The sequence below is a fragment of the Aegilops tauschii genome, chromosome 2 (assembly GCF_002575655.3).
Source record: "Aegilops tauschii subsp. strangulata cultivar AL8/78 chromosome 2, Aet v6.0, whole genome shotgun sequence".
Lineage (NCBI taxonomy): Eukaryota > Viridiplantae > Streptophyta > Magnoliopsida > Poales > Poaceae > Aegilops > Aegilops tauschii.
In genome coordinates, this window is record NC_053036.3 from 521,381,777 (window position 1) to 521,453,865 (window position 72,089).

Consider the following 72,089-nt stretch of genomic DNA (forward strand, 5'->3'; position numbering starts at 1 on the left):
GGCCAGACCATCCCTCCACTCACCCACATCCCCAGTCTTCTGCGGCAACGGTAGCGCAGCCGAACCAGTGAACCCTCGTACTCCTCTCCACGTGTGCATCCACTGTCGCGTCTTCCCCGGCTCCGCGTCGTCCCCTTCCTAGGCCTCGCCGCCGTCCACCGCCGTGGTGCTCTCGGCGCGGCGTGGTCAACATGGTCAAGGAACGACTTCCATCGGACATGGACTGTACGTGGAGAGGCTGACAGCTGGGTCCACGACAGCCGCAAGGAAGTGCCTCCTTATTACGCGCAAAATAATTATTCCTCCACCTGACAGCGGGGACCCACCGGACAGGCCACCGTATTTTGCAAAAAACTGATTCGCCCCCAGACTGCTGGGACCCACGAGCTACATCTTCGCACGCAAGGATGAGCGTCCGAAAAAAACGATTCACCCCCTGACTGCTGGGACCCACCAGCTACATATTCGCACGCAAGGAAGTGCGTCCGGAAAAAAAATGATTCGCCCCCCGACTGCTGGGACCCACCAGCTACACCTTCGCACGCAAGGAAGTGCGTCCGGGCAAAAAAATTGATTCGCCCCCCTGACTGCTGGGACCCAGCAGCTACACCTTCGCACGCAAGGAAGTGCGTCTGGGAAAAAAAAAACGATTCGCCCCCTGACTGCTGGGACCCACCAGCTACATCTTCGCAGGCAAGGAAGTGCCTGACAGTCGGGACCCACCTGGTCGAAGCGTACGTAGCGTTGTCATCCTGGCCGTGAACGTGTACGTACATACTGGTGATGTAGAGGCGTGCACGTGTCGTAGTAGAGGCGCACACGTGTCGTAGTAGAGGCGCGCACGTAGCATGTACACGTACGTACAACGGCCAGGGTGCAAGAAAGAAAATACGTCCACATATGTATACATACGGGCGGGGTCTCGAACGCCTACTCGCGCATACGTACGGCCAGGGCTCGTGTACATGGCTGGGTCGGAAAGGAGAAACAACATCGTCGTCGTGTTCATGGGGAGGCAACGGAATGCATCGTGTTCATGGGGAGGCAACGGAATGCGTCGTGTTCATCGGGAGGCAACAGAACGCGTGGGAGCCAACCGGCTGGGTCGGAACGGAATGCGTCGTCGTGTTCATCGGGAGGGCTTGGACGGAACAGGCGATGGAAACGAGGCCTGGCGTACCGCACAACGGAGGAAACGGACCTCCTACATTCGGAACGGGGCCTGTTGATCGGGAGGGGTGTGGCGTACCGCAAAATGGAGGAAACGGACCTCCTACAGTCGAAACGGGGGTCCTGTTGATCGGGAGGGGTGTGGCGTACCGCAAAACGGACAAAACAGACTTGTGTTGGAGCGCTACGGTCGAAACGGGGGTCCTGTTGATCGGGAGGGGTGTGGCGTACCGCAAAATGGACGAAACGGACTTGTGTTGGAGCGCTACAGTCGAAACGGGGGTCGTGTTTATCGGGAGGGGTGTGGCGTACCGCAAAACGGGACTCCACGGGATACTGTTCATCTCCACCGTCGACCTCCTCCAGCCTCCACGGGCTACCGTCGACCTCCTCCAGCCTCCACGGGCTCCTGTTCATCCAGCCTCCACTGCGCGCTACTCCACCGGCTACTATTCAACCACCCCTCCACAGTCTACTGTTCATCTAGCCCTCCACACCACGGGGTCCTGTTCAACCACCCCTCCACGGGCACCCCTCCACCATCTACTGTTCATCCAGCCCTCCACACCACGGGGTCCTGTTCATCCAGAGGCAACGCCACCACTCACTGTTCATCCAAACCCCCCGCAACGCTCACTGTTCATCCACGATTGGCTTCAGTTAGCAGCAGTAGCGAAGGAATCGCTCAATCGGGTTCAGTTAACAGCCATCGATCGATCGCTCGGGTTCAGTAACGCGTAGCCTGCAGTGCAATCGCTCGGGTTCAGTTAAAGCCCAACGCCTCGCTCGGGTTCAGTTAGAGCCAACGCCTCGCACACACACGCGCGTACGTGTACAAGAGAAACGCGCATCGCTCGGCCCCCGACCTCCCACCGTAACCGGCAACTCCCCGAAATTTTCCTCCCCCTCGCTTCTACCATGGTTTTTTCTGTCATGGACGGCCAAAAGAATGTCATGCAGCTGCGTCTCCGGCCCGCCCAGGACGAAAAGCCCATTTTCTGTCATGATTTTTGTCATAGAAGTAGGAGCCCACCACATCTATGATGATACCAGGTTTTGTCACAATAATCGTCATAGAAGTGTCATATGTATGACAGAAAATATTTTCGTTCGGCCCAAAATGTCACGGATGTGTCTTTTTTTGTAGTGTATGGACAAAATAAAATTTATCATGTTTTGCATGCTTGATTTGTAAAGATGGTTCGTTTATGTCAATTGTGAGCGGGAGGAGGCCACACAAGAGCCGGCCACACCAAATCCGGCAGGAAATAGGGTCCAAAGTAGTCAAATGATTGAGAAAGAGCATTTATTGTCAATCCAACCCTGCCATCCAAACACCTCTTTGGTTAGAGTTAGTTCAGGGTTAGTTCAGGGTTAGAATCTAACTCTAATCTCTAACTGAGTTAGAGTTCTCCTCGTCTCAGTTCATCGCCATCATACTTTCCCCATTCCTGTGTTTTCAGTATCTTGCGAATCAAAGAGGCCCTTAGACTGGTTTAGGTCCGGTCGTTTTTTATAAATGTGTTATGTCCAAAATTTAATGAACGTGCTCCGGTTTCTACGAAAATAATCTGGTTTCATGTAGTAATTCATGTATTTATTTATTCTTCTGCGGGGGGTTTGCATGTAATTCGTGAGGTCTGAAATGTAAAGTACCCTAGCATGGTTCCATATGCTCCGAGTCGTGCATGCACTACGACCCAGATGCTCTATGTCCCACATGTCGGTGAAGGGGAGCACGTGGAAATAGCCTAGGAATACATATAGGAGGATAAATGCATGAAAAAATATGTACTATGAAGCGTAGCTGCGGTTCAAAAAGGAGACCTAAAGTGATGACAGGTATAGGTCGCACGCACCCAACTAGTGGTACTAGACGTACGACTACTTTTTCCCTAAAAAAGGTGGTATGGGTGCTCAGTACTCCTATTCTATCAACACGAGTCCCATCTGACAACAGCGTCCGTGCTACATCTATCTCTTCTCCCTTGTTTCTCTCTTCTAATTCTAAACTCAGCCGACGCGCGGTTGGCGGGGTGGGGATTTGCCGATGGTCGGTTTGGTCAACTGCGGCCCCACCTCACAGTGAAAATGTTATGACTGGAATAAAAATGCCATATACTACTAATAAAACATTAAGGCCACGAGGCGATGCAGTGCTGGTTACAGGAGCCAAGAAGAAAGATGCATCCATCAACGACGTCCACCTCCTCGCTCAGGGCGCCGGCCCACCGAACGACGACTAAGTAGCAGCGGCTTTTGTGACCAGGTCGACGTGCTTCTGAACAATGGTGTCCAAAGATTCTAGCCACTAGAAGAAGGCCAACGTCTTTCTGTTCTTGCTGGCCTTGTAGTGGCCAATGTAGACGATTTCCTCATAGACGTGGATGTGCAGGTCGACGGTTTCTTGCATGGCGAGGCGCTGCGCGACGAGCGCGGCCTCGAGGGGCACATTCTTCATCGCGACCTCCGGCACCGGCAGGGCCAACAGGGCTTGAAAGAGTTTGTCACCATGGAGGCTGATGAGGGTGGCAGGCAATGAGGAGCCTGGGCGCGCGGGCTGGAGCAGTACAACAAGGTCGTCCGTGCGCTTCTTGATGGTTGTGAACTTGCGGATGGACTGGACCATCATGTCATCCCTGCGAGAGGGGAAGCCAGCATCGGCGAGGGCTACCACATCGGCGGTCGCCAGCACCGTCTGGAACCGCTGCGTGGTGAGGGGCCACAGGACGGCGTCTTGGATGATCTGGCACAGCCGACTGCCGCTCGCGTCCATCGCCTCCATAGGTGCTTGTGGCTTCAGGTCACTTGGTCTTGGATTGGAGTGAGCAGTGTTGCGCAGAGACTAGGAGTAGATGGATTGGAGTGGTGGGGCGCCTTTATATGAGAGTCCAAACTCTGTTGCATTCACATCATGCTGGCTCTATTATGCTTCTCCAATTAATTCCCTCTGCATGCTAATTGAGGATGCATCATTGACCGTTCAATGTCTCGGGAACCGCTACCCTCTCCCTCCTTGGCATTCAAGCCGTATCAATGTAAATGCGGGTCAAGAAGAGACTAGTTACTACATTGTGCACTGCGACCATGTGGGGGTGCGACGCGAATGGCACAGGCATGCTGTACTTGTTCCACTTTCTCGTTTTGAACTCGTGACTTGTAGTAACACTCAGTTTTGAATATACTTTATAAGTTTGGTTGTCGCGCCAATATATACAGCACTCCCTCCATGTAGGTTAGGTCACTAAAGTCAAAATTAGACACAAAACACAATGGTGACGGACCAGTCTACCTCCGTCTTGGTTTATTGCTCCTCGTCATAATCTGTGCCAAATTTTGACCGTAAATTTGACTAACAAAAGGTTCATGCATGTCACCAAAATTATATCATTGAAAACTATATTCAAATACAAATCAAATGATATAATTTTTGTTGACATGCACTAACATTTTGTGAGTTAAATCTTTGGTCAAAAATTTAGCACAAATTACAAAAGGGACTAATATACCTGGACCTAGGTAGTACACCAGTCGAACACTGTGATACTACATATAATTAACGCCAAATAAGAGGATCACACATGTCATTTACGACTGGAATAAAAACGCCATACACTAATAAAACATTAAGGCCACAAGGTGATGCAGTGCTAGTTACAGGAGGCAACAAGAAAGATGCATCCATCGACTACGTCCACCTCCTCGACTCAGTGCGCCGGCCCACCGAACGACGGCCAAGTAGCAGGGGCTTTCGTGGCCAGGTCGACGTGCTTCTGAACAATGGCGTCCAAAGATTCCAGCTGCTGGAAGAAGGCCAATGTCTTTCTATCCTTGCTGGCCTTGTAGTGGCCTATGTAGACAATTTCCTCGTAGACGTGGATGTGCAGATCGACGGTTTCTTGCATGGCGAGGCGCTGCACGGTGAGCGCGGCCTTGAGGTGCACATTCTTCGTTGCGACCTCCGGCAGCTGCAGGGCCACGAGTGCTTCAAAGAGTTTGTCACCTTGGAGGCCGATGAGGGTGGCAGGTAACAAGGAGCCTGGGCACGTGGGCTGGAGCAGTACGGCAAGGTCGTCCGCGCGCTTCTTGACGGCGGTGAACCTGAGGATGGAGTCGACCATCATCTGGCACATGCGAGAGGCGAAGTCGGCGTCGACGAGGGCTATGATGCCGGCGGTTGCCAGCACCGTCTGGAAACGCTGCGTGGTGCGGGGCCACAGGTCGGTGTCTTGGACGACCTGGCACAGCTGACTGCCGCATGCGTCCACGCCATGGGTGCTTGTGGCTTCTTGTCACTTGGTCTTGGTCTTGGATTGGAGTGGGCAGTGTTGCGCAGAGACTACACTACAAAAAAAAGACACATTCGTGACATTTTGGGCCGAACGAATTTTTTTCTGTCATGCTTATGACACTTCTATGACGATAACTGTGACAAAACCCGGTATCATCATAGATGTGGTGGGCTCCTACTTCTATGACAATAAATCATGACAAAAAATGGGCTTTTCGTCCTAGGCGGGCCGGAGACGCAGCTGCATGACATTCTTTGGGCCGTCCATGACGGAAAAAACCGTGGTAGAAGCGAGGGCGAGGAAAATATCGAGGAGTTCCTGATTACGGTGGGTGGTCGGGGGCCGAGCGACGCGCGTTTCTCTCGTACACGTACGTGCGTGGGTGCGAGGCGTTGGGCTCTAACTGAACCCGAGTGAGGCGTTCGCCTATTGAACCCGAGTGATTGCACTGCAGGCTAGGCGTTACTGAACCGAGAGCACCAGGGCGGTGCACGACGGTGAGGCCTTGGAAGGGACGACACGGAGCCAGGGAAGACTTGGCAGTTGTTTCCCACACGGAGGGGAGTACGAGGGTTTACTAGTTCGTCTGCCGTCGCCGGAGAATAACAGCAAGTGTGGGTGAGTAGAGGGATGGCTAGGCCAGCGATGGGAGTACGATGGAGCGGTGAGGCCTGCGCGGCAGCATAGCCGGCCGCGGGAGGAGGGAGCAGGCAGTCCCGTTGGCGCTTGTTTGAGCGGCTGGAGCAGGAAGAGCCGAGATTGAAGAAGCACGACGGCCGTTGGATGGACATCCAACAGTCACTGCTCTCGTGTGTTGACTAAGTTGACACGGTGTTGCGTGTGCGTCAACCTTTTTTAGGAAAGCATACGCGTCAACCTGTAGTAGGCGCACAAGTCAGCCTCAAATCTTTGGAAAACAACATACAACCCATCTGCCATTATTTCTAATAATTACAGCCCATTTGCTAATTCTTAAGTTTTTTTTGGAGCCCATCTTATTTTTGTTAGCATTAAAACCCATATTGTGGCCACGGTTAAAAATTATACAAAATTTTGCATATTTCGGTGCGGTCAACTATTTTTAATCCCGAAATATCGAGTCACATTCAAACTATTTTGAAAAATAATTTATATAAATATAAAATCCAAATAATTGTCCATGCATAAAAATCAATGGAATTTAAAATCTTGTAAAGAAAAAAATTGAAACTAATTCCCGGTTTGATGTGTTTTAAAAATGTACAGCCCATTTATGGGAAAACCGAATGAAACTCTCCTCGTCTTGAAAGATTTGCAGCCCAGCAGGGCTGATAAAGAAAGTAGGCCTCGTTTGGGTATTTCTTAAAAAAAGAACTGGGCTAGCCATTTTCAGCAAGAAAAAAACACAACTGAGCTCATGATGTGGTAAACATAAATAAAACCCTGGCTAGACGGGCCACAGCCCCCGCACAGCCCCGTTGTTACCCTAATCCATCGCTAAAACTAGTATAAATAACAACTGCTTGTTCCTATAAAAAGTAAATAACAACTGCGCGACCAGCTGGGTCCCTGGTGTCAGCCGCTCGTTGTGTAATTCTCTCGTTTATTGACTATGTTGACAATGGCATGAGCCCCAGATGTCCAACCATTAGGAGGAACCATTTTTTTGGGCTTATAATAACAAGGCACTTGGTTGCGTACTGCCATGACGCTGGTGGGTCCCTACTGTCTTCCTCTCCACGTACAGTCATCTCCTTGTTCCTCTCGGTTGTTGACGACGTGGACAACACAAGAGGGCGGCGCATCGCGCACGGCGAGCGAACCAAGGCCGAGGACGACGGCGAGGCCTCGGACGGAATGAATGGGAGCCATGGAAGATGCGCCGGTCTAGTCGCAGGCGGAGGGGAGTACGAGGGTTGACTGGTTCGGGTGCGGCTGCGTGTTGGGGCTGACGTCACCGGAGAATAACATGACGTGTGGGGGAATAGAGCTAGGGACTGGCCAACGTTGGAGGGTACGGTAGGGTGGCGGAGGCGCAACCAACGATGGGAGGCAGGAGCAGGCGGAGCCGACGGGGTGGTTTGGTTTGGGCGGCTGGAGTAAGAAGACAAGAGATAGAAGATACATGACAGATGTTGGATGTCAATCCAATGACTGGTATGCAGAATCGTTTGTTGATTAGCTAGTAAGTCGACACCACCTTGGATAGGCTATTTCCTCATGGGTCCCAAATGTTAGAATCCAAATCGGTCACGGTCATGCAGCCTTTCCTATGAAAATTTATAGCCCATTTTGTGTGCTAGTTCGAAATAACTTTGTGGGTGCTAGTGGGGGCTAATCACTTGGCTTCTGTAGTGCACAGTGAGCTCAAGCAGCCGGCGAGAGTGATGTTATTTCCCTTGGTTGGTATTTGTTACAATATGTCACTCTAAATTAAACGAACGGCAAGCCACATTTGCCTTGTTTCAAAGAAAATATGACAATCACAGCCGAGTTGAAAAGGGCAAGAACATCTAACTCCAGCTTACAAACTGTACAAAATCATGAGGGTTAATTGTTCATCAGGTTTAGACAAAACCCAGGTTGAAAAGGGCAACAACATCTAACTCCAGCACTATTTTCGGCAGTCACAGTCAAATGGATCGGTCAGGTCCATAGAATGAACATCCTGGGTCGTAAAATTTACCTGATTATGACCACAATATGTTGTAAATAGAAGCCCGACACGTTCAGAAGCTCTTTTACCCACCTGAAACTCCTTTTTTTTGCTCTTCGACATACCCATCCGTCAAAACCATGCTGCTGATAAACTTAAGCCTGATGGATAATAGTAACCTCGCATTCAGCAGGAAGAATGTGACAAATCTAGTGTTTGCATGGTTGGCTACATATCATTCTAGCATTATTGTCTTCAATCGAGTGCCATGAGAAGTGAGAAAATCCCGGTGCTTACGAATCCACTGATTGGTTATAACTTTCTTACCCTGTCCTATTGCATAAATAGACATGAAGATTGAAAATAGTTAAGGTCTAAAAAAGAGTGTGGAAAGAGCAACAACTGAATGGTTAATTCTAGTACACTATATGCGGGCTTCCAATGTGCGCGAAATTATCACCATTATATACAACTTCTCCAGACATGGAAAGCATTGCAGCAAGCCAATAATCTTGTTCAGATCAAAACTATTCATTTGGATATATAAGATCTTGACAGAATCCAGCACCATTGATAGGCTATCCATGGAGAAACTCTTCATTGAGCATAGAACATAATATTAGTACAAAATGTGTACTCCGAGATGATATATAACTTATGCGCAGAAATTTAAAATGCAGCTTATGGTTACAAGTGTAGATGATAATCTAAAGTACCTGAAGAATTGTGGAGCCAAACACCATCTTGAAATGAGCACAAAGATCATGTAATACACCCAAGGTCTCCAGTTTAGGCGCAGAGAGGACGGTTATTTGCGACGGTGAATAACTAGAATCAAGGATCAACCTTTGAAGTGAAGGGGCATCTTGGATGATGAGCTGCCTTCCGTCAAAAGAAATTCCAATTCTTACAAGGTTAGGCGACTTTATTTGGAGACAACCGATTCTAACTGTGAAAACAAGCACCAAGCACTCCAAGGCAGGGCAACTGGAGTGGATGATGCTGTGCAATGAGGCCTCCGATATACGAACCCGCACAAGTGAAAGTTTCTTGAGAAATGGGAGTAGAAGGTTTAGTACCAGATTGTCTGGTAGGTAGCACAACGCAAAGGTGGCAGTGTGGAGAGAGGAGGAAAACCGCGAGATGGACATCGGTGCTGAGGGCACAGGTAGATGGCGTTTGGTATCTGGTAGGTGATTTCCAGGGGAATAGTAGAACTCAAGCAGCTGTAGTTCTGTGAAATCAGGGGATTTCAGCCAGGCGTCCACCGTGCAGGGCATGGTATGCTTGCTCATGTAGCATGACGGGATGCAGAGGCTTTGAACAGAGCCCTGGTGGGAGGAGATGATGGCTCTGGGGATTTCAAAATCATTGAAGAGAGATAGCTGACGACAGTCGAGATTAAGGGGCACGACGTGCCATAGAGGGCGCCACCGAATTGAGAGGACCTAGGTGCGGCATCAATCCTTGGTGGGGAGAAGCGAGATGATCTCCCCAAGGACGGCGTCCGGGAGATCGCTGATGCGGTCCACCCGAGATTCAACGGATTCCTGGGATTCGGTGGGGGCGGGGTCGCCGCTTCTCCCTGTGCTGCCGGGTGCGGGATCTACAACAGGCGTCGCTGCTGGCGGGAGCCTCATCTTCTTGGTGCTGGGGTCAGTCAACTCCATTTTCCTTGAGGGCGTCGCGTCGCGCTCATGGATTTGAGCATAGTAACGAATGACGAGCCTAGTTGTAGTGCGAGTGAAGAAGAAGGGGAGCTGGGGTTTTTCTGTAGTAGTGAGGAAGAAGGGGAGCTGGGGTTTTCTGTAGGAGTGAGGTGAGGAATTTGGTGGTACGAGTGGAGCGAGCTGACGTGAGGTGGGTGGGAGTGAGGAGGAAGAAGAGCACCCAGGGTTTTTTGGGGGGCGGTGTGCTGGGTGTGGGTAGAGCCTCTCATTAAGTAAATATCTGGGCTTTTGAATTTATTTTATTATTTACTAGGGTGGATGGGCTGTTTTGTCTTGGGCCCAGAGAAACAATTACTACTAGTACAGTGGAGACACTCTACAGCTACCAGAAAAACAATTACTACTAGTACAGTGGATACACTACCGCTTCTGGCTCCTCCTAGGTCATCGAAATGTCTCCCTCTACTGAATGCCGTTTTACTTTTGTTCACCGACATGCGAGCCATGCCACGCGCGGGCCCAAATTCCATCCACCAAATTAGAAGGCAGTATGCAGGCGGAGAGTCACCCCGGTCATAGCACGACAATAACGAGCCGTCGTATCACAAAACCCCACCTCCCCGCAGTCTAAGTTTGACGGACGAAGCAACCATCATTTCACTCTTCGCTGAATCCCCTTCTCCCTCACCATCTTCAAGAAATCCCACACTCACATCTTCCACCGTTCTTCTCTCCCAACAAAGGGAAGGTAAACGTATCCGTGATATTGGTATATTTTCATTCAGAGAAAAAAAAGAACTTTTGCAAAGCAGTAACCGATCCTCACTCTCTTTTTTGTTTCATTGTTATTGTGATTGTGTTTTCCTTTCAGTGGTCTCCTAGTATTCGTCAGTTTCATGATGGACCAAGGAGAACCAGACAAAGATCTACCGATATTGGAGCAAATGCGGGAGGATGATCCCCACGAGACAGAGAGCTCCAAGAAGATGGAGCCAGCCACCGAGCCGACCCCAGATATGCTCACGGCCACTACTGAGATGGTCAACGCCCCGTTTGAGGTTACAGCCCCCGTGGCACTGCAGGAGCAGTTTCCCCCTTCGAGGATGTGTGCCCCCCCACTGAGCTACCCAAGGTGATTTTCTTCTTTGCCGTTCTCGATTGTGGTTTTTCATCTAAGTATGTGGTGATGAATAATGAAAAATTCTATTAGCTTCGATGCCATGCTATACATAGTATTTTAAATAACTTGTTTCTCTTATACTGGAAAGTAATTCAGAATTTGTTTCTGTTTCAATTAGAGCCCTGATGCAGACAAGGATTGGGTGGTTGTACATGTCACTCGCTATGAGGCGGATGACCTGAATATACGCACTGGGAAAACAGAGCTCTTAGGCTATTGGATCCTGCAAGCCATTTGCGCTTATACCGATGTTGAGTTGTATTCCAGCCTCACTGTTGTCAGGCGTGTTGTCCAGGGTTTACTGAAGCACAAGAAGTTCAAGGCTGCTCCTTCATTTGTGAGACATACTGATCTTGTCAAGCTTACGCAGGAAGATGACATGGCATGCCTCCACAAACAAGTTTATGAGTGGCAAGGCCACAAGGTTATCTTCATGAAGCTTCAAAGGATTGAGCTGCTGCCGGACGTCCTCGATGATGTTTATGGCAAGGTCCGTCGTGTGTCCAGCCCAAATTCGATCGAGGCATGAAATAGTTGCCCCAGCTAGTGTTTAATAGTAGTTTGGATTGTGTCTAATTATCCGAACCTTGCCTATTATCGAGCCCTCTGGGGCTAGTACTTGATACGTCTCCAACGTATCTACTTTTCCAAACACTTTTGCCCTTGTTTTGGACTCTAACTTGCATGATTTGAATGAAACTAACCCGGACTAACGCTGTTTTCGGCAGAACTGCCATGATGTTGTTTTATGTGTTGAAAACAAAAGTTCTTAGAATGTCCTAAAAATCCACGGAGGCACGTTTTGGAAAATATAAAAATACTGGCAAAAGAATCAAGACCAGGGGGCCCACACCCTGTCCACGAGGGTGGGGGGCGTGCCCACCCCCACTGGGCACGCCCCCTATCTCGTGGGCCCCCTGAGGCTCCGCCGACCTCAACTCCAACTCCATATATTCCGTCTCGCGGAGAAAGAATTCAGAGAGAAAGTTTCATCGCGTTTTACGATACGGAGCCGCTGCCAAGCCCTAATCTCTCTCGGGAGGGCTGATCTGGAGTCCGTTCGGGGCTCTGGAGAGGGGGATTCGTCGCCGTCGTCATCATCAACCATCCTCCATCACCAATTTCATGATGCTCCCCGCCGTGCGTGAGTAATTCCATCGTAGGCTTGCTGGACGGTGATGGGTTGGATGAGATTTACCATGTAATCAAGTTAGTTTTGTTAGGGTTTGATCCCTAGTATCCACTATGTTCTGAGATTGATGTTGCTATGACTTTGCTATGCTTAATGCTTGTCACTAGGGCCCGAGTGCCATGATTTCAGATCTGAACCTATTATGTTTTCATGAATATATGTGTGTTCTTGATCATATCTTGCAAGTCTATAGTCACCTATTATGTGTTATGATCCGACAACCCCGAAGTGACAATAATCGGGATACTTCTCGGTGATGACCATAGTTTGAGGAGTTCATGTATTCACTATGTGTTAATGCTTTGTTCCGGTTCTCTATTAAAAGGAGGCCTTAATATCCCTTAGTTTCCGTTAGGACCCCGCTGCCACGGGAGGGTAGGACAAAAGATGTCATGCAAGTTCTTTTCCATAAGCACGTATGACTATTTACGGAATACATGCCTACATTACATTCTTGAACTTGAGCTAGTTCTGTGTCACCCTATGTTATAGCTATTACATGAGGAATCGCATCCGACATAATTATCCATCACTGATCCATTGCCTACGAGCTTTTCACATCTTGTGTTTCGCTTATTTACTTTTCCGTTGCTATTGTTACAATCATTACAAAACCCAAAAATATTACTTTTGCCACTATTACCTTTATTATCATACTACTTTGCTACTAAATACTTTGCTGCAGATACTAAGTTATCTAGGTGTGGTTGAATTGACAACTCAACTTCTTATACTCAAGAATATTCTTTGGCTCCCCTTGTGTCGAATCAATAAATTTGGGTTGAATACTTTACCCTCGAAAGCTGTTGCGTCCCCTACACTTGTGGGTTATCAAGAGTAATTTCTGGCGCCGTTGCTGGGGAGCATAGCTCTATTCTCTGAGTCACTTGGGATTTATATCTGTAGATCACTATGTAGAACTTGAAAGACACGAAAACTTCGATTTATCCCTCAACTACGAGGGGAGGTAAGGAACTGCCATCTAGCTCTGCACTAGATTCTCCTTCTATTTTGAGTAAGCTTGCGACACCTAAACCTGCTACTGCTATGAATTCTGATATGTCACATGTTATTGATGATGCCACTTCTGCTATGCATGATACTTATGATGAAACTACTTCTGTGCGTGATACCACTTTGCCATTAGGTGAATTTCTTGATGAACAACTTGCTAGGGCTAGAGAGAACGAAATTATTGAAGATGCTATTATTGATGATAGTGATGATGAAGGTTCTCCTAATGATTATGAATTGCCTGTTGTTCCTGAGGGTTATGTTATGTTATGGAAGAGGAAGCTGCTAGAGCTATATTTGCTTGTAGAGATAGATATGATCTTAAGAAATTATTAGCTAAATGGAAGCAGCAGTCTCTTAATGCTAGAATGAAACCTGACCCTGCTTTTGCTACTTCACTTATCTGTGTTACTGTTAAGGATTATGAATTCTCTGTTGATCCTGAAATTATTACTTTAGTTGAATCTGATCCTTTTTATGGCCTTGAATCTGAAACTGTTGTGGCACATCTTACCAAGTTGAATGATATAGCCACCCTGTTTACTCATGATGATAAATCTCGCTATTATTATATCCTTAAGATATTTCCGTTCTCGTTAAAGGGTGATGCTAAGACTTGGTATAATTCTCTTGCTCCTGGTTGTGTGCGTAGTCCCCATGATATGATTTATTACTTCTGTGCTAAATATTTCCCTGCTCATAAGAAACAAGCTGCCTTGCGGGAAATATATAATTTTGTGCAAAACAAAGAAGAGAGTCTCCCACAAGCTTGGGGGAGGCTTCTCCGATTACTTAATGCTTTGCCTGATCATCCTCTTAAGAAAAATGAAATACTTGATATCTTTTATAATGGACTAACCGATGCTTCCAAGGACTACTTGGATAGTTGTGCTGGTTGTGTTTTCAGGGAAAGAACAGTTGACGAAGCTGAATTACTATTGAATAATATGTTGACTAATGAAAATAATTGGACTCTCCCTGAGCCAATTCTTGAGGCAATTCCTGAACCAATTGAGTCAACTCCTGAGCCTGTTCCTAAACCCACTCCGAAGAAGAGAGGTGTTTTATTTCCCAGTCCTGAAGATATGCAAGAGGCAAAGAAATCAATGAAAGAAAAAGGTATTAAAGCTGAAGATGTTAAGAATTTACCTCCTATTGAAGAAATACATGGTCTTAATATACCGCCTGTTGAAGAACCACATTGTCTTGATAACCCGATACAGGTAGTAAAGGTAAATTCTCTCTATAGATACGATAACGTTGAAATCCCCTCTACTAAATTTCATAGCCCATGCTTAGATGAATTTGATGACTTTATGGCTAGATAAGAAAGTTTTAATGCTTATGTTGGTAGAGAGTTAAAGAATAATGCTTTCGAGATAGGACGCGTGAGCGATAATATGGCTAGAGTTAAAGGTGAACTCAAACTCATTAGCAAATATGCTTCTATGGTTGCTACTCAAGCTGAGCAAGTACTTAAAGCTCAAAATGATTTGCCTGATGAATTAAATAATAAAAAAGACTTTGCTGTTAGAGTGGCTACTAGAACTGGTAGAATGACTCAGGAACCTTTGTACCTTGAAGGCCACCCTAAGAGAATCGAGCAAGATTCTCAGAGAAACAACTTAGAGGCACCTAGTTCTTCTAAAAAGAAGAAAAAGAAAAACGATAGAACTTTGCATGCTTCTAGTGAACCTACTGTAGACACATCTGAGAATCCCAATGATATTTCTATTTCTGATGCTGAAACACAATCAGGTGATGAACATGAACCTAGTGATAATGTTAATAATAATGTTCATGTTGATGCTCAACCTAGCAAAAATAATGATGTAGAGATTGAACCTGCTGTTGATCTTGATAACCCACAATCAAAGAATCAACATTATGATAAGAGAGATTTTGTTGCTAGGAAGAACGGTAGAGAAAGAGAACCTTGGGTTCAGAAACCCATGCCCTTTCCTCCTAAACCATCCAAGACAAAGGATGATGAGGATTTTGAGCGCTTTGCTGAAATGATTAGACCTATCTTCTTACGTATGCGCTTAACTGATATGCTCAAAGTAAATCCTTATGCTAAATATATGAAGGATATCATTACAAACAAAAGAAAGATACCGGAAGCTGAAATTTCCACCATGCTTGCTAATTACACTTTTAAAGGTGGAATACCAAAGAAACTTGGTGATCGGGGGTACCAACTATACCATGCTCCATGAAAAGAAATTATGTTACAACTGCTTTATGTGATCTTGGAGCCGGTGTTAGTGTTATGCCTCTCTCTTTATATCATAGACTTGAATTGAATAAGTTGACACCTACTGAAATATCTTTGCAAATGGCCAATAAATCAACTGCTATACCTGTCGGTATTTGTGAGGATGTGCCTGTTGTGGTTGCAAATGTCACTATCTTAACAGACTTTGTTATTCTTGATATTCCCGAGGACGATAGTATGTTGATTATCCTTGGTAGACCCTTTTTGAATACTGCAAGGGCTTTTATTGATTGCAACAAAGGCAACGTCACTTTTCATGTTAATGGTAATGAGCATACGGTACACTTTCCGAGGAAACAATCTCAAGTTCATAGCATCAATTCTATTGGAACAGTTCCAACTATCATTATTGGAGGTTTTGAATTTCCTCTCCCTACTATCAAGAAATAATATGATATTCTTATTGTTGGGGATTTTCATATCCCTGTTGAGGTAACTTAGTGTTATTCGAAATTTCTCTGGTTCCGTGTTATTCGGAATGAGTTGTTAACAAGACTTGATCAACCTTGTTAGTGGATTCATTTTGATGACCACGAGATGGATGAAACTAGAAGGCACAACCTTCTGTACCCTCTTTTTACTTTCTGTTATTTAGATTTAATAAAGCAAAAATAGTATTATCCGTGCAATAAAAAAATATCCCAAAAATAAAAGTGCTCCAAATGCTCTGCAAATTTAGGATGATTTTTTATGGAATATTTGAGGATTTTAGGCACTGAAATCACTGCAGGAGGGGCAAGCACCAGGCCATGAGAGTGGAGGGCACGCCCACCTACCCTGGGCGCGCCCCCCTGTCTCGTGGGCCCCTGGTGGCCCCCCTCCACTTATGCCAGCACCCACACACTCCATCTTCTTCCCAAAAAAATCCCCATCCAGCTCAAGCACGAGTTCTAGCTCATTTTGCTGCGATTTTCGATCTCCTTGCTCAAAGCTCCATTCACAAAACTGCTTTGGGAGATTGTTGCTTGGTATGTGACTCCTCCATTGGTCCAATTAGTTTTTGTTCTAGTGCTTTATTCATTACAAATTTTTGCTGCATAGGTGACCATGTTCTTGAGCTTGCATGTTAAATTTATGAGGTCCCAAGCAATTCTAATGCATGATATAGGCTCTAGGCACTTGTAGGAGTAGTTGCTATCAATCTTGTTTAGTTTTATTCACTTTTATTTTGAAGTTACTAAAATTTCAGAAATTTTTCAGAAAAAGAAATATGTCTAGGAGAATGTACCAAGGCGGTTCCTTGGTGAAGAAAGGGCCCAGGATTGCTATACGCGAGCAAGATGTTGAATTACCGGGGGACGCAGATGTTCGAGCTTGTGAGTGGCCATCCGATGATTTTATGGTCGAAGCAGGCTTTAAGGAGGAATTTGACACGTATGTGCGTAATGCTGAGCTGGAGGACTTCTTACAAGATAAGTGTCCTCAGTACTACCAATTGACTGATTCCTTTGTGCGGAGGTTTAAATATAACTGTACACGTAATTCTCCTAGTGTCATGGACTTAGAGGATTTTACAACTGCTTGCAAACTTCCGCAGTGGGGTAATATTAATGATCCTCACAAATATGAATTTAGATATTTCCTTTCTAGTATTACTGTGGGAGAATCCAGGGATATTGCACAAGCCACCATAGGGAGCATTCATTTTCCTGCTATACATTATTTTGCTCTCTTCATCGGTAGATGCATTAACGATAAAGACGAAGCATGTCATATGTGTGTCCCTGATCTTTGTGTCCTCAAGAGTGCTGTGTTAGGTTATAAAGGTTATAACTTGGGGGCAATAGTTGCACGTAGGTTGCAGAATAATGGTAGAGCTGGAGATTTATTTGGGGGAATTTATGCAACCCGTGTGGCTAATTATCTTGGTATAGCCCCACGAGAGGGGGATATGATGTTACCCCCTGCTTATTTAGATTATGACGCGATGGTCAACCATCACTTTCTTAGGAGGAATGAACAATTCCTCCAATATCGACTAATCTATGACAGACGCAACATCGTCCATGTTACTCTTCCTGCTCCTCTCCTTTTTGATTATCAGGCAAAAGGAAGATATGTTGTTACCAGGGCAGAAGCAGCTGAACACGAGGGGAGAGCGGAGGCAGCTCGCCAACATGCCGCAGCTCAGGAGGTGGTTGCTGCTGCATCTCAGTATGACCCCAGCTACAACTACGGATATCAGCCAGGCGGTCCTTGGTACTAGACCAACTTAGGCCAAAAGCCCAAGCTTGGGGGAGCACATATTTCTCACCGACTGTACATTCATGTTCACACACTAGTCGTCGGTGCTCATACTCTTTAATTGTATTATCCATGCTAGTTTCATTTCCTTTTTCTCGCTTTCTTCTTGTGCGTTTGATAAACCTTAAGAAAAACCAAAAAATTAGTTAGTTTAATTTCCATGCTTGTAGTAGTAATTAAAATGAAAACCCAAAAAGATTTCTCATTCTTCTTTTACTTGTTGGGAGCTTTCCCGTGTAAATAGTTTTATTTTCTTTTCTTTCCTTTGGGGGGTCGAGAAGACCATATTGAAAATGTTAGTGGCTCTCATATGCATGATTGTTTATTTAACTTAGAGCCCATATTACTTTGTCTTCTCTCTTGAGTTGAATGCTTGCAGATTCCAGCTTAGTCCAATGCACGTGCACTATTATTATTATACACATCATTCGGTCGTGCAAGTGAAAGGCAATAATGACGATATATGATGGACTGATTGAGATGAGAGAAGCTGGTATGAACTCGACCTCTCTTGTTTTTGTAAATATGATGAGTTCATCGTTCCCGATTCAGCATATTATGAAGTAAACATATTTGCAATGACATTTAGAGATTATAATTGCTTGTGCCATGCTTGATTAGCTATGAGTTATAATGGTTTACCTTCCGTGCCAACATGCTATTAGAATGATTATGATGTGGTATGATGGCATGGTACCCTCCTTTGAATGAATTCAGTGACTCGACTTGGCACATGTTCACGCATGTAGTTGAAACAAATCAACATAGCCTTCATGATATTTATGTTCATGGTAGATTATATCCTACTCATGCTTGTACTCGGTGTGAATTAATTTTAATGCATGTTTATGACTGTTGTTGCTCTCTCAGTTGGTCGCTTCCCAGTCTTCTGCTAGCCTTCACCTGTACTAAGCGGGAATACTGCTTGTGCATCCAAACTGCTTAAACCCCAAAGTTATTCCATATGACTCCACCATACCTTCCTATATGCGGTATTTACCTGCCGTTCCAAGTAAATTTGTATGTGCCAAACTCTAAACTTTCAAATGAAATTCGGTTTTGTATGCTCGAGCAGCTCATGTTTCAACTAGGGCTGCCTATATCTTCCATGCTAGGTGGGTTATTCTCAAGAAGAGTGGACTCCGCTCCTCATTCACCAGAAAGGGCCGGTAACCGGGATGCCCAGTCCCATGATCCAAAAAGATCGAAGCAAATCAAAATAATTAAACAAAACTCCCCCAGGGCTGTTGTTAGTTGGAGGCACTCGTTGTTTCGAGCAAGCCATGGATTGATGCTTGTTGGTGGTTGGGGGAGTATAAACCTTTATCATTCTATTTGGGAACTTCCTATAATGCATGTAGTATGGAAGATACAGCCATCTCATAGTTGTTGCGTTGACAGCGAAAGTATGCCGCTCAAAATGTTATTCCTCTCTATTTTAAAATCGAGCTCTGGCACCTCTACAAATCCCTGCTTCCCTCTGCGAAGGGCTTATCTATTTACTTTTATGTTGAGTCGTCACCCTTCTTATTAAAAAGCACCCGCTGGAGAACACACTATCATTTGCATTCATTATTATTGGTTTATATTGGGTATGACTTGACTGGATCTCTTTTACCATGAATTACAATGTTTAGTCTGTCCTTGATCTTTAAAGGTGCTCTGCATTTATGTTTTGGGGTCTCAGAAAGGGCTAGTGAGATACCATTTTGTTATATCATGTTAAGATTGTTTTGAGAAAGTGTTGTCATCCGAGTTTTATTATTATGGCTCGCTAGCTGATTATGCTATTGATATGAGTAATTGTGAGACCTAAGTGTTATTGTGAGTATGGTTAGTTCATAATATTTGCTGAAACCTGAATGCTGGCTTTGCATGTTTACATCAAGAAGAGCAAACAGAGTTTGTAAAAGTTTTTCTTTATCACTTTTAGTTTATCAACTGAATTGCTTGAGGACAAGCAAAGGTTTAAGCTTGGGGGAGTTGATACGTCTCCAACGTATCTACTTTTCCAAACACTTTTGCCCTTGTTTTGGACTCTAACTTGCATGATTTGAATGAAACTAACCCAGACTGACGTTGTTTTCAGCAGAACTGCCATGATGTTGTTTTATGTGTAGAAAACAAAAGTCTCGGAATGTCCTGAAAATCCACGGAGGCACATTTTGGAAAATATAAAAAATACTGGCGAAAGAATCAAGACCAGGGGCCCACACCCTTTCCACGAGGGTGGGGCGCACCCACCCCCTGGGCGCGCCCCCTGTCTCGTGGGCCCCCTGAGGCTCCGCCGACCTCAACTCCAACTCCATATATTCTGTCTCGCGGAGAAAAAAATTAGAGAGAAAGTTTCATCGCGTTTTACGATACAGAGCCGCCACCAAGCCCTAATCTCTCTCGGGAGGGCTGATCTGGAGTCCGTTCGGGGCTCCGGAGAGGGTGATTCGTCGCCGTCGTCATCATCAACCATCCTCCATCACCAATTTCATGATGCTCACCACTGTGCGTGAGTAATTCCATCATAGGCTTGCTGGACGGTGATGGGTTGGATGAGATTTACCATGTAATCAAGTTAGTTTTGTTAGGGTTTGATCCCTAGTATCCACTATGTTCTGAGATTGATGTTGCTATGACTTTGCTATGCTTAATGCTTGTCACTAGGGCCCGAGTGCCATGATTTCATATCTGAACCTGTTATGTTTTCATCAATATATGTGTGTTCTTGATCATATGTTGCAAGTCTATAGTCACCTATTATGTGTTATGATCCGACAACCCCGAAGTGACAATATTCGGGATACTTCTCGGTGATGGCCATAGTTTGAGGAGTTCATGTATTCACTATGTGTTAATGCTTTGTTCCGGTTCTCTATTAAAAGGAGGCCTTAATATCCCTTAGTTTTCGTTAGGACCCCGCTGCCACGAGAGGGTAGGACAAAAGATGTCATGCAAGTTCTTTTCCATAAGCACGTAGGACTATTTACGGAATACATCCCTACATTACATTGCTGAATTGGAGCTAGTTCTGTGTCACCCTATGTTATAGCTATTACATGAGGAATCGCATCCAACATAATTCCATCACTGATCCATTGCCTACGAGCTTTTCACATCTTGTGTTTCGCTTATTTACTTTTCCGTTGCTGTTGTTACAATCATTACAAAACCCAAAAATATTACTTTTGCCACTGTTACCTTTATTATCATACTACTTTGCTACTAAATACTTTGCTGCAGATACTAAGTTATCCAGGTGTGGTTGAATTGACAACTCAACTGCTAATACTCAAGAATATTCTTTGGCTCCCCTTGTGTCGAATCAATAAATTTGGGTTGAATACTTTACCCTCGAAAGCTGTTGCGATCTCCTACACTTGTGGGTTATCAGTACTCTGTTTGAATCCGTCTATGGGAACTGCTACTACTTTTTGTGTGCCTGTGAATCATGTGAGAACCATCGTAATTGTTGCCGAAACAGATGCGTCCTCACTAGTTTTTTCATGAATATGGCATGGTAAGACATAAGTTGTCACGGTTTATCATACGAGCAGTGTGTGTTTGATGAAATAGAGTACTCGTTCGACAACTATGCGCCGATGATACATAAGTACTTGTAAACACTGTTGGTGCTACCCCACTTGTAAGCAGTTGTGCAAAACACGGCACATTGGCTCAGCTCGCTTCGACACTAGGCTATCGACCAGCTAACAATCAATAATATGCTGTCTGACATATGAGCAACTACGTATCTTATTACAGTGGTTCATGTAGTTAACTGAGGCCACAATGTAAATTCCAAACGTTCACACGCTAGTCCAGCGTTCATGTGGAACACTCACATTAAACTCGGCTTCATAAAAAACTTGAAAAGCATAAGTTAAGCAATTTTATACATCTCAATGATTCATAGAACATAACAAACATATACTAGTTCACAACCATAGACAAAGTTATGATAATGTTTACAAATCAGGAAAAAACAAGCAAGGCTTCTCTGAGCAAAGGGCCTCCCGGCAGGCTTAAATTTCCTGGAGTTCACTCTGGTTTTTTCTTGTTGCCACCATCCAGGGTTAGGTTCTCTCATTCCAGAATAACCAATTATAATTGTGTTCTCAGCTAGAATGCTGAACTGAACCATGTAGTGTACTGACCAGCTGAAATTCTTGTGCATTCCACTAAATTTAAGCACCGCTATTTGCAGAAATAAGCAGACCACAATGCCTCTTGTTGGCGCACCTGTCCCAAAAACCTTCGTGCAGCCGTGCCAGCTAGTCCTCGGTCCATGGATCACCTCGTAGAAAGTGCATTTCGGACTAGGATGGAGTTGTTTTCGCTCGTCCCTGCACTACAATCAGGAAGTAAAACGTACGAATCAGCTTCTTTTAGATTACGTTTGTCATTCTACCTCGTTACTACTAATGTAGTAATACCTGGTAGATTGGTGGTTAGAGGACGGTAGCTAGGAATAGCCATCTCATTTTGCGCAGTTGTACTAAAACTGAGGAGTGTACTTTTGATTGCGCAGATAGAAACGATATGGAGACAGACATCCCTATTTGCGCAAATATGAAATACGGTTATTTAAACAGTGATAGATATTTTGAGTGGCGTATGATTAACAGCAGCATCTATTATGTTATAATTGGCACTAGATTGAAAGTATGCAAGTGCCCTTAAGTAAGTAGCATCACATCACATCAACACTGCCACTAGATTAACATGTAGAAAAATAGCATTAGTATTACTGTCATGAGAGTAGCACATGGTTAGTAAATGTGCAATCAAATTTGTGCAGTTCCACTGGGATGAAGCAATGTTAGTGGTGTGAGATTTAAGTGTAACTGCAAAAACACAATTCATGGGAAATAAAGCAAGATGGAAGCACTTCATAAAATGGTGGTGGCATTGCTTCAATTTATCGACGACACTAGACCATTACTGATAGTGACATTAGGTGGCATTGCTTAATGCTTCATGTGATTTTACATTAACGGTAGCGATATGGGCGTAGGGACAGCAGGGGCATAAAGTGGTGAGGCAGATGTGGTTGCCGAGAGCGGCAAACACTCAGGCAGCATGTCTGCATTTGTCCCATTTTTATCTCCCTGGCGACATTTTCCTATGTGAGCACAGGAAATCTAGACCTGCTCATTCTCATTTGCGTTGTCCCCCAACACCCCTCACTTTCTTTCCTTTTTCAACCAAGAGACAGGTTCACTTCCCCCAGCCTTCGCCACCCACCATGCTTTATTTGCCTTTTCAACCAAGAGACTAGTTGGGTAGCCAGTATCTACTACTTTCCCCCGTTTCCTCTTAGAACTAAGTCCTAGATTCATGCTACAGCTTTCCCACTTTCTTCCCTGTTTGAACCAACTCTTAGATTTGACTGTATGTACTAGCTTTACCTCTAATAATAGTAAAAGTCTAGGTCGCTTTGAAACAGTCGACAGAAGTAGAAAAAGATCCACATGCAACCACGTGGGGAGCTGGGGCAGTAGGGCAAGGCAGGTTTCAAAGGAATATATACCTAAGGGTCGTCGGCATGTGGCAAAGACGGTGTCGGGAGGCCGCATCTTGGCCACAATACCGCAGGGAGGAAGAAGGGGTCGAAGGCCTTCCCGAGCTGGCACTCTCTCGGAGAGAACAACACGGCCGCTGATCAGGACGCGCGGGCAGCCATTGGGGTCTCGTCCCTCGCCGCCGACGACAGTGTGAACGATGCACCTACACCCTTGCCCCGGTCGAGGTGGTCCGGCCGGATTTGTGACCAGCCGTGAGCAGAGAGAGAGAGAGAGTGTGTGGCCACCTATGTCTTGCTTAGATCTGGAGAGCATGAGAGAGTGAAAGAGAGGAACCCTAGTAAAGCAAGCGCTAAGGCTCCTGCTTATATATATAGTGGAGTGATTTTGCTGTACCAGCTTCAAAAAAATGCGCTCCTACGTGTACCCGCGAGTGGGTGTGAGAGAACTAGTGTGTGCGTGCACCGCTTCTCTTCGTGAGAGTACACTATACTATGCCCAAAGAATGTTCGCCACAAGAGTAATAGTATAAGTGTGTGACGTGTGAGCTAAAATAAAAGGTGTGCGACGTCTTTTGTTTTTTAGAAGTTCTGAGGGTAGGGTGTGAAGAGAACATATGTGTGTGACGTCTACCTACAGACAGACAGTGGGTGCGAGAGGACTCGGGAGAGTTGTGACTTGTGAGGGTGCGTGTGTGCATGAGAGAGAGGGGGCACATATCAATGCAATGCATGTGTCCGTAAATCATTATCCGACAAACGTTCGCCACAAGCCGTTTCCCGACGAACACCATAAGAACCGTTAGATCGGCATCCGACTGTGTTAGTTTTGCATGTCATTTAACAGAACAGCCACTCCTCATACACACAAATCTTCCACGCGAGTGTTAGCAACTACCGTATGCTCCTCCCTCCATTCCAAAATGCAGTGCATATAGCTTTATTGAAAATCCGAACCTCGCAAACTTTTACCGAGTTTTCATGTACCAAAATGCACATATAGAATATCCAGTATATACCATTTCATTCATCTTCGAGAGGTAAGTATAAAGATGGGGGAGGAGTCTACAAAGAAAGACTGTCATATCACCTGCAGCAATTTCAACCATCCCTTCGGGTGGAGGAATATCATAGGAACTCTATATGATATGGTTTTTATAGGATTTTTTCCTTTAGAGCCAATTGGTTCATAGGAATAGATTCATATACTCCACATTTCAAAGGAAATAAACATGATATCATTTTTATAGCTTTAGAGCCACTTGGTTCATATGAATGGATTCCTATACTCCCATAATTTCAAAGGAGAATAAAGATTAGCGTATATTCAATAGAAAAGTTCCTATGATGTGAACCAAATGACATCTCTTTTCTAATCCCTCCTCATAGGAATTGAGATACATGTCATCTCTAGATTCAATAGAAAAGTTCCTATGATGTGAACCAAATGACATCTCTTTTCCAATCCCTACTCATAGGAACTGAGCTACATGTCATTTCTTTCCCTACAACTTCCATGTATACATCTTCTATTCCTAAATAGCTAGTACAACCCACTAGTAGCTTTTTTCCTAGACATGCTACTATGGCACAAGAACACGTCATGCATGCAAGTCATAAATCACATTGTTTTTCTACTCTATTCATGCAAGCACCACATCATCAATTCGTGCATGTTACTCATAAGTTATTTCTTGCATTAAATTTTGCATTGACAACGTATGTGCTGGTCATGTGCACACATTTGTAGTTCACATTCACATTTTTGTTAGAAATGTCATTCTTTTAACTGCAATTCATTTGTTCTCTTTGTACTCCCTCTGTCTAGGTGTGTAAGTCATCTTCCGAAAACCAAATAATCCCAAAACACTTTGGCATGGTACATTAACTCCCTCCTCGTTTCTTGTTTCGTGACATATCAACCAATAAGAGATGTGGGCCGTGCATGCTTTCCAAAACACAAGCACTTCTCCTTTGTTCTAGAATCTTTCGTATCATAATTGCCCAAACTTTTTTTCTAAATGAATTGCCATTATTTGTTTTTTACTCTATGCTTTACAATGCACAATCCCATGAATCTTAACCTTTATATAAAACTAATTGATTTTGAACGAGATTAACTATAAGAACTAAATGAACATCTACATCAAGTGTGACTCAAAGCTTTACATGCTATAGTGTGTATTTATTCATAATTTGGTTTCCAAATCTCATACGTTCAATGCATGTGTACCTTACTAGTTTTGAGTAGAGTAGTAAATTTCACGCGGCCGCGGGTATATCAAAATGCAGGGCCCATGCATCAGTGCCTTTCGGTCGAATCTACGTCCACAATTTTTTGTATGTATATCTCACCTGTCCCCGAACCCAAAATGCTGCCTCGTTCCCGTAAAACCAAGCGGCTCACACATATTAAGGCGTCGATCGAACTCAATCCCTCTCCCATTTACTACGACGTGGCCCCGCACGCCGTAGTACTCCTACAAACCCTACCACCGCATGCATCATCGATTTTCTTCAAGAGGACGAGAGAGAAGTGGATTTGTTGGGGAGGCACTTTCAAGAAAAATGGATTTGTAGTGGAGGCCCCTACCCTAGGGTGCTCTAGGTAGCTGCCGCACGCATCATTAGTCTTCTCTTTTCTTTATGCTCTTCCGCCCTAGAGTAAAATGATGGTTGCTTCGTCCGTCCAGCTTAATGCGGGAAAGGTGGGGCTTTGTGATTTGACCCCTCATCGCTCATTTACTACTATTGCGGCGCTACGACTGGGGTGCCTCCAAGTCCAACCGCTGCTCCAAAATGTAATTTGGTGCATCGCACGTGGTACAAGACGGTGGATGAGCCACATGTCGGCCAAAGGGTCCTGTTAAGTGTGTAACCATTTCGTGTGCGGACTGACCCTGCTTGAGTTGCTACGCCAACACGACAGGAGCAGCCTACCACTTGGTTTTGCTCCTTGGTGAATCCCGACTATATTGATCTAAAAAGATACGTACTGTACTACCCTCTCCGTCTCGGTTTATAGGGCGCGCACATAGTTCTCGGTCATCCATTTGACCAACTAAATATGAGTTACTATGTCACAAAAAGTATATCATTCGATTCTTAAGCGGATGTAGTTTCTAAACATATACTGTGCATCACATATATAGCCAGTTAAATTCTTAACCTAGAACGATGTGCATGCCCTGTAAACCGATAAGGAGGAAGTAGTAAAAATGAGGTGATTTTACCAAGCGATGGGCGGGGGAGCATGGCCTGTCATGCGGTCCCACGTGTCATGATGTACCAAGGCGATGTGCGTGTCCCTCTTGAGGCAAAACAATGGCAGAAGCAATACTACGTGGTTTTCTTGAAGGAGATAATGGCGAAGCGAAGTGTGAAATAATGGTTGCTTCGTCCGTCTGGGAAGGTGCGGCATTGTGATTTGACGTGTCATTGCTCATTACTACTACTGGCGCGGTACGACTGGGGTGCGCCCCCTGCTGTTTTGCACTGTTATTTGGTGCATGACACGTCGACCCGGTTTCTATATGTCCCTCATGTCGGTGAGAGGAAGTACATAATTCATGAAAGCGAGCGTCGACGGAGGAGTACAATACACGGCTTGGTTTTTGCTGCTTCGCGCGATCCATCGATACAAACCCGGACTAAAAAAAGGCGAGGGCGGGTCTTTTTGAGGCAATGAGGTAGGAAGGGAAAAAAGCAAATAAAGGTTGAGCAACTTAGTTTTGGGAAAATATGATTTTACGACGTACGTACCCACTATGGTGGTAGTATACTACTTACTACTCCCTCCTTTCCGGTTTATAGGGCTCGTCTAAAAAATTTTGTTTTTCCGTTTTATAAGTCTCAATTCTACTAGTAGTAGTAGTACCATCACATGTTGGATTTCGAGGTGCGTTAAATCACCCGATGCAAGCATTGTCAAGAGAAAACTCACCAATGCATGTAGAAGTTCATGGAAATTTAGTGGTCATGCATGCATTCGTTCTAATTAATGCCTCAGTAAACATAACTTCTTGAGAAAAACGAGCGTACATTACTTGTGCAAACTACAAAATTAATTCCACCACTCACCGTCTACCTTGGTTGGAGAGATTTTGAAATTGAGCCATAAACTGGAAAGGAGGGAATAGTAACATAGCCTAGGGTAGCTTGCTGCACCACAGACTCCAAGTAAATTGCTGTAGTAGTACTACTCCTATATACCACTTTACTATTCCTACTACTACAAAAAGACATATATTCCAAACAATATGATAATCTCTCTAACCAAGGTAGGGACGAGGAGTAAACGAACGAAGTAGTAGTAAAATTTTCTCCTCGTCCTACGAGCCACCGCGCGCGTGGGCGAGGGAGCGGGCGTAAGGCGTAGTACTACTACCTCTGTCCTGCTTTATAGGTCATCTATGTAGTTCATGCCAAATTTTGACCAAATACTTAGCTAACACAATTTTAATGCATGTCAACAAAAAATATATCGTTGGATTCGTATTTTAACATAGTTTTCAATGATATATTTTTTCGTAACATGCACGAACGTTTTGTTAGTTCAATCTACAGTCAAAATTTGACACAATATACAATGGGGACCAATAAACCAGGATGGAGGTAGTAGTAAGCAAGCTTCACCTCGTCCTGTGAGCCACAGGGCCCGTGGGCGGGGGAGACAGCGTAGTAAGCAAGCTTCTCCTCGTTCTGCGAGTTGATGGGACACATAAAAGTACTCCAGTGTATAGAGCCTTGCCTCTAAGGTAGGCCCCACATGGTTTGCCTCTTTTTTAACATAACGCGTCAAGTCGCAATTTGTTTGTTCACCCATGGTAGACGATCCTCCATCAAGTGGACAACTAGTACACGTGTCAAATTACCATGTGGGCTACCTTTTCGTATAGAAATGAGCTCCACAGTGTACCCACGTGGGTGTGGTTGGGAAAGAGACGGGAGTACGTGCGCCGTGCGTGCACCTCTTCTCTTCGTGCATGCGGTGAGAGAGATATACAAACCTAGACATAATGCGCCGTCCATCCCCATGCCTCTGCCCAGTCCGACCACCAGTCACCACCACGCCCCACTCCTCCTCACCTTATCTCTCATCTTTCTTGAGATATCATTTTTTCGATGAAATTCTCGAGATACCATTTTCTGATAAAATTGTCGAGATATCATTAGTTTTTACACATGGGATTACTCCTGCATGGGTCAATCACAATAGGTGTTTTGTAAAAAAAATGCATCTTGATGTTCCGTGCAATGCACGGGCATCTTGCTAGTCCATGAAAACAACACATGGCAAAATTTCATGGCGAACGAGGGATTGAATCTGCTAGGAGGGGCTGTTTGGATTTTGCCCGGGGATTTTGCCCGGGGTAGCCATGGCAAACACGGTGACATTTCTCATAAACAATGACGGAATTCATATAAAATACCGGGTTTTCATACAAACTTGACAAATTTCATTACATTCAAATCAACTAAGCGATCCTAGTTCTGGACAACACAGGTATATAATACCTGGCCTAAATGATCGCCTGCCAATCCATTTGTGTTCCTCATGTCCGGCAGCACGATCACCGGACTGCCGGGAGCCCCGGAGGTATATGCTTCAGCGCAAAGGACGACTCGCTTCCCCACTGGCCAACTGATGTGGTTGGCTGATGCCCAAGATGATGGTGGAAGGGGGCTTCTCCACTTCTGTGGAGCCCATGCGGGGTCAATGAAGGTCCTCGCAACAAAAGGATCCAGCAAGACACCTGCTGTGTATGCCGGCATCGCCTCCGCGGTGGCCTTCATGGGACCCAAGCGGCGGCGGCCTCCCGTGTTCTACTTCTCCTTGATGATGGCGGCAAACGCGGAGGTGCTGGCCCTGACTCGTCGTTGTCCGCGCACCCGGCTTCTGTCTCTGCTTGCATGGCGCGGCCGCCGGCATGGGATTCTCGGCCACAGAAACGGGAGACGCAGTCGCAGAGACGGGAGGCGCGGTACGAGGCAGCGGCGTGGACGGCAGCGACGACGCTAGTGCGCCGCTCCTTGTCGAGCTGGCCTGGAGCGGCGAGTTGCTGAACCGCGCGCCGGCTTGGGGCAGCAACTGGCTCCGTCGGGCGAGGGGAGGGAGGTGGATCAGCGAGCTGCATAGCTCAGATTCGGCGGGCTCGGCGGGCCACCCAGCCGGCTTGGATGCGGGATAACTACTCTTCGTAAGCCATTGTAAGAGTGGACAAAATGGTAAAGGAGGAGATAGGGAAGCGGCGGAGGTGTGCGATTTTTGGCCGGCGTTTGGCCTCGTTTAAATAGGAGATTAAATAGACGGCGGGCGGGAGGAGCTTGGCCGGCATTGCGTTTAATGCAGGCCCGGTCATGAACGGACGTGTGTCCAGAGTGGGTTTCTCCGCTTCCACACGGGTTTCATTGAGGCGTTTGAATGCGGCAAGGAGGCATGTTCAGCTGGGCGTGCATCGAGTGGCGCCCTCGACTTTGACGTACGACACTGCGCCGTTCTTCCACTGACGTGTGGGCTCTTTCGGTACATGGCGTGCATGTCAGTGACCCAACGCAGGTAGCGCACGGCAGAGGAACTTTTGGTGGGCCAGGGCGATCAGAAGCGGGCATTTCATAAACCGATGATTGTTCATTGAGTGTGACATCATCTATTTCATCTAGATAAGCCTACTATATAATGTAAGAGAATTTTAAAATATTCATATATACGTTGGTAGCCCGTTCGATATGTTGTGATTCATAAAGACCACTGCAAACATCAATGTTCTGCTTATCACAGATAAGATTGATTAATACCCGTAACAATCCACGTCCTTAACAAAGGGTGCATGCACGTATAGTTTTTTTGAGGGGCATGCACGTATAGGTTGAGCGTGTGTCTTGCGTCGTGTGCTGTGTGCATGCAGGCGTGCGAGTGTTGCGTGCGTGCATGTGTACGTCTCAGTGTTGCATGCATGTGTGCGTACATGCGTGTGTTCGTGAGTGCATGTGTACGTGTCAGTGTTGCACGCCTGCATGCATGCATGTTTCGTTATGTGTACGTGTCAGTGTTGCACGCGTGCATGCGTGCTTGTGCTTGTGCGAGTGTTGCGTGCGTGCATGTGTATGTGCGGGGTGAGGCTACACGTCAGTCGACTGACTTTTTCATCTCTGGTAAGTAGATTTTCCAGTCGTTGGATACGAAATCAAGGGCCTGTAGTTTATCTTCAACCTCCACCCCCCTGAGCCGCCAGGCACCACTGGCCGAACCGCCGGCCGCCGCCGCCCGTGGCCGGCCCGCGTGGCCACACCACCCCGCCCGCCCCGAAACCACTCCCCACCGCTAGTCCACCGCCGCCCCGGCCATCCCTCTAGGCCCCCCCCCGCGCCGAGCTTTTTCTCCGGCGATCCCCACGCCACCGCCCAATCACCGTGCCCCCCACCGCCGACGACTGCCAACCAGAGGTCTGACGACTTCGAATCCCCACCGACCACTAATTTATTACCATTTCTGTCCTTCATATACGCGCTGACGGGTGGGCCCTATGGCAATGTGCGCTGCTGAATGTGGACCGTTTGACTGATCAATTGATCGTGTCATCAACAAATTATGGAGCTGTATGGTGAGCCAGTTGTCGGTGTCAAAACCGGCGGATCTCGGGTAGGGGGTCCCGAACTGTGCGTCTAAGGATGATGGTAACAGGAGACGGGGGAGACAATGTTTACCCAGGTTTGGGCCCTCTCTATGGAGGTAATACCCTACTTCCTGCTTGATTGATCTTGATGAATATGAGTATTACAAGAGTTGATCTACCACGAGATCATAATGGCTAAACCCTAGAAGTCTGGCCTGTTCGACTATGATTGTATATCTTTCTGAACTAAGCCCTCCGGTTTATATAGACACCGGAGGGATCTAGGGTTACACAAGGTCGGTTACAGAGAAAGGAATCTTCATAGTTGGTCGCCAAGCTTGCCTTCCACGCCAAGGAGAGTCCCATTCGGACACGGGTAGAGTCTTCGGTCTTTGTACCTTCTTAGCCCATCAGTCTGACCCATGTATAACAAGTCGGACGCCCGGGGACCCCTTAGTCCAGGACTCATTTAGTAGCCCCTGAACCAGGCTTCAATGACGAGGTGTCCGGCGCGCAGATTGTCTTCGGCATTGCAAGGCGGGTTCCTCTCCTTCCAATTCTCCAGGATAGTCTTCGGAAGCAACGGACGTGTCCAGATCTGCAACACAAGTACCACACACACAGCCATAGAGAGTATAATATTTCACGAGCCCCATCCGCTGACAACTTTTTGCAAGATGACATCACGACTGCCCGGTCATTATTTCTGTCGGAGTAAATGGCCACGGGTAGCCATACCGACTACCCCTGGCTCTTTAGAAAAATTATCAGGCCTTTGGGCCTTCAAACACTTCGAGCATTGGACCACCTTCCCTGGCCGGCTACCTCTGAAGCCGACTCACGAAAGGCGGCCCAGCCTCAAGCGACCTCCCTCCCCAAGACAACCGCGGGGTGGCCGACTCCAAGAAGCCGGCCTCGAAGAGCGCCGACTCCAAGAAGTCGGCCGAGACCACAACCACCAAAGCTACTCCCACATAACGGTGACAAGACAGGGTGTGGCCACAGTGCGGCCCACTACCCCCGAAGCCCGAGGCGGGCATGGCTACAGGAGGCCGTACGGGACGGCCGTCTCCCGTGCGGCCCGGCACTGTAGCCATGCTAGCCTCAACGTCATCCACGACAGACTCCCGTACGGCCCACGGGCGGCGGGCCCCTTTAGCCAGAGAGAGGCGTGAAGGCGGCCCGGCGTCCCCCCAGTCGGCCAAGGGTGTAGCCGGCTCTCAGGAGCCGGCCACTCCCTTCCTCGAAGCAGGAGCCCCATTAAGGAGACAAGACGAGGTAAGGCTACAGTGAGAGCCCCCGAGGCGGCCCACTGTAGCCATGCTTGCCTCGACAAAGCCCTCGTCATCAGAGACGAGGCTACAGTAAGCAGCCGCCGACAAGACCCTAGACGGTGGGGCCGGCCCGTCGACCAAGGAGCCGGTAGCCGGCGGGACCCACCAGTCGGCGGGACCCAGCAGCCAGCGGAGAAGCCGGCGAGCGTAGACGCTGACGGCTGGGACCAGTGCCCAGCCGGATTACCATTGTACCCCCGGGGGGTAGGCCTATATAAACCCCCCGGAGCACCCATGCAAAGGGTTAGCTTCTGAGCACACACACCATAGAGATAGAGAGAAGCAAGAGCTAGCCTTGTTCTTCTTCTCCCTTGAACCCCACAGCTCTAGGAGCGATTGTAGCTACCTTTCCTTGATCTAGTGATCTTGCGGAGACCCCGCAGAGCAGGACTAGGGGTGTTATCTCCCCGGAGAGCCCCGAACCTGGGTAAGATCCGCCGGCGTGCATGTCTTCGCCTCATCCCGTTTCCAGGCACCGGCGATGTCTTATTGGCACCCACAATGATAAGCCATCCATTGGCATATGTCGCACCAACCACCCGACATTTGGCGCCCACCGTGGGGCCAGGTTCACCGTCGTCCGGAGACCTGTTCTGGACGGGAACCCTCTTCCTCCCCCGCGAGCGCAGCCAGCCCGCTGCGCCCGATGGCGTTCGCCTCGACGCGCTGCAAGGCGTCGACGACGCCTGCGCAGCGAGCCGCCTCGCCGATCTGCTCGGCGAGACTCGCATCTCCGACGAGCCTGCGTCCGACGCAGGCACCGACTACCCCGAGAGCCGCCTCGTCAGCCTCCTCGACCAACTTCACGTCTCCAGCGAGCCTGCTGCGGACATGGAGTCGATCGGCTCCACCGACCCGATGCTCATCGACTTCGACACCGCGTCGCTTGACGCCTACCCCTCTGACGTGGTGGTCTTCGACGACCCCCTCCCTCAGGCTGACAGCGGCTGCAGCGCTGTCACCGAAGTGCTGGTCATCAGCCACGTCTCCAACTCGGGCGAGAATGCCCGCGACGCTCGGCAAGCGGCGGTGCACGACCTCTCCGTCCCCATCTCGGCCGACGCCGACGCCGAGACCCTGGAGGCACGCCGCCTTGCCCTCATCGCGGAGGGCTAGAAGATAGTCTCGATGAGACGCCTCACCGAGGCCCACCAGCGTGAAGTCGACCGCGCCGCCTTCGGCACGCCGCCGCCTAGTGGCCCGAGCCGAGCCGGCTTCGTCCAGAAGCGTGGCGCAGCCGTCGCCAGCATGATGGGCGCAGATCGCCCCGTCTACGCCACCCCGCTCGAAAATCTGCGAGCCGCTCATGCGGCTGCAGAAGAACTGAATGGGCTGGGAGCCGATGAGCTCCCCTACATGACGAGACGGATCCAACAGCTACTCGACGCGGCTGCAGAATGGCACGAAGCCGGCGCCCGTGCTGATAGTCATCCCCCGCGCCGGGAGCACGCCGCGACGTCCCACTCGCCGACTGCGAGCGGCGCGCGCCAGAAGAAAGACAAGGAGCCGGCTGCCAGCCGCAGCCGGACTCGCATCACCATCGAGCGCGACGCGGATGGCCGCCCTCGAGCTGTAGAGCACCAAGGAAATCTGCCTCCTCCCCCGCCTCAAAGAGAAAGACGCCTCACTCCGCCGCCTATCACACACTCGACTCTTGGCGACCGACTCGGCTGCCGAGAAGGAGTCGGCGAGAACGACGCCCGCCACAGGATCGACCGCCTTGCTCGATCCTTGGCGTTAGAAGAAGAAGACGATGTCGGCCCGCCATGCTTTGGCCCCCGCATCCGCGACGAACCCTTCCCCAAAGGGTTCTCGCTCCCCAGAGACACGCCCAAGTACAACGGCTCGGTGAATCCGGAAGATTGGCTCATCGACTACTCCACGGCCGTCAGCATAGCCAACGGCAATCGGCACGTCGCCGTGAAGTACGTCCCCCTCATGCTGCAAGGCACGGCACGCACATGGCTCAACAGCCTCAAGCCCTACAGCATCAACAATTGGCTGGACTTCACCGAAGTTTTCGTACGCAACTTCACCAGCACCTACAAGCGGCCTCCCAAGCCTCGCCAGCTCTCCCTCTACGTCCAAGGGCCCAACGAGTCGACCCGCGACTACCTCACGCGATGGGCCGAGCTCCGCAACTCCTGCGAGGGGGTGCACGAGGTCCAAGCCATCGAGTACTTCACCGCCGGGTGCCGAGAGGGCACCCTCCTCAAGCACCGACTCCTCTCCGACGAGCCGGCTACCCTCGATGAGTTGCTGATCATCGCTGACAAGTACGCCACAGCCGACTCCTCGATGAAGACCGAGCTCCGAGTGGACGCCTCGGGGAAGGTGGTCGCTCCGGCTCCCAAGACGCCGGCTGGCGTCCCAATCGGCGACCCTACCAGAACGACCACAAGCGCAAAGGCCCCATGCCGGCTTCCACCAATCGGCAGGTGGCCACAGTTGAAGACGAGCAGCCCGAAGAACGGCCCACTCCCAAGAAGAAGGGTGGTCGGCCGCCTTGGCAGCCGGCTTTCTCCTACGAGCAGGCTCTTGATGCCCCCTGCAAGTTTCACAGCGGCGCGAAGCCGTCCAACCACACAACCCGGAAATGCCACTGGCTCACCCGCATCACCAAGGGCGAAGGGATGGTGCCGCCTCCGCCTCCCGGCCCGCCGCCTCCAGCCCCTCAGTAGCCGGCGGCTCGGCCGGCAGTCGGCGCCATCCAAGACGAATTCCCCGAAGAGCACGCCGCCTACGTCGTCTTCACTAGTCAAGCCGACGACAAGCGCAGCCGATGCCGACAGCACCAAGAAGTGAATGCAGTCGCCACCAGCGCCCCCGAGTTCATGCATTGGTCAGAAAAGCCAATCAGCTGGAGACAGGCCGACCACCCAGAGGTGATGCCTTCGCCTGGCTCCTATGCAATGGTCTTGGATGTCACCCTCGCGACGGAGAGGCGAGCTGCCAGATTTTCCCGTGTCCTGATAGACGGCGGAAGCAGTATCAACATACTGTACCGCGATACCATGGAGAAGCTGAACATCAAAGCGAAGCAACTCATGCCGAGCCGCACCGTCTTCCATGGTATCGTACCCGGCCTGTCTTGCTCTCCAATCAGCAAGATCAAAATGGATGTTCTCTTTGGAGACAAAGATCATTTTCGCCGGGAAGCAATATGGTTCGACGTAGTGGATTTGGAGAGCCCTTATCATGCATTGCTTGGCCGACCTACTTTGGCCAAGTTCATGGCTGTGCCCCACTACGCCTACCTGAAAATGAAGATGCCGAGCTCGAAGGGGATCATCACGGTAGCCGGCGACTACAAGAAGTCCATCGAGTGCGCCATGGCCAGTAGCCGGCTGGCCGAGTCCTTCGTGGTGGCAGAAGAGAAGAAGATGTTGGAACGGGTTGTGGCCATGGCCGGCAAGCAGCTGGCCTTGCCCCCCAACCCCAAGGATTGTGATGCGCAGGGCTCCTTCCAGCCTGCAAAAGAGACGAAGAAGATACCTCTGGACCCGGAGCACCCGGAGAGGTTCGCTGTCATTGGGGCGAGCTTGGACAGTAAATAGGAAGGCGAGCTCGTCGACTTCCTCCATGAGAATCGAGACATCTTTGCATGGTCCCCAAAGGACATGCCGGGTGTCCCGAAGGATTTCGCCGAGCACAAATTACATGTCCGAGATGATGCGAAGCCGGTCAAGCAGCCCCTCCGCCGAATGTCAGAAGAGAAGCGAAGAATTGTGGGAGAAGAAATAGCCCGGCTCCTTGCCGCCGGCTTTATCATGGAAGTGTTCTTTCCAGAGTGGCTTGCCAACCCAGTTCTGGTTCTGAAGAAGAATAACAAGTGGCGTATGTGTATAGACTACACTAGTCTGAATAAGGCCTGCCCAAAGGATCCGTTTGCTCTGCCACGGATTGACCAAGTGATAGACTCCACAGCCGGATGCGAGCTGTTAAGTTTTTTGGATGCATACTCAGGGTATCATCAGATCAAGTTGGACCCGGCTGACCGCCTGAAGACTGCCTTCATCACACCCTTTGGAGCTTTCTGCTACCTGACAATGACATTCGGCTTGAGAAACGCCGGTGCCACTTTTCAGCGTTGCATGCAGAAATGTCTCTTGAAACAACTCGGCAGAAATGCCCACGTCTACGTAGACGACATTGTGGTGAAGACAGAGAAACGCGGTACCTTGCTGGAAGACCTGAAAGAAACATTTGGCAACTTGCGCCGATTCCAGATCAAGCTCAATCCCGAGAAGTGCGTGTTCGGAGTGCCAGCCGGCCAGCTGCTAGGCTTCCTGGTCTCCGAACGCGGCATTGAGTGCAACCCTGTCAAGATCAAGGCCATCGAGAGGATGGAGATTCCCACCAAGCTGCGAGAGGTGCAGAAGTTCACTGGCTGCTTAGCCTCCCTGAATCGTTTTATCAGCCGACTAGGAGAAAAGGCTCTCCCCCTGTACCGACTCATGAAGAAGTCCACTCACTTCGAGTGGAATGATCAAGCCGACCAAGCCTTCCATGAGTTGAAGAAAATGTTGACCACTCCGCCTGTCCTGGCTGCGCCGACTGAGAAGGAGCCCATGCTCCTCTACATCGCCGCGACTAGCCGAGTCGTCAGCACTGTTGTTGTGGTCCAGCGCCCGGAGGAAGGCCGAGCCCAGCTGGTCCAAAGGCCAGTATACTATCTCAGCGAAGTACTGTCCAGCTCAAAACAAAACTACCCGCACTACCAAAAGATGTGCTATGGGGTGTACTTCGCTGCCAAGAAATTGAAGCCCTACTTCCAAGAGCACCCCATCACGGTCGTGTGCACTGCCCCGCTCGCCGAGATCATAGGCAGCTGGGATGCATCCGGCCGGGTGGCCAAATGGGCCATTGCATTGGCGCCCTACACGATCTTCTATCAACCCCGCACCGCCATCAAGTCGCAAGCATTGGCCGACTTCCTCGTCGACTGGGCCGAGACCCAGTACCTACCGCCGGCTCCCGACTCTACCCATTGGCGGATGCACTTTGACGGGTCCAAGATGCGCACCGGCTTGGGAGCCGGCATCGTCCTCACCTCTCCCAAAGGCGACAAGCTCAAGTACACGCTGCAGATCCACTTCGCCGCCTCCAACAACGTGGCCGAGTACGAGGCGCTCGTACATGGGCTCCGGCTAGCCAAAGAACTCGGCATACGTCGGATCCTGTGTTACGGCGAATCAGACTTGGTGGTCCAGCAATCATCTGGCGACTGGGACGCCAAGGACGCGAACATGGCGAGCTACCGATTCCTCGTCCAGCAGATCAGCGGATACTTCGAGGGGTGCGAGTTCCTCCACGTGCCAAGGGCCGACAACGACCAAGCAGATGCCCTAGCACGGATCGGCTCCACCCGACAAGCCATACCGACTGGCGTCTCACTCCAGCGCCTCCTCAAGCCGTCCATCAAGCCGTCTCCAGAGTCGGATTCCATCTTCGTACCACCCGCGCCAGATACAGCCGGATCCGACTGGAGAGACCCTGCAGGCGGCACGGGGACTTCGTCAACTGGCCCGGGGACTGCCGTAGTCGCACCCGGCCCGGGGACTTCAGAACCCGGCCCGGGGACTGCAGCAGTCGGCCCGGGGACTGCAACGACACAAGAAGCGGTGGCCGACTCACCCAACCCACCCACCCGAGTCATGGTGGCTACATTAACAGAAGAAGTAGTCACAGCTCCCTCATGGGCCCAACCCATCCTCAAGTTCCTAGTCAGCAGAGAGCTGCCGGTTGATGAGATCTCAGCAAGACTAGTGCAACGACGAGCCGCAGCATATACAATAATCAACAGAGAGCTTGTGAAGCGCAGCGTTACTGGAGTCTTCCAGCGTTGCGTCGAGCCAGAAAAAGGAGTGGCAATCCTCAAAGACATCCACCAAGGCGAATGCGGCCACCACGCAGCCTCAAGATCCCTTGTGGCCAAGGCTTTCCGCCATGGTTTCTTCTGGCCGACTGCCTTGGAGGATGCTAAAGAAATAGTCAAGAGCTGCAGAGGATGTCAAGTTTTTAGTTCCAAGCAACACCTGCAGGCTTCTGCCCTCAAGATCATTCCCCTTACTTGGCCTTTTGCCGTCTGGGGACTGGACATGGTGGGCCCTTTCAAGACAGCCCACGGCGGCCTGACACATCTACTGATCGTCGTGGACAAGTTCACAAAGTGGATCGAAGCTAAACCGATTAAGAAGCTGAACGGGCCGACTGCCGTGACATTCATCACCGACATCACTACTCGGTACGGCGTGCCGCACAGCATCATCACCGACAACGGCACGAACTTCGCCAAAGGAGCACTGGCACGTTTCTGCGCGATGCAGGGCATCCGACTAGACTTAGCGTCCGTTGCCCACCCGCAGTCAAACGGCCAGGTCGAGCGAGCAAATGGACTCATCCTCTCCGGCATCAAGCCCCGACTGGTTGTACCACTGGAGCGATCGGCCGGCTGCTGGCTCGAAGAGCTGTCGGCTGTCCTCTGGAGTCTGCGCACTACACCCAACAAGTCAACCGGCTTCACTCCATTCTTCCTCGTGTACGGTGCCGAGGCTGTCATCCCAACAGACATCGAGTTCGACTCGCCTTGGATCACCATGTACACGGAGGAGGAAGCCAAAGAAGCAAGAGAAGACGGCGTGGACCTACTGGAGGAAGGCCGGCTGCTGGCACTTAGCCGGTCCGCCATCTACCAGCAAGGCCTGCGCCGCTACTACAACCGCAAGGTCAAGCCAAGATCCTTCCAAGAGGGCGACCTTGTGCTCCGGCTGATCCAGCGAACAGCCGGCCAACACAAGCTCTCGGCCCCTTGGGAAGGCCCCTTCGTCATCAGCAAGGCACTCGGCAACGACTCCTACTACTTGATCGACGCGCAAAAACCAAGAGCACGCAAGAGAGACGACTCCGGCAAGGAGTCGGAGCGACCATGGAACGCAAACCTCCTAAGACGATTTTACAGCTGAAAAGCAGTATGTATCACGCTCCCCTTTTGTATTAAGTACAAACCAACAGGCCCCCCGAAGAGTACTCGGGGACTGCCTTTTATTTATCTATGAATGACGAGTGTCATATCCATGAATGCATTATTACATTTTGAATTTTTGTCCGGCACCGGGTTCGACTAGTCGGCCCGGGGACTGGCCGCCTTGAGCTATATCGAAAGTTTTTCCTAAAGTCAGAAAAGTAGTGCGCCGGCCCCCGAGTCCTCTCTTGTTGAAAGTCGCAGCTCAAAGAACTGACTGCCCGACTAGCAAGAGGAAAGACAGAAAGGACGCCCACACGAAAAACGGCTAAGGAACAACGAACCTATATAGCAAAGAGACGGCCTCCAAACATGCCTCCCGGCTACCAGAGCAGCCGGCTAGCCGGCTTCCTAAAAAACTTAGCTTTAGTCCAGCAGAGCTAAAGTACTTCCCCCTCCCCAATCGGCCAGGCACTCCCCTGGCTACAGATTGCAGAGCAACTGTTTGACTGGGGAGGCGGCAACCAAGGGAGGGCGGTAAAGGAAAAAGCAGAAGGACAAAAAGCAAAAAGTACAAGGAAAGGCCAAATGCATATGTCATATATATACATAAAGCCGCCAACAGGCCGGCAACAGACATAAGTTCGAATACACCCAGTGGGTGGAATTGTGCGAATTTAACCAAACATTGTTCTAAAGAGTAACAAGACAGGAAAAGCAAAAGACGGCAGACTAGGGCGCGACATGGAGGCCGAGCTGGTCGGTGAAGGCAGCCTCGCTGGCTGAAGGAGTGGCCGACTAGCGGGCCCCGGCTTGACCACCACCTGCGGCAGGAGGCGTGGAGGCGCGCGGCGTAGTGCTGGAGGAGCGGTCAAGCTGAGGCTGGTCGGCTGCTCCACCAGCCGGCTCGGCGTCTTCACCCTCCTCCTCCTCCTCCTCACCCTCGTCGCTGGAGTCGATCTCCTCCGCCGAGTCCTCACCGTACGCCGGGTCCAGCCCGAACCACTCTTCCAGCTGGGCGACTCCATTGTCGTCCACCTCGGGGGCGAAGACGCTGGTGTCGGTGTAGTCGGCGATCGCCGAAGCCCGCCGAATGATGGTCGGCCGCGCCGGCTCCAGCTCCGTGTCGGCTTGCTGCCGCCAGGTAGCCAGCTGGTCCAGGCTCAGGCTGGGATACCAGGCCTTGACGAACTCCAGCGCCCACCTGGCACCGGAGCGAGCCGCCGACGCCTTCCAAGCCTCGAAGCGGCCGATTGCCACCTCCATCCAGTCGGCGGTCCGACTAGGGGTGCGAGGGACCACTTGGCCGGGCCAGAGGGCGGCCAAGACCTACGCCCCGGCACGCTGAAGCCGGTGGAGCAGCCGGTGAGCCGGCTGGATGCGAGCCTGGATCGCCAGGAGCTGCTCCTCCAGCGAGCGGCCGGCGGTTGGCGAGATCTCAAAGCCGGCTTGCCTCCGCGCCTGGCGACGGGCCTCGATGGTCTGGTTGGCGGCAGTAGAATAGCCAGGGAAATACTCTGCGCAAGAAAGAAGAAGAAAGGAAGAAAAGAACACCAAAATCAGAAAAATGAGCCAAAGTGGCAGACGGCAAGAAAGGACGAAGGGGTAGGCGGCTTACCGTCAACCAGATCTTCGATCTGGCCATAGCCAGAGACCAGAGTCTGCCTGGCCTCAGCCCAGCCGGCCGCCTCCGTCTCGAACTTGGCCTGGAGAGTGGCTTCGCGGTCCTGTGCAGCCTTCAGGGCCGCCTTGTGGCTTTCCTCCTGGTCGGCCAGCTTCTTGAGCAGGCGGTCGCGCTCCTGCACCAAGGCGGCGAGCTCGGCGTCCTTGACACAGAGGGCAGTCTGAGACTCTCCCAGCTGTGCCCTCAGACCGGCGTTGGCCGCTGCAAAGTCGGAAGAAGAAGAAGAACAGTAAGAAATCGTCAAGGAAGATCCGACCCGACTGCTCAGCAGTCGGCCCGAATCTCGGGGACTACACCCAGTGGGTGCGCTGACGCGCCCCCACATGAGATAATGAATAAACCACGTACCTCGGCTCTCAGTAAGATCGGCGGTCTTCTGAGTTAGCTCCCGAGCCTGGGAGTTGAAGGCGGCCGTTCGAAGGTTGTGGTAGTCCTGCAAGATGGACAGAAGACCGAAGTGAGAACAAAAATAGCAAAGGTAAATCCACCAAGAAGTTCCAAGCCGCCTGCTCAGCAGCCGGCTCGGAACTCGGGGACTACACCCAGTGGGTGCGCTAACGCGCCCCCACGGAAGAAATGAGGATCAAGAAAAAAGCAAAGTCAAGAAGAAACAAGACAGGAGTACTAACCCGGATGGCCGCCCGCGTTGCGAGGAACTCGTCGGTGAACTGCCTCAGCGCCGCGGCTTGGCTTTGGAGCCGGGTCCGGACGTCTTGTGCAGCCACGTTCACTACGGCTGTCCCTCCGCCTGGCGTCCACCCCGAGGTAGCGCTGGCCGCCTCCGCGTCTCGGGCCGACGAGCTGGAGCCCACGGCCGGCTGTGGCTCCGACGCGGCCTTCTGTGGCTCCGACGCCGCCTTCCCCGCGCGCCGGCTCGGCGGCACCCGGACCGACACCTCAGCCCCCGCGGCCGGCTCGCCCTCCGCCGACTGCGCAGGTGGCGGATCAGGCTGGCCGCCTTGGGCCGCCCCAGTTGGCGGGGTCGGCTCCGGCGCCTTCTCCAAGATGATGACGTCGTCGCCGCTTCCCCAGCCCCGGCTGGTCGCCGCAGGCTCCCCCTGGCGAGGGTTCCATGTCCCCAGGCGCCATGACGCGCAGCGGGGTGACCATCAAAACCTCCCCCGCCGCCGCCGCGGCCTCAGCCTCTGCCTGGGCCCTGGCTGCGGCCTCGGCGAGTGCCTTCGCCGCCTCCTCCTCCCGTGCCGCCTGGGCGGCGGCCGCCTTCCGTGCCTCCGCCTCCCGTGCCTCCTGCTCCTCCCGCGCCTCCCGCGCGTTCCTTTCTGTCGCCTCCTGGAGGTCGGCGCGGGGGTCCACACGGCGGGTGGTGCTCCCAGAGCCCCTTGGCGACTCGACGACGGAGCCAGCAGCCGCCCGCTCAAGTGACAACGGAGCTCTGATCGTTGAAGAAAAAGACAAAGGTTTCAAGAACCACCAAAGAAAGGAAAGAAAGAGAGTATACGAAAGAAGGTGGACTTACGCCGACACGGTCTGCGGTTGCCTCACCGCCCTGCGGAAGCGAGCCGCCTTCACGGCCGCCTCTTCCCGCCTGGTGGCTGCCGCCCCGCCCCTGGGCTTCTTCGTTCGGCTGCCAAACAGACCCTGGGCGGCGCGACGCTTCTGCCCTCCACCCCGAGCAGGCGGCGCGGCGGAGGAGCCCGCGCCGCGCCCAGATACTGGCTGGCAGTGCGGGACGGCTTCGGCTTCATCGTCGTCCGGCCAGTCGTCAAAGGTGGCAGTGAACCCGGAGCCGCCTGCTTCGCCGCCAGCTTGGCCTCCGCCCGGCTCGACGTCGTCGTCCATATGGACCGCCCCCAGGTCGGGGTCCTCCAGGTTGTGTTCGGTCCGGTCGGGGACGAATCGGCGCTCCGTGTCTGACCCGCCGGCCAGCCGAAGAACATGACTCTGTCAAAGAACAAGCCGACTGAGTCAGAGTCGGCCAAGAGATGCTCGTCAACAAGGCTGAGAGAGAGAGAGCAAAAGACGCAGGGAGAGCATACCGTAGGCGGCGGATTGGCTCGGCTATACGGCTCCTTGCCGAACTGCCACTCTTCGGTGAGTTTGCAGTTCGCAAGGTAGTTCACCATGTAGGCAACCTCCTCGCGCGGCATCTCCTTGGTGCACATTCGGCTCGGATCGAGCTGGCCGCTCATCTGACAGATCAGATGAGGCCGGCTCTGGAGCGGAAGGACCCGGCGCGTGACGAACGCGGCCAGAAGGTCGGGGCCCGTTAGGCCCTCCGACTGGACCATCACCCGCAGTCGGGCGATGGCGGCGTTTCCCGCCGGCGACAGCGTCACAGCCCAGAAGGACCACTGGGGCAGCCTGCCCGCCGGTGGGCCGGCTACGTAAGCCGGCAGGTTGATGTAGTCGCCCCGTGGAGCGATGTTCCGCACGTAGAAGTACGACTTCTGCCACTTCTTCACCGATTGGATCAGCGTGATGACAGGGAAGGGGTTGTCGGCAGCCGATCTCCGCGACGTGATGAAGGCGCCAGTATGAGCCGGCACGCCCTTAACACGCATGCCCAGCTTCGACTGGAAGAACTCCCCCCAGAGCTCAAGGGTGGGGAGGACGCTGAGATAGCCCTCGCACAGGGTGACGAAGGCGGACAGCAGCACCACCGCGTTGGGGGTGAGATGGTGCGGCTGGAGCTGATAGAATTCGAGCCAGGAGCGGAAGAAGGCGCTCACTGGCAGGCCGAAGCCACGCAAGAAGTGCGAGCGGAAGACCACCCGCTCGCCCTCCTGCGGCCTCGGCGAGATTTCCTTCGCCGACGCGAGGCGGACCTCCACTTTGTCCGCGCTGGGCAGCCGCCGCGTGTCGCGGAGGAAGTCGACGTGGTCGTCATGGACGTTGGAGCCGTCCCAATCCCCGCCAAGCTGCTCTACGGTGGGAGGCATGACGGAAGCTAGCACGGCGGCGGAAGAGCGCGGCGGCGAGGCGCTGTCGCAAGAACTGGCAAGAGGAAGAAGACGGTGGAAGTAGGAGGAGCGTGCGAGGGCCTGCTGCCCTCCACCTCCCCCTACTTATAGCCTCACGAGGCCGAAGAGGCCGGACGTGGGGGGGGGGACATGGGATTAACTACGCCCACTCCCCCCACGTCTCGCGATTATTGCGCATAAATGCGAGCCGAAACTGCCGCACGGGACGTGCGGGTGGTTTCGGGATACAAAGGATCCGCGCCCAGGCCGAGGCGCGCGCGTGGGCTGGCAGGCTTTTTGGCCACGTGGTCCGCGGGCGGCGAGTGGCCGGCCCGCGGCCCGGAGCATGCATTGGCGAGCTCCCGCCCTCCGACTCCAGAAGTTTTCGACCGAGGCGGCACGCCTAACCAGAGCCGGCTCCCAGCTGCCGGCTTGCTAAGATGGGAAGCTGATCGTGCTTCTCAACTCCTACTCAACCTCGAAGCCCAATCAGCTTTGGGGACTACTGTCGGAGTAAATGGCCACGGGTAGCCATACCGACTACCCCTGGCTCTTCAGAAAAATTATCAGGCCTTTGGGCCTTCAAACACTTCCAGCATTGGACCACCTTCCCTGGCCGGCTACCTCTGAAGCCGACTCACGGAAGGCGGCCCAGCCTCAAGCGACCTCCCTCCCCAAGACAACCGCGGGGTGGCCGACTCCAAGAAGCCGGCCTCGAAGAGCGCCGACTCCAAGAAGCCGGCCGAGACCACAACCACCAAAGCTACTCCCACATAACGGTGACAAGACGGGGTGTGGCCACAGTGCGGCCCACTACCCCCGAAGCCCGAGGCGGGCATGGCTACAGGAGGCCGTACGGGACGGCCGTCTCCCGTGCGGCCCGGCACTGTAGCCATGCTAGCCTCAACGTCATCCACGACAGACTCCCGTATGGCCCACGGGCGGCGGGCCCCTTTAGCCAGAGAGAGGCGTGAAGGCGGCCCGGCGTCCCCCCAGTCGGCCAAGGGTGTAGCCAGCTCTCAGGAGCCGGCCACTCCCTTCCTCGAAGCAGGAGCCCCATTAAGGAGACAAGACGAGGTAAGGCTACAGTGAGAGCCCCCGAGGCGGCCCACTGTAGCCATGCTTGCCTCGACAAAGCCCTCGTCATCAGAGACGAGGCTACAGTAAGCAGCCGCCGACAAGACCCTAGACGGTGGGGCCGGCCTGTCGACCAAGGAGCCGGCAGCCGGCGGGACCCACCAGTCGGCGGGACCCAGCAGCCAGCGGAGAAGCCGGCAAGCGTAGACACTGACGGCTGGGACCAGTGCCCAGCCGGATTACCATTGTACCCTCGGGGGGTAGGCCTATATAAACCCCCCGGAGCACCCATGCAAAGGGTTAACTTCTGAGCACACACACCATAGAGATAGAGAGAAGCAAGAGCTAGCCTTGTTCTTCTTCTCCCTTGAACCCCACAGCTCTAGGAGCGATTGTAGCTACCTTTCCTTGATCTAGTGATCATGCGGAGACCCCGCAGAGCAGGACTAGGGGTGTTATCTCCCCGGAGAGCCCCGAACCTGGGTAAGATCCGCCGGCGTGCATGTCTTCGCCTCATCCCGTTTCCAGGCACCGGCGATGTCTTATTGGCACCCACAATGATAAGCCATCCATTGGCATATGTCGCACCAACCACCCGACAATTTCGAACCGTTTTCATCCGCTGTTCCGCGCTTCGAGATGCGGTTTCCATTGGCACGTCTTGTCAAAGTAGAGATCGTGTCGCCTTATTATGGGATTCTCGTCAATACGGGCATGGGCAACCCAACCGTGCCGTTTACACAACCCTTGGGAATAGGCGAGTTTTAAGGCCAGTGGGGAGGCATTTGATATTCACTGCCTTTATAAGGAGATAAGGATTCCCTTGATGGGGAACGTAGTAATTTCAAAAAATTTCCTACGCACACGCAAGATCATGGTGATGCATAGCAACGAGAGGGGAGAGTGTTGTCCACGTACCCTCGTAGAACGACATCGGAAGCGTTATCACAACGCGGTTGATGTAGTCGTACGTCTTCACGATCCGACCGATCAAGTACCGAACGTACGGCACCTCCAAGTTCTACACACGTTCAGCTCGATGATGTCCCTCGAACTCCGATCCAGCCGAGTGTTGAGGGAGAGTTTCGTCAGCATGACGGCGTGGTGACGATGATGATGTTCCACCGACGCAGGGCTTCGCCTAAGCTCCGCGACGGTATTATCGAGGTGTAATATGGTGGAGGGGGGCACCGCACACGGCTAAAATATCGTATATCAAGTGTGTAGAGAGGTGCCCCCTGCCCCCGTATATAAAGGAGCAAGGGGGAGGCCGGCTGCCCTTGGCGCGCCAAAGAGAGGGGGGAGTCCTCCTCCTAGTAGGAGTAGGACTCCCCTTTCCTAGTCCTACCAGGAAAAGAAGGGGGGAAGGAAAGAGAGGGAGAGGGAGAGGGAAAGGGGGCTGCGCCCCCCTCTCCTAGACCAACTAGGACTCCTCCTGGGAGGATGCGCGCCACCTCCTAGCTGCTGCCCTCTCTCTCCCCTCGAGGCCCACTAAGGCCCAATACTTCCCCGGGGGGTTCTGGTAACCCTCCGGCACTCCGGTTTAATCCGAAACATCTCCGGAACACTTCTGGTGTCCGAATATAGTCGTCCAATATATCAATCTTTATGTCTCGAGTATTTCGAGACTCCTCGTTATGTCCGTGATCACATCCGGGACTCCGAACAACCTTCGGTACATCAAAACATACAAACTCATAATATAACTGTCATCGTAACTTTAAGCGTGCGGACCCTTTGGGTTCGAGAACTATGTAGACATGACCGAGACACCTCTCCGGTCAATAACCAATAGCGGGACCTGGATGCCCATATTGGCTCCCACATATTCTACGAAGATCTTTATCGGTCAGACCGCATAACAACATACGTTGTTCCCTTTGTCATCGGTATGTTACTTGCCCGAGATCCGATCGTCGGTATCTCGATACCTAGTTCAATCTCGTTACCGGCAAGTCTCCTTACTCGTTCCGTAATACATCATCCCGCAACTAACTCATTAGTCACAATGCTTGCAAGGCTTATAGTGATGTGCATTACCGAGTGGGCCCAGAGATACCTCTCCGACAATCGGAGTGACAAATCCTAATCTCGAAATACGCCAACCCAACAAGTACCTTTGGAGACACCTGTAGAGCACCTTTATAATCACCCAGTTACGTTGTGACATTTGGTAGCACACAAAGTGTTCCTCCGGTAAACGGGAGTTGCATAATCTCATAGTCATAGGAACATGTATAAGTCATGAAGAAAGCAATAGCAACATACTAAACGATTGGGTGCTAAGCTAGTCAACGGGTCTGCAACATTCAGATCCGTATGTATCTTGCAAATTTCTATGTCTCCCACCTGGACTAAATCCCGGATGGAATTGAAGCGTCTTCTGATGTGCTTGGTTTTATTGTGAAATCTGGATTCCTTTGCTAAGGCAATTGCACCAGCATTGTCACAAAAGATTTTCATTGGTCCCGATGTACTAGGTATGACACCTAGATCGGATATGAACTCCTTCATCCAGACTCCTTCATTTGCTGCTTCCAAAGCAGCTATGTATTCCGCTTCACACGTAGATCCCGCCACGACACTTTGCTTAGAACTGCACCAACTGACAGCTCCACCGTTTAATGTAAATACGTATCCGGTTTGCGATTTTGAATCGTCCGGATCAGTGTCAAAGCTTGCATCAACGTAACCCCTTACGATGAGCTCTTTGTCACCTCCATAAACGAGAAACATATCCTTAGTCCTTTTCAGGTATTTCAGGATGTTCTTGACCGCTGTCCAGTGATCCACTCCTGGATTACTTTGGTACCTCCCAGCTAAACTTATAGCAAGGGACACATCAGGTCTGGTACACAGCATTGCATACATGATAGAGCCTATGGCTGAAGCATAGGGAACATCTTTCATCTTCTCTCTATCTTCTGCAGTGATCGGGCATTGAGTCTTAGTCAATCTCACACCTTGTAGTACAGGCAAGAACCCTTTCTTTGCTTGATCCATTTTGAACTTCTTCAAAACTTTGTCAAGGTATGTGCTTTGTGAAAGTCCAATTAAGCGTCTTGATCTATCTCTATAGATCTTAATGCCTAATATATATGCAGCTTCACCGAGGTCTTTCATTGAAAAACTCTTATTCAAGTATCCCTTTATGCTATCCAGAAATTATGTATCATTTCCAATCTGTAATATGTCATCCACATATAATATCAGAAATGCTATCGAGCTCCCACTCACTTTCTTGTAAATACAGGCTTCTCCAAAAGTCTGTATAAAACCAAATGCTTTGATCACACTATCAAAGCGTTTATTCCAACTCCGAGAGGCTTGCACTAGTCCATAAATGGATCGCTGGAGCTTGCACACTTTGTTAGCTCCCTTTGGATCGACAAAACCTTTCGGTTGCATCATATACAACTCTTCTTCCAGAAATCCATTCAGGAATGCAGTTTTGACATCCATTTGCCAAATTTCATAATCATAAAATGCGGCAATTGCTAACACGATTCGGACAGACTTAAGCATCGCTACGGGTGAGAAGGTCTCATCATAGTCAATCCCTTGAACTTGTCGAAAACCTTTCGCAACAAGTCGAGCTTTATAGACAGTAACATTACCATCAGCGTCAGTCTTCTTCTTAAAGATCCATTTATTTTCAATGGCTTGCCGACCATTGGGCAAGTCAACCAAAGTCCATACTTTGTTCTCATACATGGATCCCATCTCGGATTTCATGGCTTCAAGCCATTTTGCGGAATCTGGGCTCACCATCGCTTCTTCCTAGTTCGTAGGTTCGTCATGGTCTAGTAACATGACCTCCAGAATAGGATTACCGTACCACTCTGGTGCGGATCTTGATCTAGTTGACCTACGAGGTTCAGTAATAACTTGATCTGAAGTTTCATGATCATTATCATTAACTTCCTCACTACTTGGTGTAGGTGTCGCAGAAACTGATTTCTGCGATGATCTACTTTCCAATAAGGGAGCAGGTACAGTTACCTCATCAAGTTCTACTTTCCTCCCACTCACATCTTTCGAGAGAAACTCCTTCTCTAGAAAGGATCCATTCCTAGCAACGAATATCTTGCCTTCGGATCTGTGATAGAAGGTATACCCAGCAGTCTCTTTTGGGTATCTTATGAAGACACATTTCTCCGATTTAGGTTCGAGCTTATCAGGTTGAAGTTTCTTCACATAAGCATCGCAACCCCAAACTTTAAGATACGACAACTTTGGTTTCTTGCCAAACCATAGTTCATAAGGCGTCGTCTCAACGGATTTCGATGGTGTCCTATTTAGAGTGAATGCAGCCGTCTCTAAAGCATAACCCCAAAACGATAGCGGTAAATCAGTAAGAGACATCATAGATCGCACCATATCTAATAAAGTACGATTACGACGTTCGGACACACCATTACGCTCTGGTGTTCCGGGTGGCGTGAGTTGCGAAACTATTCCGCATTGTTTCAAATGTAGACCAAACTCGTAACTCAAATATTCTCCTCCACGATCAGATCGTAGGAATTTTATTTTCTTGTTACGATGATTTTCAACTTCACTCTGAAATTCTTTGAACTTTTCAAATGTTTCAGACTTATGTTTCATTAAGTAGATATACCTATATCTGCTCAAATCATCTGTGAAGGTGAGAAAATAACGATATCCGCCTCGAGCCTCAATATTCATCGGACCACATACATCTGTATGTATGATTTCCAACAAATCTGTTGCTCTCTCCATAGTTCCGAAGAACGGTGTTTTGGTCATCTTGCCCATGAGGCACGGTTCGCAAGTACCAAGTGATTCAAAATCAAGTGATTCCAAAATTCCATCAGTATGGAGTTTCTTCATGCGCTTTACACCGATATGACCTAAACGGCAGTGCCACAAATAAGTTGCACTGTCATTATTAACTCTGCATCTTTTGGCTTCGACATTATGAATATGTGTATCACTACTATCGAGATTCATTAAAAATAGACCACTCTTCAAGGGTGCATGACCATAAAAGATATTATTCATATAAATAGAACAACCATTATTCTCTGATTTAAATGAATAACCGTCTCGCATTAAACAAGATCCAGATATAATGTTCATGCTCAATGCTGGCACCAAATAACAATTATTTAGGTCTAAAACTAATCGGAAGGTAGATGTAGAGGTAGCGTGCCGACGGCGATCACATCGACTTTGGAACCATTTCCCACGCGCATCGTCACCTCGTCCTTAGCCAATCTTCACTTAAGCCGTAGCCCCTGTTTCGAGTTGCAAATATTAGCAACAGAACCAGTATCAAATACCCAGGTGCTACTGCGAGTATTAGTAAGGTACACATCAATAACATGTATATCACATATACCTTTGTTAACCTTGCCATCCTTCTTATCCGCCAAATACTTGGGGCAGTTCCGCTTCCAGTGACCAGTCTGCTTACAGTAGAAGCACTCAGTTTCAGGCTTAGGTCCAGACTTGGATTTCTTCTCCTGAACAGCAACTTGCTTGCTGTTCTTCTTGAAGTTCCCTTTCTTCTTCCCTTTGCCCTTTTTCTTGAAACTAGTGGTTTTACTGACCATCAACACTTGATGCTCCTTTTTGATTTCTACCTCCGCTGCCTTTAGCATTGCGAAGAGCTCGGGAATTGTCTTATCCATCCCTTGCATGTTATAGTTCATCACGAAGCTCTTGTAGCTTGGTGGCAGTAATTGAAGAATTCTGTCAATGACGCAATCATCCGGAAGTTGAACTCCCAGTTGAATCAAGTGATTATTATACCCAGACATTCTGAGTATATGCTCACTGACAGAACTATTCTCTTCCATCTTGCAGCTATAGAACTTATTGGAGACTTCATATCTCTCAATCCGGGCATTTGCTTGAAATATTAACTTGAACTCCTGGAACATCTCATATGCTCCATGACGTTCAAAACGTCGTTGAAGTCCCGGTTCTAAGTCGTAAAGCATGGCACACTGAACTATTGAGTAGTCATCAGCTTTGCTCTGCCAGACGTTCATAACTTCTGGCGTAGCTCTTGCAGGAGGCCTGGCACCTAGCGGTGCTTCCAGAACGTAATTCTACTGTGCAGCAATGAGGATAATCCTCAAGTTACGGACCCAGTCCGTGTAATTGCTACCATCATCTTTCAACTTAGCTTTCTCAAGGAACGCATTAAAATTCAACGGAACAACAACACGGGCCATTTATCTACAACTAACATAGACAAGTAAGATACTATCAGGTACTAAGTTCATGATAAATTTAAGTTCAATTAATCATATTACTTAAGAACTCCCACTTAGATAGACATCCCTCTAATCATCTAAGTGATTACGTGATCCAAAGCAACTAAACCATGTCCGATTAACACGTGAGATGGAGTAGTTTCAATGGTGAACATCACTATGTTGATCATATCTACTATATGATTCACGCTCGACCTTTCGGTCTCTGTGTTCCGAGGCCATATCTGTATATGCTAGGCTCGTCAAGTTTAACCTGAGTATTCCGCGTGTGCAACTGTTTTGCACCCGTTGTATTTGAACGTAGAGCCTATCACACCCGATTAACACGTGGTGTCTCAGCACGAAGAACTTTCGCAACGGTGCATACTCAGGGAGAACACTTTTATCTTGAAATTTTAGTGAGAGATCATCTTATAATGCTACCGTCAATCAAAGCAAGATAAGATGCATAAAGGATTAACATCACATGCAATCAATATAAGTGATATGATATGGCCATCATCATCTTGTGCTTGTGATCTCCATCTCCGAAGCACCGTGCTCGTGATCTCCATCTCCGAAGCACCGTCATGATCACCATCGTCACCGAATCGACCCCTTGATCTCCATCGTAGTATCGTTGTCGTCTCGCCAACTTATTGCTTTTACGACTATCGCTACCGCTTAGTGATAAAGTAAAACTATTACGTGGCGATTGCATCTCATACAATAAAGCGACAACCATATGGCTCCTGCCAGTTGCCGATAACTCGGTTACAAAACATGATCATCTCATACAACACATTATATCACATCATGTCTTGACCATATCACATCACAACATGCCTTGCAAAAACAAGTTAGACGTCCTCTACTTTGTTGTTGCATGTTTTACGTGGCTGCTACGGGCTTAGCAAGAACCGTTCTTACCTATGCATCAAAACCACAACGATAGTTTGTCAAGTTGGTGCTGTTTTAACCTTCGCAAGGACCGGGCGTAGCCACACTCGGTTCAACTAAAGCGAGAGAGACAGACACCCGCCGGTCACCTTTAAGCAACGAGTGCTCGCAACGATGAAACAAGTCTCGCGTAAGCGTACGCGTAATGTCGGTTCGGGCCGCTTCATCTCACAATACCGCTGAACCAAAGTATGACATGCTGGTAAGCAGTATGACTTATATCGCCCACAACTCACTTGTGTTCTACTCGTGCATAGCATCAACACATAAAACCAGGCTTGGATGCCACTGATGGGGAACGTAGTAATTTCAAAAAAATTCCTATGCACACGCAAGATCATGGTGATGCATAGCAACGAGAGGGGAGAGTGTTGTCCACGTACCCTCGTAGACCGACAGCGGAAGCGTTACCACAACGCGGTTGATGTAGTCGTACGTCTTCACGATCCGACCGATCAAGTACCGAACGTACGGCACCTCCAAGTTCTACACACGTTCAGCTCGATGACGTCCCTCGAACTCCGATCCAGCCGAGTGTTGAGGGAGAGTTTCGTCAGCACGACGGCGTGGTGACGATGATGATGTTCCACCGACGCAGGGCTTCGCCTAAGCTCCGCGACGGTATTATCGAGGTGTAATATGGTGGAGGGGGGCACCGCACACGGCTAAAATATCGTATATCAAGTGTGTAGAGAGGTGCCCCCTGCCGCCGTATATAAAGGAGCAAGGGGGAGGCCGGCTGCCCTTGGCGCGCCAAAGAGAGGGGGGAGTCCTCCTCCTCGTAGGAGTAGGACTCCCCTTTCCTAGTCCTACTAGGAAAAGAAGGGGGGAAGGAAAGAGAGGGAGAGGGAGAGGGAAAGGGGGCTGCGCCCCCCTCTCCTAGTCCAACTAGGACTCCTCCTGGGAGGGGGCACGCCACCTCCTGGCTGCTGCCCTCTCTCTCCCCTCGAGGCCCACTAAGGCCCAATACTTCCCCGGGGTGTTCTGGTAACCCTCCGGCACTCCGGTTTAATCCGAAACATCTCCGGAACACTTCTGGTGTCCGAATATAGTCGTCCAATATATAAATCTTTATGTCTCGAGTATTTCGAGACTCCTCGTTATGTCCGTGATCACATCCGGGACTCCGAACAACCTTCGGTACATCAAAACATACAAACTCATAATATAACTGTCATCGTAACTTTAAGCGTGCGGACCCTTTGGGTTCGAGAACTATGTAGACATGACCGAGACACCTCTCCGGTCAATAACCAATAGCGGGACCTGGATGCCCATATTGGCTCCCACATATTCTACGAAGATCTTTATCGGTCAGACCGCATAACAACATACGTTGTTCCCTTTGTCATCGGTATGTTACTTGCCCGAGATCCGATCGTCGGTATCTCGATACCTAGTTCAATCTCGTTACCGGCAAGTCTCCTTACTCGTTCCGTAATACATCATCCCGCAACTAACTCATTAGTCACAATGCTTGCAAGGCTTATAGTGATGTGCATTACCGAGTGGGCCCAGAGATACCTCTCCGACAATCGGAGTGACAAATCCTAATCTCGAAATACGCCAACCCAACAAGTACCTTTGGAGACACCTGTAGAGCACCTTTATAATCACCCAGTTATGTTGTGACGTTTGGTAGCACACAAAGTGTTCCTCCGGTAAACGGGAGTTGCATAATCTCATAGTCATCGGAACATGTATAAGTCATGAAGAAAGCAATAGCAACATACTAAACGATCGGGTGCTAAGCTAACGTAATGGGTCATGTCAATCACGTCATTCTCCTAATGAGGTGATCCCGTTAATCAAATGACAACTCATGTCTATGGCTAGGAAACATAACCATCTTTGATTAACGAGCTAGTCAAGTAGAGGCATACTAGTGACACTCTGTTTGTCTATGTATTCACACATGTATTATGTTTCCGGTTAATACAATTCTAGCATGAATAATAAACATTTATCATGATATAAGGAAATATATAATACTTTATTATTGCCTCTAGGGCATATTTCCTTCATCCCTTTCTTCACCGACGCCTTCTTTCTTCCTTTTCCCTCCCATCATTGAGCTCCAGCGCCCAAGGTCTCAACTTTTCCGCCTCAAGCAAACACTCCACCATGTCCAGATCCGGAGGGCAAGGCAAGTGGATGGTCTCCTCCGTAAAGGAGAAGGACATCACCCAGCTTCGGGCGGCCTGGTATCTAGCGAAAGGAATGGCCCACCGTCTGCCAACCCAGGGGCAAATCATCCCCACCCCGAAGCCCACTGAGAGGGTGGTTTTTCTATTACGGGCTAGTTTCCATGATCTGGCCCCGAACTCCTTTCTCAACATCTCGGCATTCGTTGTCGTGTGCGAGGGTTTCCTTCGCATCCAGCCCCATTTCGGCCTATGGCTCAAGATCTTCAACGTGAAGCCGAAGGTGGTGGATAGTCAGCACGCGGAGTGCGGAGGCGCTATGGTGAGCAAGATGCCCAACGTCACATGGCCTAAGGGCACCTTTGTGGAGACTGTCAAAGAGTGGCAGAAGCAGTGGTTCTACACCACAGAGCCACGCGGCGCCACTTGGGCGACGGCCCTCGAATTCAAGGTTGGAGCTCCAATGCGGCTCACCTCCTGGATGGAGAAGGCCCCCAACGGGTCTTCGTCAGTTGAGCTGATAGCGCTGCAAACGCGCATTCAGAGCATGGTGGATAAGAACATCAAGCTCGTCCATGTGATCCAGGTGATGCTGGTTCACCGGATTCTCCCCTGCAAAAGCCAAAGCTTCCCTTTATGGAAATTCGATCTGGAGAAGCACCAGACCCTGGAGAGGCTCTTCGAAACTACCCACGAAGATGCCTGGAAGTTGCTCTTCAAGGGCAACGAGAAGCCACCGGTCATAGATTCAGACCGTGGGCACGATCACACCCATCCCGCCAATGCGGTAAGTCCTTCTCTTCTCAAGGCGTACCTTCCACTTGTTTGTTCAAGGAGGATGCCTAATCTTTATTATATTTTTTCAGGTGTGGACGGAGAGAGGGGAGAGGATCCAGTGTCCAGCCCCGCTGCTCGAAGAGCCAGTCATCCCGCTCCTGGCGAGGATGCTGGTTCCGGCGCCCTATCGGCCGCCAGAAAAGAAGGCCAAGAAGAAGGCCAAGGGGGCCAAAGGTGGCCCCTGTCGCAAGGGTGCTTCGGACGTGACGTCCGAAGACGAAGAGACCCACTCCTCCGCTCCTAAGGACGACGACGAGGAGGAGGAGGAGGAAAGCAACCCTCCCCTAGATGGGGGAAAGAAGAAGAGGGCGGCCTCCACGAATCTGGAGGCGGAGACGTCCAAGAAGGGGAAGGGCTCCTTCACGGATAACACCGTGTGGGATGTTGACAGCACTCCGGAGCGATGCCCCCGGACCAAGCCCCAAGCCGGATCGTAAGTACTGAAAAACTTGTGTATGTCCTCATATCCAACACTTCTTCTTCATGGTATTTATCATGTCAATTTATGCTATTGCAGCCCGGCCCACGACAGTTCCCAGCAGTCCTCAACAGGAGGTTCGCTGGTTCCAAGGCGATGGCCAGCGAGTCACCGCCGGCCGCTGACTCTCCCAAGGCCAAGGGTGACGCCGAGGTGCTGTCCTGAAGGACCTCTCCAGGCCGGGGAGGAGCTTGGGAGGCTGTCAAGGAGGCGCCAAAGGGCGAAACCTCCACTGCCAGACACACAGAGGAGCAGATCCTCACGGAAAACTGGCGACGAGGGCCGTATTCAGTTCGGCCGTCAACCGAATACGATTTCGGAGACTAATACAGCCCCGAAATCCGGTGTGCAACCTTCTTCGAAAGAAAGGGGTACGCCCATTCCGCTGGTGACCCCTGTCCAACCAAGGGCACTGGATAATCTGCTGGAAGCGCTACGAGGTGCTTCCATTGTGGAAGAGCACCGTATCCTTATGGGTATGGTGATTGAGAGGGTTTAGTCCGCCAAGAGCGGGCTAACCGAAGCCTGCAGCAGTCTGCTGACAGGTTTTGAGGTAAGCGACGCCAAAAGAAAAATCCCAATATACACAGTAGCGCCTGAGACACTGTTCGATGTTCGGAAAGAAAGGCCGGACAGAGGATCAATCCATTATTGTAGGAAACTAACTAAATATGTCATACATGAATACGCAGGCGTCGCTGCTGGCCGCGGCCTCACACACTGCCGAAGTCTCCGAACTGAAGCAGAGACTAGAGCGAGCCGAGGAGGAGCTCGACCAGGTGAGGAGGGAGCTCCAGGAGAAGCAAGGTATGTAATGACCCGGTATATATTCGGAAAGAATAAATGATATATATTAACAGAAGTGTCATGATATGTATAGGAGCGACGACCGAGGTCGAGGCCCTAAAAAAGGCCCTTGCCGAAGCCGAGGATAAAGCTGCCAAAGAGCAAGCCGCTCATAAGAAGCTCAAGGCCAGGGTTAAAGAGGTCCAGCAAGAACTGTAGGACACTGTGAAAAAGCGCGAGACCCTGGAGCGCGATGCTTCGGCCCAAGAGACCGAACTTGCCAAGGCTCGCCAAAGCGCAGAAGCGACCCGGATTGAAGCCCAGGGCGTCCTCCAGGAGATCCAGGAGGCCAGGAAGATCGCGGCGGGTAAGGCGTTTAGTATGCGAAGCAAGTATGTGAAGAAGAAGTATTTCTTACTAACCCGAATTCGGAGTTCCCCAGGGGCGTTTGCGGACTTGCCGCGCAGCCTGTCAGACGCTGCGGAGTTCTTCAGGGCCGAAGAAGGGAGCTCGACGGAGAAGCTGTTCTGGTCGCAATACCTTGCGCCAGAACACCCAGTGCCCTTCACCGATCAGCTGAAAAAGCTGGTCGAGCTGCATAGGGTGGCCGAACTGTGGCCTGCCGAAGCTATACCCAGCAGCTACTTCGGCCTCGTGAAGCGGCTGGTGAATGCTGTCCTCGGCTGGACGTCGTCAAGAGGTCGGTCTTCGTCCTGCATTGTTGCGGAGCAGTGTGCGAAAGACGTGATCTTTGAATGAATACTTTCATATTTTGTCTCTGCCTTGTATGATAAAACTCAGCCGTTATGAAATATAATGCTTGTGTTTATTTTAAGATTTTTACCTCCTGGGCGACCGTTTTATTAAATCTGAGAGTTCTCCAGTCGCCGGCTTCAGCCCCATGTAGGAAGTACAAGGGTGTTCGGTTGGCGCCAAAGCATACTTAATCCAAAGATTTTTGGTCCGTTAAGGATGTGTTAGCGTTGCGAACCAGGCAATCAGACTATGCGGCTTTATCACCCTCACTTGGCCATAGGAGTTTGACAGATAAAAATTTAGGCACAGCCCCTAGTGTTCGTGAGTCCGAACTTGGGATGCTGTAAACACCTGATGGGGTAAAAACTGATCCCTTGCTAAATGTGGGAAAAATCTGTAATGATTTGTAAACTCTCGAACAGCGGACCGGCTCACGTCGCATCATGACAGTCAGTTTTCGGCTTTCTCTACTGAGGTGCTCATCCGGATGAACCAGGACACAATCGAAGTAGTTCTCCCTTTACTACCCTAGCCGATATAGAGGAACGTAAGGTAGTAAGCACAGGAGCCGGGCAACCCAACTATTGACCAAAGACATGATTCGGAGCCGACGCATATAGTGCTAAAGATCGGGGTGCCGAACTATACTATAAAAAGTGTTCGGATTTTGTTGCCGTATTATGGGGCATAATGAAGCCCCTAGCGAATGAAGGCGTACCAGAGTGTACGGGTGCAATTTGATAAGAATATCAAAAAGGGAAAAAGGAAAGGGACAGTAAGCTGATGCCACTGAAGTTGGGCCTGCGAACTATTTTCCATTATAGCGTAATTAATATGTCGAAGTGTATTTGTACAAGTAGTGCAATAAGCAATAGGGATATTTAACATGCCACGACCAAGGCAAAGCTGTGTGCGGGTACCGAAAATAGGTAGAGTGGTCGTGAAAGAGACCACCTAGAGATTCCCCCGTGCGTCTGTGCTTCTTGCCATCTTGGTGTATTTATCCTTTGACAGGACTAGTTATCAGACCGTCAGGGAGGGCCTGTCGATAAGAAACCTGAAAAGGAGAAAAAGGGGATAGTGAAAGTATATGTGTCTGGGAACGGTCGAGCCGTACTGTGGATCACAAGATAGGCATGCCTCCGCCTATGCCCATGGTATTTTGAGTGCGTAGTTATGTACGCGCGGTACGAATGCCGTCACTTGACTGGGGCTGGGACGGAGGCCGAACTGCTAGTCGAGCTCTTGATGAGCCGAGCTGTCCTGCTGCAGAATGGTCCGGACCCTCTTAACGGTGTCCGGGGGCTTGGCAGCCGAATTAAGGTTCTACTTGAGAAGGCCGCTCTGTACTTCTGCTGCCAAGGTAGCGGTGTGCTCTTCTGTACGGAGGGAGCGTTTCGTGTTTCCAATAACTGTTATGATGCCGCGTGGACCGGGCATCTTGAGCTTGAGATAAGCATAGTGTGGCACCGCGTTGAACCGAGCAAATGCGGTTCATCCAAGCAGTGTGTGGTAGCCGCTGCGAAAAGGGACGATATCGAAGGTCAATTCTTCGCTTCGGAAGTTGTCCGGAGATCCGGAGACAACCTCTAGCGTGATTGAACCCGTGCAGCGGGCCTCTACACCTGGTATGACTCCTTTGAAGGTAGTCTTTGTGGGCTTGATCCGTGATGGGTTAATGCCCATTTTCCGCACTGTATCCTGATAGAGCAGGTTCAGGCTACTGCCGCCGTCCATAAGGACTCGCGTCAGGTGGAATCCGTCAATTATTGGCTCAAGGACCAATGCGGTAGAACCACCGTGACGGATACTGGTCGGATGATCCCGTCGATCAAAAGTGATCGGGCATGACGACCATGGATTAAATTTTGGGGCGACTGGCTCTATCGCATAGACGGCCCTGAGCGCACGCTTGCGCTCCCTCTTGGGGATGTGTGTGGCATATATCATGTTCACCATTTTGACCTGGGGGGGAACTTCTTTGGCCCCCTGTGTTCGATTGCCAGGGCTCCTCGTCATCGTCCTTGCTTTGCGATCCCTTTTCTTTGTTCTCAACATTTAACTTGCCGGCCTGTTTAAAAACCCAACAATCTCTGTTGGTATGATTGGCAGGTTTGTCTGGTGTGCCGTGGATTTGCTACGGATGATCAAGTATGCGGTCCAAGCTGGATGGTCCCTGATTGTTTCTTTTATATGGCTTCTTCCGTTGACCGGACTTGGAACCACTGAATCCGGCATTGACTGTCGTGTCATCGGTGTTGTCGCCATTACTTTGGCATTTGTGTCTGCTGCGTCGGAGCTTGCCTTCGGAGCTTGCATTTGTGTCACTTGTTGTATTTTTGCTACGGGCCAGCTGTCGGTGTCAAAATCGTCGAATCTCGGGTAGGGGGTCCCGAACTGTGTGTCTAAGGTCGATGGTAACAGGAGACAGGGGACACAATGTTTACCCAGGTTTGGGCCCTCCCTATGGAGGTAATACCCTACTTCCTGCTTGATTGATCTTGATGAATATGAGTATTACAAGAGTGGATCTACCACGAGATCGTAGTGGCTAAACCCTAGAAGTCTAGCCTGTATGACTATGGCAATGAGTCTCTCCCTCCGGACTAAGTCCTCCAGTTTATATAGACACCGGAAGGATCTAGGGTTACACAAGGTCGGTTACAAAGAAAGGAATCTACATATTTGATCGCCCAGCTTGCCTTCCACGCCAAGGAGAGTCCCATCCAGACACGGGTGCAGTCTTCGGTCTTCATATCTTCACAGCCCATCAGTCCGGCCCATGGCCAATAGGCCGGACGCCCGAGGACCCCTTAATCCAGGACTCCCTCTGTAGCCCCTGAACCTAGCTTCAATGATGTGGTATCCAGCGCGCAGATTTGTCTTCGGCATTGGAAGGCGGGTTCCTCCTTCCGAACTCCAAGATAGTCTTCGGACGTAATGATCGTGTCCAGACCTGTAGTACACATACCACACACCACCGCAGAGAATATAATATTCCACGAGTCCAATCCGCTGACAACTTTTTGCAACATGACATTACGTCTGCCCGGTCCTAATTTTCGAACCGTTTTTCGTCTGCCGCTCCACGTTTCGAGACGCAGTTGCCATTGGCACGTCTTGTCGAAGCAGAGATCATGTCCCCTTATTGCGGAATTCTCATCAATACGGGCGTGGGTAACCCAACCGTGCTGTTCACACAACCCTTGGGAATGGGCGAGTTTTAAGGTGAGTGGGGAGGCGTTCAATATTCACAGCCTTTATATGGAGATAAGGATTCCCCTCCTTCACCCACGCCTTCTCTTCCTCTCTATCCTTCCATTCTCGAGCTCCAGCGCCCTAGTTCCCATCTTCTCCACCTCAAGGAAGCCCTCAATCATGTCCGGATCCGGAGGCCAAGGCAAGTGGATGGTCTCCTCCGTCAAGGAGAAGGACATCACCCAGCTTCGGGCAGCCGGGCACTTAGCGAAAGGAATCGCCCATCGTCTGACCACCAAGGGGCAAGTCATACCCTCCCCGAAGCCTACTGAGAGGGTAGTTTTTCTACCTCACTTCTTCCGCGGACTGGGGTTTCCACTTCACCCTTTCGTCCGCGGACTGATGTATTATTACGGGCTAGATTTCCATGATCTAGCCCCTAACTCCTTCCTCAACATCTTGGCATTCATTGTCGTGTGCGAGGCCTTCCTCCGCATCCATCCCCACTTCGGCCTATGGCTCAAGGTCTTCAACGTGAAGCCGAAGGTGGTGGATGGTCAGCACGCGGAGTGTGGAGGTGCCATGGTGAACAAGATGCCCAATGTCACTTGGCCCACAGGCACCTTTGCGGAGACAGTCAAGGAGTGGCAGAAGCAGTGGTTCTACATCACAGAGCCACGCGGTGCCACTTGGGCGGCGGCTCCCGAATTCAAGGCTGGAGCTCCAATGCGGCTCACCTCCTGGACGGAGAAGGGCCCCAATTGGTCTGCATTAGACGAGCTGATGGCGCTGCAAACGCGCATCCAGAGCATGGTGGATAAAAACATCAAGCTCGTCGACGTGATCCAGGTGATGCTGGTTTACCGGATTCTCCCCTGCCAAAGCCGAAGCTTCCCTTTATGGGAATTCGATCCGGAGAAGCACCAGACCCTGGGAGGGTTCTTCGGAACTACTCACGAAGATGCCTGGAAGTTGCTCTTCAAGGGCAACGAGAAGCCGCCGGTCATAGATTCAGACTATGGGCACGATCACACCCATCCTGCTGAGGTAAGTTCTCCTTTTCTTAAGGCGTACCTTCTAGTTGTTTGTTCAAGGAGGATACCTAACCTTTGTTGTATTTTTTCTGGTGTGGACGGAGAGAGCGGAGCGGATCCATAGTTCGGCTCCGCTGCCCGAAGAGCCAATCATCCCGCTCCTGGCAAAGATGCTGGTTCCAGCGCCCTATAGGCCGCCGGAAAAGAAGGCCAAGAAGAAGGCCAAAGGTGGCCCCCGTTCCAAGGGTGCTTCGGATGTGACGTCTGAAGACGAAGTGACCCTTTCCTCCCCCGCCGAGGACGAGCAGGACGAGGAGGAGAACAACCCTCCCCCGGACGAGGGAAAGAAGAAGAGGGCGGCCTCCACGAACCTGGAGGGGGAGACGCCCAAGAAAGGGAAGGGCTCCCTCGCGTATAACTCCGTGTGGGACGTCGACAGCAGTCCGGAGCGCCGCCCCCGCACTAAGCCTCGGGCTGCATCGTAAGCGCTAAGACTCATACATACCCATAAATCCAGCCTATCCTCTTCATCGTATTAACATGATTAATTGGGCCATTGCAGTCCGGCCCACGATAGCTCCCAGTGATCCTCATCAGGAGGTTCGCTGGATTCAAAGGCGACGGCCAGCGAGTCACCGCCGACCGCTCACTCCCCCAAGGCCAAGGGCGACGCTGAGGTGCTGTCCCAAAGGACTTTCCCAGCCGGGGAGAGGCTCAGGAGACGCCAGGGGGCGAAACCTCCGTCGTCGGACACCAAGGGGAGCGAATCCCCATGGACACCGGTGATGAGGGCCGTACTCAGTTCGCCCCCCAGGCGGACTCGATTTCGGAGACCGATACGGCTCCGCAATCCGGCACGCAACATGCTTCGAAGGAAGGGGGTATGCCTATTTGCGAGGCGCTTCCATCGTGGATGAGCACCGTGTTCTTATGGGCACGGTGATTGAAAGGGTTCAATCCGCCAAGAGCGGACTAACCGAAGCCTGCAGCAGCCTGCTGACAGATTTTGAGGTAAGCGACGGAAAGAGAGAAGCTCCACAATACAGACAGTAGCCCCTGAGACACTGTCCGGTGTTCGGAAAGAAAAGCCAGACAGAGGATCAATCCCCAATTGCAAGAAACTAACTAAGTACGTCTGAAATGAATACACAGGCGTCGCTGCTGGCTACGGCCTCGCATACTGCTGAAGTCTCCGGACGGAAGCAGAGACTGGAGCAGGCCGAGGAGGAGCTCGACCAAGTGAGGAGGCAACTCCAGGAGAATCAAGGTATGCAATAACCCGTTTATATATTCGGAAAGAGTAAAATGATGTATATTGACTGAAGTGTCATGATATGAATAGGGGCAACGACCGAGGTCGAGGCCCTCAGAAAGACCCGAACCAAAGCCGAGGGGAAGGCTGTCAAGGAGGAGGCCGCCCGTAAGAAGCTCAAGGCCCGTGTCAATGAGGTCCAGCAAGAGCTCCAGGACGCGGTGAGGAAGTGCGAGACCTTGGAGCGTGAAGCGTCGGTTCAAGAGACCGAACTCTCCAAGGCTCGTCAGAGCGCAGAGACGGCCCGAAATGAGGCCTGGGGCGCCCTCCAGGAGATCCACGAGGCCAGGAAGATCACGGCGGGTAAGGCATTTAGTATGCAAAGCAAGAATGTGAAGAGGAAATATCTTTTACTAACCCGGATTCGGAGTTCTCCAGGGGCTTTTGCTGATCTGCCATGCAGTGTGTCCGACGCCGCGGAGTTCTTCCAAGCCGAAGAAGGGAGCTCCATGGAGAAGCTGTTCTGGTCGCAATATCTTGTGCCAGAACATCCGGTGCCCTTCAGCGATCAGCTAAAACAGCTGGTCGCGCTGCATAGGGTGGCCGAACTGGCCATGAAGGATTTAATAATCTGGTTGTGGCCAGCCGAAGCTATACCCGGCAGTTACTTCGGCCTTGTGAAGCGGCTAGTGGATGCCTGTCCTCGGCTAGACGTCGTCAAGCGGTCCGTCTGCATCGAGGGCGCGCGTCTGGCCTTCTCCTATGTCAAGGTGTGGTGGGCGAAGATGGACGCCGTCAAGTTAGCGACCGAGGGGCCACCTGAGGGCAACGAGCACCGCACACCCGAGCGATACTTTGGAGATGTCTTGGAGGGGTCCCGCATTGTTGCGGAGCATTGTGCGAAAGACGTGATCTTTGAATGAATACATTCATATTTTCTCTCACCCTGTATTATGGAACAAAGATAATTTATGTAATATAATGCTTTCTGTTAGATTTTTACCTCCTGTGCGGCCGTTTTTATTAAATCTGAGAGTTGGCCAGTCGTCGGCTTCAGCCCCCACGTAGGTAATACAAGGGTGTTCGGGATGGAATCTAAACACTCTTGATCCAATTATTTGGTCCTTGAAGGAGGTGTTTAGCACAACGAACAAGGCAATCGGAGTATAATGCTTTATCACCCTCACTTAGCCATAGGAGTTCGACAATAAATTTTTAGGCGCAGCCCCTGTTATTTGGAAGGCCGAACTGGGGGATCTAGTAAACACCTTATCGGATAAAGACCGATTCATCGCATAATGCGGGGAAAACCTCTAGAGATTTGAAACCTCCGAAGAGCTGACCGGCTCTCGCCGTATCATGACAGTCAGTTTTCGGCTTTCTCTACTGAGGTGCTCATCCGGATGAACCAGGGCACAATCGTAGTAGTTCTCCCTTTACTACCCTAGCCGATATAGCGGAACGTAAGGTAGTAAGCACAGGAGCCGGGCAACCCAACTATTAACCAAATACGTGATTCGAAGCCAATGCATATAATGCTAAATTTGGGGTGTCGAACTATACTATAAAAAGTGTTCGGACTTTGCTGCCGTAGTGCGGGGCGCTATGAAGCCCCTGGCAAATATGAAACGTACCAGAGTGTACGGGTGTTAACTGATAAGGTTGGCAATAGAAAAAAGGAGAATAAACAAGGAGCCAAAGTAATGAGCTAGGGCCGCATAATTTGGGCCGCGAAATGCTTTTATTGCGATTTTATTAATACGTCCAAGCGCATTGATACAAATAGTGAGAGAAGGCCATGCTATTTAACATGCCAAAACCAAGGGAAAGCTGCATGTGGGTCCTAAAAACAGGTAGAGTGATTTGTTAATGAGACCACCTATTAAGTCTCTCATATTTCTGTCTTTCTCGCCATCTTGGTGTGTTTGTCCTCCAAGAGGACCAATGATCGGGCCATCGGATGGGGCCTGCGGGATTAAGACCTGAAAAGGAAAAGAGGAAAGGTGAAAGCATGTGTGTATCCAGTGCCGGTTGAGCCATACACGCTAGCTATGCCTCCGTCGATGCCCATGGGATTTTGAGGGCGTAATTATGTACACGCGGTATGAATGTTGCCACTTGATCGGGACTGAGACGGAGGCCAAATTGCTAGTTTAGCTCCTAACGAGCCGAGATGTCCTGCTGCAGAATAGTTCGGACCCTCTTAATGGAGTCCGGGGGCTTGGCAGCCGAAGTAAGGTTCTGCTTGAGAAGGCCGCTCTGTACGTCTGCTGCTAAGGCAGCGGTGTGCTCTTCTGTACGGAGGGAGCGCGTTCCGTATTTCCATTGACTATTATGACGCCGCGTGGACCGGGCATCTTGAGCTTGAGATAAGCATAGTGTGGCACCGCGTTGAATCGAGCGAATGCGGTCCGTCCGAGCAGTGCGTGATAGCCGCTGCGAAAGGGATCGATGTCAAAGATAACTCCTTGCTTCGGAAGTTGTCCGGAGATCCGAAGGCAACCTCTAATGTGATTGAGCCCGTACAGCGGGCCTCTACACCTGGTATGACTCCTTTGAAGGTAGTCCTTGTGGGTTTGATCCGTGATGGGTTGATGCCCATTTTGCGCACTCTATCCTGATAGAGCAGATTGAGGCTGCTGCCCCCGTCCATAAGGACGCGCGTCAGGTGAAATCCGTCGATGATTGGGTCAAGCACAAGCGCAGCTGAACCGCCATGACAGATACTAGTCGGGTGATCACGGCGATCAATGGTGATTAGGAGCGACGACCATGGATTTAATTTTTGGGCGACTGGCTCTATCGCATAGACGTCCCTGAGTGCGCGTTTGCGCTACCTTTTGGGGATGTGTGTGGCATATATCATGTTCACTATTTTGTCTTGAGGGGAAAACTTCTTCTGTCCTCCTATGTTCGGTTGCCGGGGCTCCTCGTCATCGTCCTCGCTTTGCGATCCCTTTTCCTTGTTCTTGGCGTTTAGTTTGCCGGCCTGCTGAAAAACCCAACAATCTCTGTTTGTATGATTGGCTGGTTTGTCTGGGGTGCCCTGTATCTGGCACGGACGATCGAGTATACGATCCAAGCTGGATGGTCATTGATTGTTTCTTTTGTACGGTTTCTTCCGGTGGCCGGACTTGGAGCCGCTGAATCTGGCGTTGACTGTAATGTCATCGGTATTATCGCCATTGCTTCGGCATTTGTGTTTGTTACGTCGGAGTTTGCCGTTGCTGTTTTTGACCTCGGAGGGTCCTGCCTCGCTGGCTGTGTTTTTACTACGAGCCAGCCAACTGTCCTCACCCGTGCAAAAGCGGGTCATGAGTGCCGTGAGGGCTGCAATGGATTTTGGCTTTTCTTGGCCGAGGTGGCTGGCGAGCCATTCGCCGCGGATGCTATGATTAAAGGCCGCTAGGGCTTCGGCATCCGGACAGTCGACGATCTGGTTCTTTTTAGTTAGGAACCTAGTCCAGAACTTCCTGGCTGACTCCCCAGGCTATTGAACTATGTGGCTTAAGTCATTGGCATCTGGTGGCCGGACATATGTACCTTGGAAGTTGTCAAGGAAGGCCTCTTCCAAGTCCTCCCAGCTGCCAATAGAATTTTCAGGCAGGCTATTTAACCAGTGCCGAGCTGGCCCTTTGAGATTTAATGGGAGGTATTTGATAGCGTGGATATCATCTCCGTGGGCCATGTGGACGTGCAGGATAAAGTCCTCGATCCATACCGTGGGGTCAGTTGTCCCATTGTATGATTCGATATTCACGGGTTTGAACCCTTTCGGGAATTCGTGGTCCATTACTTCATCAGTGAAGCAAAGAGGGTGTGCGGCGCCTCTATATCTAGCCGCATCACGACGTAGCTCCGATGGGATCTGTCTGCGGTTATCGGCCCGGGCGTAGCTAGGTTTGTCACGCCCGAATAGGTAGCCATCATCGCGTGTCGAGGGACATCCTCGCGATTCGTAGATCGACCTGGTATATCCTGCTCTACTGTCCAGGTCCTCCCGAAGGTCGTATGTATGACCCCGAGCTATTTTTGTCTCTATTTTTGAGTGGCGGTGGGGCGGGCTGCTGTTCGGCCCGAGTTGCCGTTTTATCCCGACCGCGTGGTGGTCGGTCTGCCACACTATCCGACCGCGTAGTAGTCGATCAGCCGCATTATGCAAGGGAGGTATGGGCTCCGGTGCCTCCTCATCGAAGTGAGGTAGCAATATGCGCTTCGGGTAACTCTTGGCTAGGCGTCTGAGGCTTTATTCCTCGGCTGCCAAGACGTCAGTCCACCTGTTGATGAGCAGATCTTGGTCAGCTTGAAGCTGCTGCTGCTTCTTTTTAGGCTCCTTGCGGTGGCTATTAGCTGGCGCTTGAAGTGCTCCTGCTCGAGAGGTTCCTCGGGCACGATGAAATCCTCGTTGCCGAGGCTTTCCTCATCCTCGGAGAGCGGATGATAACTACTGTCCTCCGAGTCGTTGGGCATGGCCTGTTCGTTGTGGCTGACTTGCCCATTTTCTTGTTCTTCCTGTTCGGATGTTACCTCTACAGGGTCTTCATTGTTTTCGGCATCGTCTGGAGTATTATTCTCTCCGGTGCCAGTATTGTTGTCTTTTGAATGATGTGACAGAGAGCGGCGCCGAGGACGCCGGCCTTTGTGCTGTGTCTCAGGAGGTTTATTCTCAACTGGGTTTTGTTTGTCATCGTTGTTGGTTGCTTTGGGTGTATCCACCATGTACACATCGTATGAAGAAGTGGTCGTCCATCGTCCAGTGAATGGCGGGTTTTGGCCCTGCTCCTCGTCGGCATCGTCGTCCATACCGTCGATGTCTTCGGAGCCGTAATCAAGCATGTCAGTTAAGTCCTCGACAGTGGCTATGAAGTGGGTAGTGGGTGGGAAGCAAAATTCTCCCTCATCAGCCCCTAGCTCGAACCAAACATAGTTCGGCTGTGAGTCCCCCGCCAAGGACAGGTTCTTTAACGAGTTTAGCACATCGCCGAAAGGCGAGTGCTGGAAGATGTCTGCGTCGCTGAATTCGAAGATCAATAAACGATCAATTTCGGCATCCGCGGGCTCACATGGTTCGGCACTTACGACCAGAGACGAGTCCGGAGTTCCGGTGGCACAGGTATCGTGTGAGATTAAGTCTACGTGCGGCTCCAATGTCGGGGAATCTGTGGCCTCCGTGGCGGGGTTGAGCTTCCCGTCCTTGGATGGCGCAGTCTGCTCCGGTTCTAAGGCCAGAGCGGTAACAGGAGCTGTCTCCTAGATGCGGTCCGATGACAGATTTAGGTCATGTTCATCGAGGTGACCAGGAGTGGTTGCCGCGGTCTCGAATCCGGCGAAGATCAAATCTCCACGGATGTCCGCAACATAGTTCAAGCTCCCAAATCTGACCTGGTGGCCATGGGCGTAGCTATTGATCTGCTCCAGATGGCCAAGCGAGTTTGCCCGCAGTGCGAAGCCGCCGAACACGAAGATCTGTCCGGGGAGGAAGGTCTCGCCTTGGACAGCATCATCGCTGATGATTGAAGGGGCCATCAAACCTTTAAGGGACGACACAGTGGAACTCTCAATGAAAGCACCAATGTCTGTGTCAAAACCGGCAGATCTCGGGTAGGGGGTCCCGAACTGTGCGTCTAAGGTCGATGGTAACAGGAGACAGGGGACACAATGTTTACCCAGGTTTGGGGCCTCTCTATGGAGGTAATGCCCTAGTTCCTGCTTGATTGATCTTGATGAATATGAGTATTACAAGAGTGGATCTACCATGAGATGGTAGTGGCTAAACCCTAGAAGTCTAGCCTATATGACTATGGCAATGAGTCTCTCCCTCCGGACTAAGTCCTCCGGTTTATATAGACACCGGAAGGATCTAGGGTTACACAAGGTCGGTAACAAAGAAACGAATCTACATATTTGATCGCCAAGCTTGCCTTCCACGCCAAGGAGAGTCCCATCCGGACACGGGTGCAGTCTTCGGTCTTCATATCTTCACAGCCCATCAGTCCGGCCCATGGCCAACAGGCCGGACGCCCGAGGACCCCTTAGTCCAGGACTCCCTCACCAGCCAACTATCCTCTCCCACATAGAAGCGGGTCATGAGTGCCGTGAGGGCTGCCATGGATTTTGGCTTTTCCTGGCCGAGGTGGCGGGCGAGCCATTCGTCACAGATGCCATGTTTAAAGGCCGCTAGGGCTTCGGCATCCGGACAGTCGACGATCTGGTTCTTTTTAGTTAGGAACCTAGTCCAGAATTTCCTGGCTGACTCTCCAGGCTGTTGGACTATGTGACTGAAGTCATTGGCGTCTGGTGGCCGGGCATAAGTACCTTGGAATTTGTCAAGGAAAGCTTCTTCCAAGTCCTCCCAGCTGCCAATAGAATTTTCAGGCAGACTGTTTAGCCAGTGCCGAGCTGGCCCTTTGAGTTTTAGCGGGAGGTATTTGATGGCGTGAAGATCATCCCCGCGGGCCATGTGGATGTGGAGAATAAAATCTTCGATCCATACCGCGGGATCGGTTGTTCTGTCATATGATTCGATGTTTACGGGTTTGAACCCTTCTAGGAATTCATGATCCATTACTTCGTCAGTGAAGCAAAGAGGGTATGCGGCGCCTCTATATCGGGCCGCATCGCGACATAGCTCCGATGGAGTCCGTCTGCGGTTTTCGGCCTGGGCGTGATAGCCGTCCTCGCGTGTCAAGGCACGTCCCCGCGATTCGTAGATCGATCTTGTATGTCCTGCTCTACTGTCCAGGTCTTGACGAAGGTCATACGTATAACCCCGAGCTGTCTTATCCCTGCCTTTACGGTGAGGTGGGAGAGTCTGGTTTTCGGCTGGAGCTGTCGTTTTATCCCGACCGCGTGGTGGTCGGTCAACCGCATTGCGTGATGCTAGTGCGGGCTCTGGTGCCTCGTTATCAAACTGAGGTAACAATTTGCGCTTCGGGTAACTTTTGGCTGGGCGTTTAAGGCCGTATTCCTCGGCTGCAAGGACATCGGTCCATCTGTCATTGAGCAGGTCTTGATCAGCTTGAAGCTTCTACTGCTTCTTTTTTAGGCTCCTCGCGGTGGCTATTAGCTGAAGCTTAAAGCGCTCCCGCTCGAGAGGTTCCTCAGGCACGATGAAATCTTCATTGCCGAGGCTCACCTCCTCGTCGCAGAGAGGATGATAACTACCGTCATCCGAGTCTTCTTCTATGGCCTATTCATCAGGGCTGACTTGCCCACCTTCCCGATTGTCTTGTTCGGCAGTTTGTTCGTCGGGGTCTTCTGTGTCTTCGGCACCATCCAGAGTATTATCTCCTCCTGTGCCTATGTTGCTGTCCTCTGCTGCGGCGCAATTTAGAGCGGCGCCGCTGACGATGGCGCTTTGGTTGTGTTTTAGGAGGGTCATCCTTCGCTGGGTTCTCCTTGTCGTCGCCGCTATTATCTTTTGGTGCATCCATGTCAGGACCGGTTTTCGGGATATTAATTTCCCAGAAAATGGCCCTTGTGCTCACCAGCGCCAGGATTACTGTTAGCTGATGAGGCACCAACTTGATACAGAAATTCCAAGCAAAGTACAAAATATGTAGTACAAGACCATTGTGGCCTATGAGTACAACAAATGGTTTCTAGTGGTTGATGGCGGAAGCGGTTCGTGGTTCATCTGCGTCTATGGGACTCCATTTCCCACAGGAACAGCTGACCTGGATAACTCCTATCTTCGCGAGGCTGCTATCACCGTTGCTTAGGTTGCGGGGCTGTCATCGCAACGCTCCTCTCCAAGCAGGAAATCTGGCCAAGACAATAGCCAGGGACAAGCCAGTGAGTACTTTTGAATGTACTCGCAAACATTATGAACACGGGTATAATATAACAATTGATAATCACGCTCTGAAATATTCTATGATCGCAATGTCAGTCATGAAATAAACAAAATCCATGATGCACGCATGCAGGTTGTTCGTATAAAACATGAATATGCAATCCTGAGAATAGAAATAAAAAAATGCACCGATCGGGTGTCTGAAGTGACGCCTCGAAAGGACGACAACAGAAAGCGTGCCTCAGTCGGGCGTCTAAGCGACACCACATAAAGGGCTTATAAAGTAAAATAAGTAACAAGCATGCCACAGTCGGGCGTCTGTGCGACACCACATAAAGGGCTTATAAAGTAAACAAATAACAAGCATGCCACAGTCGGGCGTCTGAGCGACACCACATAAAGGGATTATAAAGTAAACAAATAACAAGCATGCCACAGTCGGGCGTCTGAGGGACACCACATAAAGGGCTTGTAAGAAAATAATCATAATGAATATCCAGGAGGTAGGACCGTCCCAGGGATACTCAATAATTCAAGTAATAAAAAGGGTTAGTCCAGTATAATAATAATCACAATCATCACAAGTCACAAGTCATGATCCATGTTCCAGTTTAGTAGTTTCTCCTCAAAAGACCAACACTAAGACCGACACTTGACCCATCTCAGACTGTAGTCCTTACCCATGGACACGACTATTCGAATAGATTTAACCTCTGCAGAGGGTGTACTCTTTACCCACGAGTAACGGATTTCTTTAGTCCATCGGGACTAATTCCGTCTACGGTCTTTTAATTGAAAACACACTTGACCGCACACACCAGCCTAACTTACCGGTGTCTGGAATCACCCACAACACCTGTTAAGCAAAACTCTAAGTGGGGAGGCTACAACCTCGCGTAGCATGTGATCAAATTTATATCGCGCGCTCTAAGGGGTGCCCCCCTCTCGGTCCCAACCGGAAACACCCACGCCCCGGACCAGGTGGCATGCCTACCGGATGCAGCCGGTATCTTCCACCATGGCCTCTCTATACGGTGTGTGCTTGGAAGGGGTTGACAACTTACTGAACCGTACCCTACCTGCGGCAGGGACAAGTGGTAGTACGAAACAAGTATGGGGGTTACTGGAAAAAGACTCGATCTACGACCGACTCAGGAGGTTCAAGTATCCCCTGCATGATTAGCATAACAATTATATTTCAACTACCAGACAGAATCACCACTCATCATACCTCATCATGCCATACCGGACACACTCGTCTCGACGAGGAACTAGGGACAAGCTCGTGTCTACCCAAGACAGAGACTTTCCCGGCTTCCTTCCGGTAGGCATGAAAGGCATACGAAGATGATTACTATCACAAGCATATCCATTTCTAACAGCCAAGAATCTTCATTATGCACTCATGCGTATGATTGTATCATCACATAAAATAACGAATGCTCCATGTCAAGGTGGTGTTGTAACCGTATCAAACAACACATAAAAATATTATGCCAGGGTTCAGAATTCTTGCCTTCAAGTTGTGGAGAGGCAGGGTGCATTCCAGAACTTTTGAAAGTTTTCTCCTCTCTCCAAAAATCCTATTTTTGAAAATATTCAAATTAACACATAGTTTCAAAACAGTACAAAAAGTTGTTTGGAAATTTTTCAAATAAACACTAAAATAAACTAGACAGAATTTTAGAAACAACAAAAAAAGAATCAAGTCATTTGGACTTATATTTAAAAAGTTATAACCAGTCAAAGTTTAGTCAAAATCCTGTTTTTAAAATAAAACAGAAAAGAAAACGTTTGAGACGAAATACGCTTTCGAGAGGAGGACACGTACTTCGG